The sequence below is a fragment of the Hyperoodon ampullatus genome (genome assembly GCF_949752795.1).
Source record: "Hyperoodon ampullatus genome assembly, chromosome: 14".
NCBI lineage: Eukaryota > Metazoa > Chordata > Mammalia > Artiodactyla > Ziphiidae > Hyperoodon > Hyperoodon ampullatus.
Window position 1 is genome coordinate 33,274,793 of NC_136927.1, and position 72,089 is coordinate 33,346,881.

Genomic DNA, 72,089 nt, shown 5'->3' on the forward strand with positions numbered 1-72,089 from the left:
ATGGTGACAGCTTGAGACAGTTTGCAGGCACATTTTACAAGTCAGCAGGATCCTGTGATAAAGGTAGGAACCAGCCAGACCCCTCCTCTTTCTCCTCTGTGCCCATGCATGATGGGCCCCTTCCCACTTCCTACGTCTCTTTCCATGTCGTGAGACAAGAAGTCAAAACAGCACCTGGCTCTTTCTCCAGTGGCTGTTGGGGTCTGTGGACCCAGAGTGGCTCACACAGCAGACACTATGAATTCTAGGGAGGACGGTCCAGGAAGCCCTCTTGAACTTTCTCACCCAGACACACATACAAGGGAAGTCCAGTCCTGAGGACAGAGGAAAGAAGACATCGGGCACAGTGTTTACCATTAATGTAACCTGCATTTCACATTTCTTTTGACTATCATCCTTGTATGGCGGGACAACCTTATCCACAAAGCCTGAAGCCCTAACCCCTAGTTCATTGCTCTGAAACAGCAGGTACTTAGTTCTTTATGGTATAAGAAGAACCTGGGTTTGGTGTCAGGCAATCCTGAATTCAAATCCCACTCTCCCACTTATGGGCCAATGGCTCTTGAACAACCACTCAAGCTCTCTGAGCCTCAGTTTCCTTGTCTATAAAATGGTAATAGTAAGAGCTACCTCTCAGAAGGATCCAAACTAAAGGGGATGATGTACATAGGCAGCTTGATTGGTGCCTGGTACATAGTAGGTGCTCAATAAATGAGACATGAGTCTTGTTTCATGGTGACTTGAGCCAAAAGGTTCAAGTTCAGCCTGTGTCTTAAGTTCAGCCCTTTAAGAGCTCCTCAGCCCCTAGAGACCCTGGATGTCTCCCCTGCCAACTCCTCCTCAGGACAGCCAACACTGCAGGGGATGTTGGGCCCCAAGATGATCAGGACAGTACCATGGGGCAGCTGCCATACAGATCTCTGCACCCCAAGCTAGGCCCACTCAGGCCAAGTTTTCCTCTACACAAAGTAATTTGTAGTAAGGGGGCCATTCTCTCTCCCACCTAGCAGACTTCCTTCAGGGAACTGGAGCCAAGTCCAAGTTCTCTTCCTCTCTGTTTAATTAAGGGCCATGCAAATCAAAGGATGTGGCTGAGCTTTTGTTTCAGAGCACTTGACATTTAAAGGTATCCTTATGTAAGGATGGGTGGGCCCAGGAACATAGAAGGAACCAAACCGGTGATGTGGTTGATGCCCCAGCCTTAGTTCTGGCAACCCAGATAAAGATAGATTCTGGTCCTTCTCACTTAATGTGCATACAAATCCCCTGGGGACTGTGTTAAAATGCAAATTCTGATACAGTATGTCAAGGGCAGGGCCTGAGATTCTGCATTTCTATCAAGCTTCCAAGTGAGTCCAGTGCTGCAGGTCCGTGGGCCACACTTTTAATAGTAAAATATTGGACAGTAGTGAGACTGCAGGCTGGGAGGCTGAGGAAATACTGAACTGCAGGGTAGAAAACTCCAATCTAATAACTTTAAAAACAAATGAGGTTTTCTAACATCTCATTGCAAGAGAAACATTTAGGAAATGAGAAAAGTTTGGCTTCTTAATATAAAAACTGCAAGAAGATAAAGCAAAGCTTATTTGTGCTCTTATACTTCTATCTTTAAAAATTATTGGTAGTATACAAATACCATCCTTTCCTTCTATGACTCCATGCTTTCATTTCCATGACATGAATCCAGTCATAAATTATAGTTATTGTGATTTTGAATTTAATTGAGAATTTTCTTTTATGTTATAATTGTGCTTAGAAGGAAATGTAAAATCAATATATCATGCTCTTGTGTTTTATTGGCTAGGGTTTAAATACATTTGTTCATTTGACTACTCACTGATTGCATTTTTAAATATAATCTATCTTAATGATATTTTTCTCTATTGCACACAAAATATTTTAAGGCCATAAAATTTTGTGATAAATAGTAACTCCTCTTAGAAGCCAATGCATCAGCAATTTCTTTGAAAAATTTCTTGAAATTGACTCTTCAAAGATGCTATAATGGGGTTGTGTCTATGTGACATCCAAAAACATCTGAAGCAAAACTGTTTTGTCTATACTGAGCCAAGTCTTGGGATATTTACATATATTTGAAGACACAGAGGAAAAAGAATCCTGGCAAATAACTGATTTTCACCTCACATCCTGCTCACAACAAGGAAAAAAGGAGCTCAGACCAAATAATGCTTAATTAATTAAAGTAAAAGCTCATATCTGACTTACAAGCATTACTGGACAGCCCTATTAACCCAAAGCCTGTAGTTTCCCACACCAGCCAGAAAACCTTCCAATTCCAGAGAGTATGGAATGAAAACATAACTAAATCATGTCTTTAAAGGAATGCTAGGACAAAGCAGGAATTAAAACATCAAAAGATAAATAGGAAGCCAGCAAAAGCCACAAAGCATCCAAACATCCTGATGAAATTATAGTTCACTTCAATCTAATTAGCGGCAGCCACCAATGGAATCCAGACCAGAGCTAGAAATAGAGGCAAAAATACTGCAAGGCAGATTTTACATCAGAGGTGGTGATTCTGTCGAGTTTAAAGTAGTGCTTGGTAAATTCTGTTGTGATGAGCCCCAAATTTTAAAAGTGGAACTGATTATTTCAAGGATCAGGACTCCACTGGGGGGACCCCCATATGTATCTGGTAATTATTACCATAATAATGCTGCAGAACAAATCCCACCCCAAAAAATATTTCAGTGGCTTACAAAAATAAGCATTTATTTTCATGTTCATGAGTCTTCAGATTGGGTGTGGTTTGGCTGATCTAGGCTGCAGCTGGCTGGATGCCTCCAGGTGATAGGTTCCATTCAGGTTTGTTACAGGGGCCCAAACTAAAAAGACAGTGGTTTCATGGTCACCAGGATGCAAGAGGACAAGTCTAACTATGCAAGCACACTGCAAGCCTCTGCTCACTTCCCAAACTCTGAAATCCCATTGGCCAAAGCAAATGACACTGCTGAACCCAAAGTCAAGAAATGGGATCATGGAGTGAAGAAATGGGACCAATGATGTAACCTAGCACACTAGATACACCAGTGCTTTTCAATCTTGTATTCATTGTCACTCCCAGGCAGCCATTTAGAATTTCTTTTTCTGATCTCCCCTCTTGCCATGAAATGTTATGAGCTCATATATATCAGTTTGTGTACTATATCTGTGCCTCATATGTGGAAAGTAAGATTTGTTTACACACCCCACTCAAGAACCAGGTTTTGCCCCCCTGGAGGCAAGAGCAACCATGAGATGCACTTTATGAGAAGTAGAAGCAAGGTCCACTCATCCCTCTCCACCTGCTGTTGCAGTTTGAGTACATCTCCTCTGCTTTATGAGAAGAAACCTGGCCACAGGTTGGATACATACAACGATTTCTCCCATTACATTTTTACTCCCAGTCAGTTGGTTGTATATCTCTACTCAAAGTGCCCCCGTGGCCTGCTTCTCACTTTGGCATGCACCATTTTTATTTAAACGAATCACCCTATTTTACACACGAAAACCTCTCAGATGCAGTGTGAGTGTTATTACCAATTCATCCAAGTTTGTATGGCCTCTCTAACAGCACACAGATCCTACAGCTGCCACCAAGATCCTGGCTGCGACTGGAAATGTCATCTCCTATTAGGGTAATGACAGATTGCAGCTGTCTTCAGAGCATACTACAAATGCCTATTATTGATATTACCAGCTTAATGTTAGAGTCTAATTCCCCTTAATAAATGCACTGCAGTTTTTCACATTAATTACAACAGTGATTAATGTGCCTACAAGCACATAACACTCCTAAATAGCAAAAGATGGTTCTACATCAGTTAGGAATTGCATTCAGCAGCTAGAGACAAATCTCTAAAAGATAACAGTGGCTTAAACAAATTTGGGGTTTATTTTTCTCACACATAGAAGAAATTCAGAGGTAGACAGACTAAGGCTAGAAGTAGATGTACATTATGAAAGTAAGCTCCTGCTTTCTTTTTACACTGCTGTCCTTAGCATATGGCTTCCATCATCAGTGTTGTGGAAAAATGGTCAAAAAATGGCTGCTAGAGCTCCAGATATCACATCCATGTATCAGGCAGAAAAAAAGGAGGAAAGGTGGAAGGGCAATGGGTGTGCTTTTCAACTCATTCAACTGAGTTAAGTATTTTTAGGTGCTATTGATGTTATTTTTGTGTACTATCTAAAATCATCTCATATACCTCGGGAAGAATGTGTTGCATACTTTGCCCACAAGTAGTTGGGTGCATAATGGTCACTCTCAAGTCTGTCTGCATTGAAATACTTCTCTTTCCCTTATTGCAGTGTCCTTCATTCTCCCCAAGGCCACCAACACAAAGTGTGCAGATACAGTATTGTCGTCATTCTTTATTGAAGACCTGGGTCAGTTGCAGAAGGAAACTTTAATATAGGAAGGAAATGTTTAAAGTTCTCACTGCTAGAGCTTTCCTTTGAGTTGCAAAAGGAAGCCATCTAAAGACATGAACCCTTCACAAGTAGCAAAATCCTTCAGGTGTTATACTCCCTGCTTCTGATCTGGCTTGCCCAAACTCAGGTCTGCAATTCTCCCCCAAAACTTCTCCAAATCTCTGTTCAAATCTTTATCACCTTTCTAGAAAAGGAAGGAGAAAGACAGCCACTATCTTCTTCCAATTTTCGCTTCCTCTCTTCTCTACGGACAGAACCTCAATTTTATTTCAGGGGCCAATGCAACCAGCAGGAGGAAGATTTCCAGGCCTCTCTTAACCACCAGAGTTAGTGAATATTATACAAGAATAACTTGTTGGGTGGAGTTTCCAGAAAGGCTTCTTAAAGAAGGCTGATTCATCTAGGAGCTGTACCTTTTTCTCTCCTCCCTTGCTTCCTACCTCCTGCCTGGAAAAGCTGATGTAATTGCAGGAGTTCCAGCAGCCATTTTGAACCATGAATCACTTTGACTATGAAAGCTGACATTTTAGTAGAGAAAAAAAATGTAAGAACCATAGGTCCTTGATGACCATGAAGCCACACGACCAGTTCTAAACTCCTACCTCTGCACTTCTTCTATGTAGAAGAAAAATAAACACCTACCTTATTTAAGCCACTGTTATTTTGGTTTTCTTTTACATTCAGCTGCTGAACCTTATCCTAACTGGTAAAGCAATCCTTAGCATAAAGATTTTATTATGAATATAAATGAATTCACTATCGCAGTGGTTCTTAAACTTTGGCATGCATCAGAATCACCAGGGGGTTTTTTAAAACACAGAGTGCTGGGGCCCTTCCCCAGAGCTCCTGATTTGGTTATTCTGGGGTAAAGCCTGAGGATCTGCATTCCTAAAAAGTCCCAGGTAGAGCTGATGCTGATGCTTTGGCTACCAGACTTTGAGAACCACTACAATGGTTCATTCCTAATTTATGCGGATAATTTTCTCCTTCGAGACTGTGAAGAAAACAAGCCACTGGGGACTGAGTCATTCTTGTTTTTCCCTTTCTGGCTTTTTGGGCCAAGAATTCTTTCCCCAGACATAGCAAACTGTACCTTTTGCCTGATTTTTTTTCTTTTTTGTCAGCCTGCTCCTCCATGTCTACCATTATCAGAATCCTTGCCAACTTGCTAACATGGACTTTGGGTGCTGGCAGAGATCCATGTAACTAATGTAAATCGACCATTTGTAAGCACTTTATCTTGTGCATTTTCTATTTTCCCTTGATCTTTAATGCCAGAGGTTTCATAGACAGTAGCTCAAAATTGTGTGGCAAAAAAAAAGGGGAGTGCGGGGTTGTGTTTACAGCTTTTGGTTTGCTGTTTTATTTTGCACTTGAAGAGAAACATATTTTTTACTCTAACGTATTGTTTTGATTCATTATCTCTACAGAAGGTCAGGTCACCCCATGGCCCAACATGAATTTTTTCTTCAGGGTTCTTTCCAATCGACCCATACATTTTCCTCTTCTAGAGGATTCAAAGCAGTGATAATATATCACTGAACAATTTGTTTACCACCCAGCACCCATTCTCCTGTATTTTGGTGATAACATCCTGGTTTCCACGTAAAAACTACCTCCCCTCACTCTTAGCCTTCCCCTCACTGTAGAACATGTGACCCAAGTCATGACCTATCAGAGCCCATATTTTTCTTGTCATGGACTGAATTGTGTTCCCCGCCCACCCTGCAAAAAAAATTCATATGTTGGAGTCCTAATCCCTAGGACCTCAGAATGTGACTAGATTTGGAGATGGGGGTCTTTAAAGAGACAATTAGTTTAAAATGAGTTCATAAGCGTTGGCTCTAATCCAATGTGACTGGTATCCCTATAAAAAGAAGAAAGTTGGGGGCTTCCCTGGTGGCGCAGTGGTTGAGAGTCCGCCTACCGATGCAGGGGACGTGGGTTCATGCCCCGGTCTGGGAAGATCTCACATGCCACGGAGCGGCTGGGCCCGTGAGCCATGGCCGCTGAGCCTGTGCGTCCGGAGCCTGTGCTCTGCAACAGGAGAGGCCACAACAGTGAGAGGCCTGCGTACCGCAAAAAAAAAAAAAAAAGGAAGAAGAAAGTTGGACACAGACACATACATAAGGGAAGACCATCTGAGGACACAGGGAGAAGACAACCCTCCACGTGCCAAGGAGAGAAGCCTCAGAAGAAACCAACCCTGCTGACATCTTGTTCTTAGACTTCTAGTCCCCAGAATTTGAGAGAAGAAATTTCTGTAGTTTGATCTACCCAGTCTGTGTCTTTGTATGGCAGACCAAGCAAACTAATACACTCCTAGACCTGGAGTTGGCAAACTTTTTCTGTAAAGGGCTGGACAATAGATATTTCGGACTTTGTGGACCATATGGTTTCTGTTGCAACTCCTCAGTTCTGCCGTTGAAGCATCACAGCAGCCATAGGAAACACTCTAAATGGATAGATGTGGTTGTGTTCCAATAAAACTTTATTAACTTGGACTGTGATTTATTGCCTCCTGCTCTAGATGATTGGTTCAGGAGTAAGCATGTGACTGAGACCTGGCCAATCAGCATGGTTCCATTCTTCTAGCCAGAATGTTTCAGTGACCAATTAGGGCGACTCTTGGAATTTGCTCCAAGCTCATGGGAAAAAGACATTCTCTTTCCACTGGACTATAATTAGGAGGATGTGAGGATGCAACAGTTGTTTTCAGAATAAAACCCTTCGTATGGATCCAAGGCATCCTAAACTTCAGGCACATACTTGCCATTTTTCAACTGTTTTTACCAGAGGCCAGAATTCAGTATGTACATACAAATGCCTAAAAAACAAATGAGTAGTAATCAACAAATTAATTTTTTAATATCCAAATTAATGGTCTTGGCTGCTTGCATGGATCTAGTTAATTAGCAAACTGTCAATTGCACTGTTTGAAAACAACCTGAAGTAACATATCATGCTGTATTTATCTTAAACCTTATGTAACAGGAGCTTTAAAAGAATAACAATTCCCTGAGGGAAATGCAAAAGAGAAGTCATTTATTCAGGTTCTCTGAAAGTGCCCACAAACAAAGCAGCTTTACAAAACATCTGGTCAATAATAAAGGAAATTCACGGCTGGCTGAATTTTTTTCCTCTAAGTTATGATATTTTAATTTAGATCATTAACAGGAAAATTCAACATAGTTTCCCAGTGTGGGTCAGATGGAAGAAAGTATTGGAGTTTTAAAAAATAAAAAATTGAAAGTCAGGAATTATTTTCTTTTCAGACTGATATTTATTTCTATGCAGTAATTATTAACAAAATCAGATGTGAGCTTGCTTGGGTCAAATAGGTCTTGGTGCTGTGCTGGTGTTGGGTAGAGCAGACCAAGTTATGCTGCAGTAAGAGGAAATACCAACATCTCAGGGGTTTTACACAAGTTTATTTCTTGCTCCTGCAAAGCTCTCTGTGTCTAGGCAGCTTTCCAGGGAAGCCACCCTCCATGTGGTAGCTGCTTCCATCTGTGGCACTTCCACTTCAACAGACATTTCACTACAGAGGGAGAAAGAAGATGGAGAATCACACAGTGGCTCTTAAATGCTTTCACCTAGGGGTGACAGATGATATGTATACTTCCAGCCCATTGGTCAGAATTAGTCACATGTTTATCAACCAGAGGAGGCTAGGAAATGTAGTCTTTTAGTTGCCCAGGAAGAGAAGGAGGATGGGAAATAGTGCCTATCACAATGGAATATCTTTGGTGGGTGGAGGGAAGGCAATAGATTTCTTGAAAACCAATGAGGAGGAAGCAGAGAGGAATAAAGGATGCAGGCAAGTGGAGAGGAGACTATATGCGGTTGCTGCTCAGTTCAGTTGTTCCTCAAAATGCACCTGTACACCAGCCTGTCCATGACACTGTCCACTGGCCTGTGTGGTATAAGGGAAAAAATAAGGAACATGTCACAGTAAAGCTAAATTGACAGTATGGTCCATCATTATTGCTAGGTTGACAATAATCAATGGCTTTACATTTTTTGGTTTTAAAATGTCTTTTCTTTTATGAAATTATGGTGATCATAGTAAGTGCTTATTTAATGTCATAAGCTGGCAAAATTAAAAATTGGCCCCTGCTCATAACTTTTCCCATTTTTTAGAGTTACTGTGTCAGTCTGTAAAATGAGATTCTGGGAGCCACTGATCTAGTTAATGGTTTTGCCTAGAACTTGCTTTAGCTGTTTTTGAGCACCCACTCTGTGCTGTTTAACATGTTTCTTCATTCATCCCTCACAACAACAAAGAGGAAGGTTTTATTATCCCAAATTTACAGATAAGGCCACAGCGACTGAGAAGAAATTGCTCCTGGTTATAATTTCTCAGTTGTCCCACTTTGCAACCCTATAATAAATTCTTTTTCCCATATTACTCTCTGTAGTTCTGCCTCTCTGATTGAATTCTTGCTGATGTACACAGCGATCTTCATCCCAGGGTCTGCTTCTGGGAAATCTGACTGAAGGCAAAGTGCTTAATAAATTATGGCTACATGACCTTTCAAGGTCACGTGGTTAATTAAGGCAATGCTGGACCTCAGTCCAGATCTACATGACTGAAGTCCATGTTCTGTCCCCAGAGCACACTGCCACTTTAGACACTGAGCTACCCCAAAGCAGCAAATTAAGAGGAACTTCTAGGTCACCTTCACCTAGATCATATTGGCAGAAATTCCTCCAGATATATAAGAATGATATTTAAGCCCATTAATCAAGCACGCCTTGCCTGCACACTTTCACCAGAAGGAGTTACCATCGCAGACTCACGCATCACGGTGCCTGAGAGCAGAATCTGACTAATTCTCAGCACAGGTGCTCTTGTCGAATATTGATAGCTGGTCTGAAGTCAAAATAAAGTATCTCTGGCTCTTCCTACACCAGCAGGTGTTTCTCACTCCTGGTGCCTGAAATGTATGTGCCTTCTAAGACTGTTTCTATATGCCTTCTAAGACTGTTTCTAAGTGTTAGAAGCAAACAACATTTGGAAAGCTGCATATATCATATGAAGTTGTTCTGCTTTTACAAAGGATTTGCTAAGTCTGATGTGTGAGCATAGATATTTGTATATTCATAAATTTCTGGTACTGATGCACTTAAAATTCACTGTTCCTGAGAAAGGCAGGAAGAGGCAGAACAACTATGAAAAAGCATGGCTTTTTTTGAGAGTTCTCCAAGAAACAAATTTGTAAATATCCAAATTTCTTTATGTCATTAAAACCCAAAGTGTTATGAATTAAGATTAAAATATCAAACTTTCAGTAGGGTATTGGGAAGCCTCAAATAAAACTTTATTTTTCTAACTTAATAAAACATCACTACCAAAATGAGGTAATTTTTATACCAAATATTTTCCATCTATATAAATTTCTAATAATCCCTCTTATGTCTATACTTTCTTCTCAGTAGATGAGAATAAGTTCTAGAGACCATAAGTTATTTTAAAACTACTTTTAGGGCTTCCCTGGTGGCACAGTGGTTGAGAGTCCGCCTGCCAATGCAGGGGACATGGTTTCGTGCCCCGGTCCGGGAAGATCCCACGTGCCGCGGAGCGGCTGGGCCTGTGAGCCATGGCTGCTGGGCCTGCACGTCCAGAGCCTTTGTTTTGCAATGGGAGAGGCCACAACAGTGAGAGGCCCGCGTACCGCAAAAAAAAAAAAAAAAAAAAAAAATCACTACTTTTATTCTGGGACGTCAAAAAACACATGGAATATACTTTCTTGTGAGTTCTCTGTAACTTGGGACCCATAATCCATTGCCATAAAATATCACAGATCTTATTATTCCTAAGCAATATTTTGGTGGAATAGTTAGTTAAATGATGCAAAGATTTGCTTCCTTAAAATTATGATTCAGGGCTTCCCTGGTGGCGCAGTGGTTGAGAGTCCACCTGCCGATGCAGGGGACATGGGTTCGTGCCCCGGTCCGGGAAGATCCCACATGCCGCGGAGCAGCTGGGCCCGTGAGCCATGGCCGCTGAGCCTGCATGTCCGGAGCCTGTGCTCTGCAACGGGAGAGGCCACAACAGTGAGAGACCCGCATACCGCAAAAAAAAAAAAAAATTATGATTCACATTTGAGGCCTATAGAAAGGCACTGAAACGTAAGGAAAGATAATATTACCCTAAAGGCTCAGAGAAAAAGCATAACTTAAAAGTGATTTTCTAAAAGAAAAGGAAAGAATTTTTAAAAATACTTGTTGGTAAATAGCAAGTAAGTTTACATTTATCCTTAGCTGATACGTAGATAGATAGATAGATAGATAGATAAGGAATCAAAAATCCTCAATAAAACAAAAGTAGGGAGCATCAAAAGAAAAAAAGCCAGATGAAATTTTAAAAAAAGAACTCAAAGAAATCTAAACTCTAGTAGAAGAATTAAAATCCACACTGAAGATAACTTAAAACATAAAGGACACTAGAAAACTGTGCTATAAAGAACAAATTTGGAAAATGCTCAAGAATATAGAAGAAGAAGAAAAAAGCAATGAAAATCCATATTTCTGAAAGATAGAAGTACAAAAGCAATAACCATAAAACAAAATATCAGATATAAAACCAAACATGTTTATTGTGACAGTAAGTGGGTTAAATTTCCCTGTCAAATGGTTAGGAATTTCAAATAAGGTTTTAAAAACTAAAACGCTATTTTGCTTAAAAAAAACCCCTCTATTTTGCTTTAAAATATATATATATATATATATATATATATATATATATATATATATGTATATTGGAAAGGAAGAGTAAAGTAACTGAGGAAGACCTATCAGGAAAATGCAAACAAAAATGAAGCATGGATGAGAGACAGAGTAGGTGAGAATTCAGCACGTAAGCACACATGCATAGACAGGTTGTGCTGGAGGCATCCTGTACCGGCTCACAGAGCTGAGTGAACACACCTCTTCTTACCTCTACCTTTGGAGATCTGGTTTGCCAGCATACCACTGTATATACTTCTTTCCTTCAGTCTACTCCTTAACATTTCCCAGTTTTAAGGATACAACTTCTCCTTTTAGATCTTGGTTATGATCATTATAGAACTTTCATTTATTGTGATGGTTAATATTTATGTGTCAACTTCACTTAGCCTGGGTACCCAGACATTTGGACAAACATTATTCTGGGTGTTTCTGTGAGGTTGTTTTTGGACAAAATTAACATTTTAATCAATAGAGTAAAAAGATTGCCCTCCATAATGAAGGTGAGCCCTATCCAATCAACTGAAGGCTTGACTAGAAAACAAAGAACAACCTTCCCCCTAGTAAGAGGGAATTCTCCAGCAGACTGCCTCTGGACTTCATTTGGACCATCGATTCTTCCAGATCTCCAGATTGCTTGCTTTCAAACTGGAACTGCACCATTCGTTTTCCTGGATCTTCAGCCTGCTGGCCCACACTACAGATTTGAACCTGGCCAGAATCCATAATCAGGTGAGCCAATTCATTATAATAAATAAATATATATATACACACCCATACACACACATATCCTATTGGTTCTGTTTCTCTGAAGAGCTCTGATTAATACACTTATACATTACATGCTTCACTTTAAAGATTTTTAAAAAATATTTGTGTTGTAATATGGGCAATAATTATTTAGATTTAACGTAAGCATTAGTAATTTAATTATTTGCCACCAATTGTTTTATACCATGAATTCCACATATTTGGTTTCTTTAATTTGATTCATTTTTTGGTTGTCTGAAATATGATGGCAGGTAATTATTTTCAGGAAGTGTACGTTAAGGGTATACATCTTGAGCATGTCTGAGAATGTCTTTCTCTTGCATTCTCACATGAACAGCAGAGGAGGCAGGTATCACGATCTTAATGCAATATCTCATCCTCTCCAAGTTCTGTGCAAGTTGCTCCATTGTCTTTGATCATTGGTTTGCAGATAAGAAAAATCTTAACCTTATCTTTTTTCCTTAATAAGTAGTGCTCTTCATATTCTTTTTCTTCTCCTTAAAATGCAAACATTTCACTAGATTAGCCTATTTCATTGATTAAAGATGAATTTTTTTGCATTTTTATACCCTCTGGAATCAAGATACACCTTACAGTTTCTGTCTACCATATGGTAGTAGTGTCATCATTCTGCAAACCCTTCTATCAACACCTCTGAAAAATATTAAGCATGAAACCCTCTTAGACTCAATACTGTATGGGTTATACTCTTTGTTAGTCTATTTTCATTAGTCAATTTTTGCCCATGCTTAGTAAACCATAAATTTAATACCTAAATCTTTATTCAGCTAAAAATCAAAGTATCTTCTATTATTTATTTAAAAATTTCCTTCTCTATTTACTGTTTGTTCCTTCTGGAATTCTTCTCATTCTTCTCCCTCTGTCCTACATTTCCTTTATCTTTTCTTAAGTCAATGTCCATGTCTTTATCTTCTTCTTCTGAGTTTTGGGAGAAATTTTAGAGCATGTCTCCCCCTTCACTGATTCCATTTTCTGCAATAGACAACCTATAAATACATGATTCTGTCATCACAGATTTTAATTTATCCATTGTGTATGTTTTCTCCATACAACCCTTCCCAATCTCCACCTCTTTCCTCTTTAAGATCACCCGCAAATATAATGTTTACAATGCAATGCTCCAAAGAATTGTGTTAAAACATAATTTAGAAAAATTCTAAAAATTGAGTATTCTCCCATTTCTTGCAGCACCTCTAGCTCACCAGGCAATTTTTGTTCTGATTGTTGAGTTTGATCCCCCTCTTTTGAAATCTGATATTCTTTCATATACCAGTTGGTTTTTCTTATGTGCTTGCACATCTGTGGTGATGAGCAGCGATGTCAAAGCCATTGTATCTGGTGTCAGTGGTGTGTCTGTCTGGCTCAGAGTTTGAGTAAAACATGGTTCACCTCCGCTACATTCAACTTTAGGCAGCCTTTCCCCCACTCTTCCTTCTCCTCATCCTGTAAGCGAAATTCCTCCCAGAGAATGGAACTGGCCAATGTGGCTTTATTAAAGAGAAAGCCAGTTCATCTGGCCCTCTCCACCCTGTCCCTAACGTCTATCCCTCTTCCTCCTGGTAACCAGGGTTTTCCCCTCTCACCTCCAACAAGCCACTTTTCCAGGGTCCAGTCAACAGATCTGACTTTAGTCGTCACATGTATTTCTTTTTGAAGAATTTGCTACATAACTGCACAGCCATTCTCTAAACCCTCATCCATCATTATTCCTACCAAGGCAAAGTACACCCCAGAGGGACATTTTGTATTTCCTAAAATGATGTGAGATAATTAAGATGCTATTAACTAGTCTTGAATCATTTTGGAGTCTTTTAAATTCTTTACCTAATGAGATTAGGGACTCACACTAATATTATGGGAAGGTAATTTATTTCCTTCATCAAAATAGACAAGCAATTGTTCACATCCCAAAAGATGGTAAACACTATCTATATTTGTAGAGTTATATCTGGGAATAGGATATGAAAAGATGAGAAAGCCTGCATAACTTATTGTTGATTTCATTAAGGTGGAAATCTGTATTTACACAAGTCAATTAGAACAAAAATAATAAAGCATACTAATTATTATATGCACACAGATCAAGAATAAGTTTTTGCAGCTATATTCACACATGTTGTATGTGCTACATATTGACAAAGCTCAAACTCATTGATCTACAGTATATATTATATAGATATTATATATTGATCTATATAGATCTGTAATATATATAATACATAATCTATATTACATATAGATCAATACAATATATATACATACATACACATATAATCTAAAATGCATCTATATTTAAACTGAATTGAATCCATAAGTCTGTTTTTCAGTTCCTTCCCTTGGATTTAATGCTTACTCAAAATAAATTCACCCAAAAAGTTAATATTCAATTTCCATTTATTTGAAATCTTCTTTCTTGGAACCATAGTAATTTCTCTGGAGGAAGACACAAGGAAAAGTTTCATCTAAATATAATTTCTTTATTTAATTTTAATAATATATTCTAATATGCAACTGGTGTTAGGAATAAAATGTGTGGTGAATAAAATGATTGGGGAGAAATGTGTATTTTCTCAGAGTGCTAACAATTTGATATGAAATATAGCTCTTTGAAGCTTCAGCTCACACTAACAAAACTACCTCCATAGTGTCTTTTGACATCTATGGTTACCAAGTTTCTCTGTTCTTGCAGGTATACACTTCATTCAAAAATATCTCTTCCCTAATATTTACTGAGCTCTGTCTATGCAGCAGATTAACTCAGTTAATCCTCAAAACATTTCCATGAGTTAACTCATTTCTGTATACCCATTTCACAGGTGAAAAGTCTGAGGATCAAGAAATTTGCCACATCCATATAATTAGTAAGATGCAGAAGCAGGACTCAAAGATACGGCTGTCTGGTTCCAGGGCCTGTGCTTTTGCCAGTACATTGGGCTGAACCTCTTGGAATGAGGCTTCTTTTTGGCTACCATGGTTACACAGATACATTGTTATAGACTTTCCAAAAGTGCTGTTATCCAGTTAGCTAAAATGCCTATGGAAATCAAGAATGGATTGTTACTAGGAAATATAAATTTCAACGTTTTTCAATAAATCAAGGAAAAAAATTATATGATCATATCAATAGACGCTTAAGAATATTTGATAAAATCCAACGTCCATTCCAGAATTTAAATAAACTACTAAAAAGGAGAAATAACATATATGAAAACTACCCCAGACCAGAAGAAACATCTTAAAATGGAAACAAACAGTTCCACTAAAGCCAAAGGCAAGGCATGACCATTATTAAACTTTGTTCTGCAGAAATCTCCCAGTCAAGTCCCAGAGCTCTAGAAACCAGACTCATGTGTCCCCAGGTAGAAACCTGGTGGATTCTTCTCCCAAGAAACAACACTTCCCAAGAGGAAAGACCTAGAGAAGGTGAAGTACGGAGATCCCTCAATGAAACCAATTAGTCCACCAGCCCCACTCACACACACAGAGCTTTCAGTCATCCCTTTGGTGCCCCATTCTTTAATATTAACAGCGAGCCAGTGATCACCAAGCACGTGAGGACAGCCTCAGACAGGATGGAAGCAGGAAAAGGAACTTCTAGGAGACAGAGACTGGCTGTCACATCTCTTTACAGACCATGAAAAGGCCATTTACACACTTTTGCCACATCCTAGCAGCTGGGGATATGGACAGACATCTCCATTTTGGGCTTTGGATGTGAAACAAGTGATACAAAGAAACAGAGACAGAGGAGAGTGTGTCCACCATCCAGTGGTGGACACAGTGGCTCATACTCCTCCTGGGGAGTAGCTCTACCTGTGGTCTTGGTCCCTAATTTCCCTGGTTTCTGTTCTTAGTAACCTGATTCTCTAGCCTTCTTGGCGATTCTGTGAACCACGGAATAGCTTTCAACAAAAAGCTTTCTGCTTTTTAATAAACAGAATCAATTTCAATTGCTCACCCTCAAGCACCTATCTTAAGCACTGATCAAGCACTGATCTCCAAATTATATTGTTAGGTGAAAAGCAGTATGATAAGTATAATATCATTTAAATAAAAGCAAAAGCTATCTACAAAAAGATAGTTATGGTTAATTTTTCTCTTCTTCCTTTTACTGTTCTGTATTTTCCCATTTTTGTACACTAAACATACATATAATAATGTTAAAATGTGCTTAATAATTGGTAAATGCATTTCCTGTCTGTCACAAGTCAGGTTCTCCAGGAAGCAGACTTTGAGAAAAAGATTTCCATACAGGAAATTCATTGGGGTGTTCTCAACACCTATAAGGAAGTAAAGAAAGCAAGACTGATCAAAAGGAGAAGTTGAATTGTGATGCGGTCACATCAAAACCCTCAGCTGATCCTATAAGGTGTTCTGGAGCTGGGTTGGCCTGAATTGGGGCAAGAGAACTTGCGACCCCTGCATCAACCAGTCCTTAGTTGTGGCCACCCCTGTAAAGAGCCATGGAGTAATCTTGAGCAAAGCACCTCTTTTTAGCTGAAGGCAGTTCTTAGAAAGGAACTCAGCCAAGAACTTACAACTGCCAATATTCCCAGCAGCTGAGAGAATGAATGTTTCAGTCCTGGAAGGGAGTGATCTGGTCAGCACATTAAAGTATCCACTACAGTCTACCCCTTGTCAGATCCATGTGTTTCACATTATTAAGTCTGTGAGCAGCTTCTCCAGGACTCTGTTGGGTCTCTTTTCCTTGGGCAAATTTCCACAGGATAATTAATGTGATGAACTATAGCCCCCATCACTAAAGCAGGTCCCAGGGCCAAAACTGCTTCTCTTTATGCCCCCTCCTCCAACCGGCCATTCTAGATTCCCCTCACCCATGGCTAGCACCTCTGCAGGTCAAGGTGGCTTATCTGGTGGAGCAATCTAGACCCTCTTATCTGAGGAGTCTGAGCACCTGGTCACATGTGTTTCTCAGGCCAGCCAAAATTGCCATCAAAATCGGGCCAATGAGTATCAAAAGACACCCAAGGATTTCTTCGGTGAGAAATACATTTCTGTTGTTTATAAGCTACCAAATCTGTGGTATCTCGTTATAGCAGCCCAAACAGGCTACAACACATAGATATCATACCACCACCTCCAAAGTACTTGCCACTTCTTGCCCATTTGGTATGTCAATGATGTCATCAGTAGAGTGAGCCAATAGGATGTTCTATGGGATGTCCAGATGACCAAGGACCTTTGGGACTATATTTTGACAAAGAGAAGGAAAGTTAATAAGACTGGGGCAAGAAAATAAATGTATACTGTTGTCCATCCTAAGTAAATACAAACTGTTTCTGGTCCTCCTTTCTGATAGGGGTGAAAATCAGCACATTTCTTCCATCAGTAGTCACATGCCATGTACCTGAGGGCATATTGATCTCCTCCAGCAAAAGATAACATATCTGGCACAGCAGCTATGTTCTAGTTACCTACTTGTAACAAACCATTCAATGTCTTAAAACAATAACAAGCATTTATTTTGCTCTAATTCTGGAGATCAGCTCAGCTCAGGAGGGCAGTTCTCAATCAGGGTCTCTCATGTGGTTACAGTTAGTCAGTGCCTGGGGTCAAGGTCATCACAAAGCCTTTTTCACTCATATGTCTGGTCCCTGGGCTGGGATGACTCAAATAGCTACAGGTTGAAACATCCAAGGTTGCTCAGGCAAGTCTCAATCTCTCTCTCTCTCTCTCTCTCTCTCTCCTCTCTTCTCTCTCTCTCTCTCCTCTCTTCTCTCTCTCTCTCTCTCTCTCTTCCCCTCTCCTCCCTCTCTCTCACCCATCTCTCGAAGTAGTGTTTTGACATGGTGGACTCAAGGGTAGCCAGACTGGTTACATGGCAACTGAAGGCTCCCAGAGTGAGTGTCCCAAAAGAAACCAACATGGCCTTTACTAAACTAACCTTGGAAGTCAAGCAGCAGAATCACTTCTGCCACATTTTAATCATCAAGATAGCCACAAAGCCCCCTCTAGATTCAAGGACAGGGGATCTGAACAGCACCTCTTGATGGAAGAGTGTCAAAGAATTTGCAGGTAGGTTTCAAAAGCATCTCACACTGCAACTGGGGCTACTACTTTGTTGAGTTTGGAGTATCCACTCTCGCCTAACAGGATTCATCTGACTTTTGTAGGGGAGAGACCAGTGAATTAAATGAAGATATGATGGGGATTGCTATCCTTGCAATATTGTTTTTTATATACTATTCTGGCTGAAGTGAGAGAGAAGGGTCATTTTAGACACTTGCTGTTGGCCTGCTCCCACTATGGTAGCTTTTACTCCACAGGCCAGGGAACCAATGTGGGGCTCTTGCAAACACCTAATATATCCATTCCAATCATACCTGGCTAACCCCAGGAAGGAGAAGGGATGAGGCAGCTCTCTTCAGCTGAGAGCAAGACTTAGAGACTCAGATGAGAACTGTTGGCCTCCAACATTTCCAGCAGATGAGGAAATAAATATTTCTACTTTGAATGGAGTATGAGGAAGCACACCACAGCATCCACTGCACTGACTATAGTGTATGATAAACTTTGATATGATTAAAAAATTCAAGGATTTATCTGGAAGTGGCATAGGAGAGGAAAGAGAAAGAATGCCATTTATTCTTTTTTCAAGATTGGGTAAAGAACCAACCTTTTGATTTATTAGTCCTAAAGAATAATCTCCATGAATAAGCTATTCACAATCTCATTTCTCCCACCAAAATGATACACAAACTATCATACTATTTCCTCCTTTCTGTTATTCCAAGCACTTGTCTTGACTTCTAAACATCATTCTCACTCCAAATGTCAATGCTGTATATCATATCTCCCTGTGGAGGCAAAACTAGGCCTGATTAGATTTATGTTAAAGAACAATCAATTCTGCTTTTGAAATGAGCCAGCTTTGAATTCCTTAAACCTATTTTTTATTGGGAAAGTACCTTCATCCAATGGCATTTCTTAGAAAAATATAAGAAGCAAACTCCAAATCAAGCATCTCAGAGGTCAAGAAAGGACCAGGCCATGAAGAAATGACAAAATGGGATTTTTTTCAAATGGCTATAATTTAGATTCATTTATTTACTAAATTAATGCTTTTAACCCCAAACTTTAGTTCAAAGTATAATAACTGATTTATCTTTTATTGAATTACATTTTTATTTGTTAATTTTATTTATTTTTTAATACTTTTTTAAACTATATGATTCAAAATAGCAAAAAGAATTAAAAGATAAACAATGAAAAACAAAAATCTCCCTCTCATCCTGAATCCAATCTGTCCAATTTCCTTTAACAGAAAACCAACTATCTTAGTTTCTTATATCTTGCCAGATTTTTTTATGTATATTCAAGCATAAATCTATATTCACAAAAATTATCTTACATAAAAGGTAGCATATTTTATACATTGTTCTGCACCTTGCTTTTTACACTCAACAAAATCAATTGTTTTTGATTAATAAAAAACCACAGGGTTTGGGGGGGATGTTTTACAGTAAAATATTATTATTTGGGATTTTTGGATAATCATAGTATTATTGCAAGTATGCTTAAAATGATAGCTATGTATTACTTATAAATTACAAAATTAAGTCTGTATACATGTCCCACCCCAATGGCAAGGTCCTACAATAAAATTACATGATTTATTTCCTTTTAATATTAAGTCAAAGGTCGCTACAAGCAATGTGGTCCAATAATCAGACCCAAATTTAATGTCTTCTTCTATCATCCTTGCCCTCTTCTACAAGACTGCAGGTAGAACCACATTTGGAGAAAAAAATCAAAAGTCTACATTTAAGAGCCTTGTGAATAGGTCCCCAGGGAAGTGGCCCCTCCCATCACTAGCCCAACTTTTCCCCACAAGACTAACTCCAAATCAGGCAAACGGATTACAACAGCAGAGTCATCAGTGCCTGCTAACAAAGCCAGATAACTCTTAGAATATTGTCATTTGCAAGGTCAAACCTCTTTGCCAGAGCCAGTTCCAAGGCCTGTACAGTCACACAGGCTCAGGAAGGCCCCATGCTTGGTAGAATGCTCTGCTGTCACCACCTTGAAATTCTCAATTTTTTAACAAGATGCCCTGAATTTTTATTTTGCACTGTCCTCTGCTTCTTCTCAGAATGCATTCTAAGACAGAGGGTGCAGTAAGGGAAAAAGAATGTCTCCAAAAATAAGGAAAAACACACTCCACAAAACTTGCCGGATTTAAGTATTATTTTCCCTGTGGGAAAGCCTCCATGGGGTTCCTCCTAAATCCCTACAAAAGGTTAATTGCTAATCCATAGGAACCACTATCATTTTCACAAAAGGCTACTTGTTGCAAAGAGGGGCAGGTAATTGCTTTTTGTGTTCCACATCATTCTTACTTTTTTTTTTTCCTTTTCTGTTAATGATGAATGGCTTGTCAAAGCAGCAATAATATTTTTATTTTAATTACAAGCCATCGAAAGTCCTTATTTCCAAGAGAAAAGATTAGTTTAATGATTAAACTCCCTCTGCTTCTATGAGTAAAAATTAGTCAACCAAATACTGTCTTCTTTTAGTGGACTTAACAATACAGCATTAGTACACAGGTGACTTCATTTTCAGACGATTGATATGTGTGATACACACCAATGGATCTCCCACGGACCTTAAGTCGTGAGCAGAACTCTACAGGTTTTGCAACTGCTTCCCCAGTCCTGTGTGTACCAACCATTGCCCACAGACAGAATCAGTAATAGAGGTCATATACTAAAGTTTTTCAAATGTTTGTAGATGCTGTTGGAATTAATAAGTCAAAAATCTATATGAAATAATGTCATATGAAAGCATTGCTAAATTCATAGTAACTTTTTAAATGCATTGTCCCAACCAACAGACATAAAAAATCTGACTGCCTTCCTGAAGTTTCGATCCAAGAGTATTTTGAGTTTATGTTAAAGGGATGCTTAAGTGTGGAAAGGATGGGAACCATCTGAGCCATGTGTTCAAATCTAAACAACTCAGGACGGCATTCAAGGCCTTCCAGTGTCAAGCATCTAAGGAGGCAGTAGGTGTGAAGAACACAGGTTTAGAAGTCAGGTGGACTGTGTTCCATGCTCCACGATTAGCTGGGTAGCCTTGGACAAGCTAGTTAACTTCTATGTCTTCTTCTCCTCACCTGTAAAATAAGGTGAACATAGCAGTACCTACCTTGTTATCTCAGTGGACACCACCCCAGGACACCTTGATCTCAAAGGAGGGGGATCGTGTTGGTGGAGGGAGCCCCCACTCCCATCTAAGGGGAGGAAGGAGCAGAACAGAGCGAGTTGGGGCTGGGACGGTGCTTAGTGATATGCCCTGCACAGGCATGTAATAGTCTGACCAGAGTGTCTGCATGTAGCAAGCCTACAATAAGTATCACTTAGTTATTTTTACAATGGTTAAGTCACTTGCCCGCCTTCTCTAGCTGATTGGCTGTCCTAACCTGTGTGATGATTAAAAGCACCTTCTAGAGCAGTGATTCTCAATCTTTTTGTTCATTACCTTTTAAGACATTACTTTTCCTAATTGACTTCCCCATGATATTTTAATACCACAGATATATTGTAATTCTATTTATGAGGATTAATTTCATGAGCCAGCTTGGCTGAGCCATGGACAGGATGCTGGGATTGCAAACCCCATCCCTGACATATAGACTGAGTGGTGAGTGGAAGGCTGTAGGCTCTGGGTGGGAGGTTCCTGTGACTCATGGCCTCGTGGGCCTTTTCCTTTAGTCCTGTCCTTCCAGGCAGTGGGCTGGACATCTTTTCTGAGAGCCAGTCCCAGGATTTCAGGCCCCACCTAGAAACCTCCTTGATTGCCCCTCATTCCCCACACCCCCAGTCAGTCTTCCCTCAAGTTCTGAGCCTGCACCCTCTTCATTCCTCCATGTAAATATCTTCTTTTCCTCTCACAATCATCCTTAAGGTGTTTGTGTGTGTGTGTGTGTGGTACGCGGGCCTCTCACTGTTGTGGCCTCTCCCGTTGTGGAGCACAGGCTCCGGATGCGCAGGCTCAGCGACCATGGCTCACGGGCCCAGCCGCTCCGCGGCATGTGGGATCTTGCCAGACCGGGGCACGAACCCGTGTCCCCTGAATGGGCAGGTGGACTCTCAACCACTGTGCCACCAGGGAAGCCCTTAAGGTGTTTTAAAGCCAGAACCCAAAAGATTAGCGACCACAAGCTACTTTCCCCTTATTGAAGGGCAGGGAGGAGCCTCAGAACGTTTGGTTTCCATCCTTAGAGTACATGTGCCTCAGGTCCTAGGATGGGTTGGATCACTTAAAGCAGTTGTCATTAAGTTTCTGATTTTAAATTGGTTGAATATTCATATCCTGTTATATTCTTTGGCTCAATTAATTTCTACAACAACCCCATGAGGTAGGTTGTATTATCAGCCCCATTTTATTTTATTTTATTTATTTATTTTTTCTATAGTTGATTTACAATGATTACAATGTTATGTTAGTTGCTGGTATACAGCAAAGTGATTCAGATATAGATATAGATATTCTTTTTCAGATTATTTTCCATTATGGTTTATTACAGGGTATTGAATATATTGGGTTGACCAAAAAGTTCGTTTTCATAACATCTTACAGAAAATCCCAAACGAACTTTTTGGCCAACCCAATAGTTCCCCATGCTGTACAGTAGGGCCTTGTTGCTTATCTATTTTATATATAGTGGTTTGTATCTGCTAATCCCAAACTCCTAATTTATCCCTTACCCTCTTTCCCCTTTGGTAACCATGTTTGTTTTCTATGTCTGTGAGTCTGTTTCTGTCTTGTAAATAACTTCATTTGTGTCATATTTTAGATTCCACATATAAGTAATATCGTATGGTATTTATATTTCTCTGTCTGAGTTACCTCACTTAGTATAATAATCTCTAGGTCCATCATGTTGCTGCAAATAGCATTATTTCATTCTTTTTTACATCAGCTCCATTTTAAAGATGAGGCAACTCAGGCACAGAGAGGTTAAATAACTTACATAGTTCACACAGCTGGTAGGTAGCTGTGTTGGTTTTCAAGCCCAGGTCTTTCTGATACAGACCAGGGTTCTTGGCCTTCCCCAATCAATAGAAATTGACCAGAGGCCAGACAAGAAATTCAGGCAAGGCTTTACTGGGGCCCCTTCTGCAACAGGGGGGAGCAAGAACAAGCAACGGGTTCCCTTACTTGCTGCTCCCCAAGGGGGTGGGGGGAGCTGGATCCTTATATGAGGTGAGGGTGGGGGTGTGTCCAGGGATTGGGCAGGAGGGCTGCCTTAGGTGTTTTGCCTACCCCTCTGGTGATGCTGAGTGCAGGGGGCATGCTCAGTACCCTACTTTTGCTCCCAACACCCTGTTTTTGCTCCAGGCTCTTCAGAAGTGGCAGTCGGGTTTTTTGGTCTCTTTGTATCCTTTGTTCGGAATTTGCCCTAACTGTGCATACATGCAGTTATTTTTAGTCCCATATAGTTTCTTTGTATTTTGTTGCTGGAGGAGAGGTATGTCCAGGTGCAAGCATTGCAACACTGCAGCAAAGGCACCTGGGACAAGGTCCCAGGCCTGTCTCATTTCTGACTTACAGCCTGAATGCTTAGACCACACAAGTAAGTTCTAAGAGGCCCAGTGGTGATCTGGGCCTAGCAGAGGAACTAAATCTAGGAAAAGTTCTCTTTATCTTTTCCCCAGCCTCTAGATTTAGTAGGCATTCCCCAAAGGTATGTGAAAGACTAAGGTTGCTAAGAGAAATTACAGTGGCCTACGTACAGCAGTCAAGATAGGGTTAACTGAGGTGTGTTGGTTTCTACCTCCGGTCAGGAGGAAAATGATGCTTAATCTCACTCCCAGCCCAGTGCCAAAGACCAAAGGACCGCTGCCTGAGCTGTGTGTCCTTGTGGGCAAAACTGAAACTTGCGAAGTGATCTGGAGGGGAGATGGCTCTGATGATCAGAACAATCTAAAAATAAGGAAATGTTTGAAGAATTGTTGTGACAATGACATAGGGAAAAAAAAAGAACCCTTTACCTTAAGTGGAAAACTTTTGCCCACAGACAAAACTACAATGTCTAGATACCTGTTAGAATTTACAACAGTCTGTTTCCCCAGATACCAACTTTTGACATTGTGGGCCAGCACACACATATTAAATCTAGAATTCACGAGGTAATACTATGCAGTGCTGATGAAGTATTTATTTTGTACCTGGGAAGTTTTTTCTTTTGTTTTCATTATAAAAGCAATATAAGTTCATGGTAAGAAAGTCAAACAGAGCGGAAGGGATTAAACTGAAATGTAAAGGTCTCGCCCTACACAAACCACCCATTTTAACTCCCAAGAAGCAATTCCTTTTGTTAAGAGTTTTTCTATGCAGTCATAAGGAAATAATGTTTGTTGGCTGTTTTTTAAACAAATGGGACCATCCTATACATCATTGTTTTGAAATTACTTTTTTAGTATGTAATAGCATGGATTGGGTATCTTGTCACCTACAGCTTATAATTGTTGTATGATATCCCACTTACGGGATGCAGGAAGAAGTTTTGACTAGTCTCCTAGTATTGGAAATTCAGGAGAAATGCCTGAGAAATAATGATAGTTCACAAAATTATATGATAAATAAACACCTTCATTATATTCCCCATTAGAATATAAGTTCTATGGTGGCACAGATTTTACCTGTTTTGTTTAGTGACACATAGTGGGTGCCAAATAAATATTTGTGGGGTAAATATCATGTGTATATGGATCTATATAGATATTTTAATTTCTATAAATATTGACCAAGCACCCTCCAAAATTATTGTTTCATTATATACTCCCATATGCTTTGTTTTATTTTCCTTTGTTTTGTTTTGTTTTCACCAGCTGGGAACTTCATCTTTAGAGCTCAGTGTAGTAGAAATAGTGAATGTTTGTGTATTAGTTTCCTGTTGCTGCTGTAACAAATTACCACAAATGTCGTGGCTTAAAACAGTTCATTATCTTCCAATTCTGGGGGTCAGAAGTCCAAAATGGGTTGGCAGGGATGTGTTCCTTCTGGGGGCTTTACAGAAGAATTCATTTCCTTGCCTTTTTCAGCTACTAAAGGCTGCATTCTTTGGCTTGTGGCCTCTTCCACATCATTCCAACCACTGCTTCTTGTCACATCTCCTTCTCTGACTCTGACGCTCTTGTCTCTCTTCTTCCCTTATATGGACTGTTGTAAGTACATTGGGCCCACCTTGATAATCCAAGATAATCTCCCCATCTTGAAATCTCTAACTTAATCACATCTGCAAGGTCCCGTTTGCCACATAAGGTAATATATTCACAGGTTCCAGGGATTAGGACATGGACACCGTTGGAGAGCCATTACTTTGCATATCACAGCTGCGGAATCATGTTTGAATTTCAGCGTTGTCACTTCAACATGCATACCCTATGTATGTTATCATGTCCTGAACTAAATCTAAGAAATACACTAACTAGCTCGGTGGTCTTGCCCAAGTCACATAACCTCCCTGAGCCTCCAATTCTCAGTTGCAAAAGTGGAGGGATTCATATCTGTCTCATAGGAACTGCTGTATGGAGAATGTCTCCAGACAGTGTTTTCCATTTGACCAGCATTTAGGAATTACTATATATTGTTTTAATCTTGACAAAATGTAAATGTAAAACACTGGATTAAGCAGTAAGAGGTAGAGAAACAGATCTTCTTGTAAACTTCTGATGTGAATGCAAATTGGTACAGGCTTTCTAGAGGGCAATGTGGCACTATGAATATAATGAAAAGCCTTATATATGTTTGTTCTCTTTATCCTAGTAAGTATCCGCTTCTAAAGTGCATCTTAGGGGCATGGTTGAATTTGTGTCCAAAGATACTCAGTGAAATATTACTTATAATATGACAGGAGGAACGGAAACAGACTAAATGTCCACTAATAAGGATCTGGGTAAATAAGTATGGTACATCCTCATTGCAGAAATCTCATCAGCCATATAAAAGGATTTTGTAAAAGAATATTAAATACCATGTTCAGAGGCTTGTCAAATGAGTGACCCGGGATTTAAGTCAGGGTTGCTTATTACATCAGCATAAGAATTCTGTGTGGTGAGAGAGCTTTTATATACCAAAAAAAAAAAAAGACTAAGAGTGTAGATATCATGATGTTACAGTGGTTATTTCTGGGTAATGGAATAAGAAGTGGTTTTTATTTTTGCTTACTTATATAGTATTTTTAATTTTCTAACAATGAAGATTGGGGAAAAGGGACGTCGACGCAGAACAATTCCTCTAGTGAAATTAACATGCGTTTCTAGGTATAGAACCGATACTACCGAAGGTGTCCCCCTAGTGGAAGACGGGACGCGGCGGCCGCTGGAATACCTGATTGCGACTTTTCACATAGCTAATTGTATTCAAGACTTTCCGAGAGAAACAAGAGCCTAAAGTTAGTAAGCTATGCTGCTTATTCAAAATTTTTTAAAAAGAGGGGCCCATTGCAAAAGAAAGGAGCAAACCTCACCCTGGGAAGCAGGTGCTACCAATTCTAGGCGCAATCCTTAGATTGACAATTAACTTTTTCAATTGTCAAGGTCGGGGAACCAAGCTCCTTGGGTTTAATTCTCCTCTCTCGCTTTGTGGTAGCTTGTGTTCTAGGTCCAGGTCTAGGTCTAGGTCTAGGCCGCCTGACTCTCAAATCGAAGGTACAGACAAGGTGAAATAACTGAAGACTCTGGGGCGCAGCCTGAAGCCTGGAAGAGACACCTGCTGGGAGCGCTAGCACCTCCCCGCGACTCTACGAATCTTCGGTTCCTCTCGGCTCATCTCGGCTCCTCTTCGGCAAAGTTCGGTCTCGCTCGTCTTCTAGGGCTCAGCTCTCTTCGGCTGCGTTCGGCCGGCTCTCGTCCTCTCGGGCTCGGCTCTCTTCGGCCGCGTCCTGCCCGCTCTCGTCTCGGACTCGGCTCTCTTCGGCTACGTTCGGCCGCGGCCCTGAAGGGCGCCCATGGAACCGGGCTTGCCGGCTCGAGAGACAGCTATGGCGCCGCTGCTGGAGTATGAGCGGCAGCTGGTGCTGGAACTACTGGAGGCGGACGGGCTGGTGGTGTGCGCCCGCGGGCTCGGCGCGGACCGGCTCCTCTACCACTTCCTCCGGCTGCACTGCCACCCGGCGTGCCTGGTGCTGGTGCTCAACACGCAGCCAGCCGAGGAGGTGCGGCCGCCCGCGCTGGGGGAGGGGACCCTGGGAACGCTGGGGGCCTCCGGAGCAGACGCAGGCCTCGGCGCGGAGGCCAGGCTTCTGAGGGCGATGCGGGTCCCTGACGCGGGCTGGAAGGCGTTGAATAGGGGTCCCTGAGACAGATGCAGGCCCCTGACGCGGGTGCGGGGACGCTGAGACGGTGGGCGGGGTCCCACGGAGGAGGCAGGACCCTGACAAGGGTTCGAGGACCTGAAAGGGTTGGAGGGTCTCAGGAGTAGGGGAGTCATTTGAGAAGCGTGGAGGTGGGAAGGATTGGAGGCCTCTGAAGAGGGTGGGGAGTTGTCTGGTGGAGGATGTGGAAGGGAATAACGAGGCAGTCCTAAAGTTGGGTACTAAGGGACTGGCTGGAGGTAGAGGAGTGAGGTCCCTAAAAGGGAACAGTGATGGGGATGGAGGAATCTCTGAAGGGAATGGGGAGACGTTTCTAGGAGGAGACGTTTCTGAAAGGAGACGCTGAGGCTGGGGAGAACCCTGAAGGGAAGAGGAGGGACTGGGGGTTCACCCAGGCTGTGGGAAGAGGGGCATAGGGTCAGAAGGGAAGAGAGCTGGAAGCTGAGAGTATTGGGGAAGGGTACCTGGGTTAGGGAGAGTGGAGAACACTGAGGAAGATAGAAGGGGGATACATCTTTGCTGAGGGGTAGTGACAGGCGACACAGCTTGATCTGACAACTCTGATGAGCCCTTAGATATCTAGAGCAGATGGCCAGAAGGAAAATGCCAGCTGAGAAGAGTGACCACACACTCCTTGACTGATGCATCTAGGTATCCCTAGTGCTTGACTAGAGCTTAGCACAACACGGGGCCCCCCAGGAAAGGTGGTATCAAACTTAAAGGACCAAGGGTCCCATTGACATGATGAAATCCCCTCTAGGGTGGACCAGGACAGAACTAATAGTCTAAAGCACCACCTGGGGAAAGGATTCCCTTATTATCTTCTCACATGGTATTTACACTTGCTTGCAGAGTTGCCTCTGGTGGGCAGTATTTTCTAGGTAGCAGAAGTCTTTTAACTGAGGATTTTAAAAGTCTTTTGTTGTCGTTAAACTGCTAATAACATCTCAAGTGCAATGAGTCCTTAGTGCAAACCCCAAAACAAAAACAAAACCCTAGATAAATGTCGATTGTTTGGTTGATCAGCGTAACGTAGTAATTTAGTTTGTATGTTCATTATTAAGTTCATGATCTCTGAAAAAGGCAGCATATCATTTTAAATACAAATACTGGTAACCTAATAAAAACTGCCCTCTATTAAACGGTCTATTAATCAAGTTTGATTTAATTTAGGAATATTTTATCAATCAGCTGAAGTTAGAAGGAGTTGAACATCTCCCTCGCCGAGTAACAAATGAAATCACAAGTAGCAATCGCTATGAGGTGTACACACAAGGCGGTGTGATATTTGCAACAAGTCGAATACTTGTGGTTGATTTCTTGACTGATAGAATACCTTCAGATTTAATTACCGGTAAGAATTTGAAGCCTTATTGTTATTTGTATATACGTTTGCACTTTCTTTTTTTCTGTATGTGTCTGTTCCCTCTGCTAAACTCTAAACTAGAACCTTCTTATGAACAGCATTGGATGTTTTTGTTCAACATTGTGCTTCCAGATGTTAACACAATACCTGACACATTTTGGATGCTGAGTAAATATTTATGGCCTGAGTAAGAAACTAAATGTAAGATTGACGTTTCCTTGTTTTCTAAGCTCATATTCAGTCAATACTTAGTAATTGACAGGCATTTGCTTTTAGAAACTACTCAGATTTGAAATGTTTATAAATATTCTTTATATATTTCCTAAAAGAGTTTGGTTTTCCTCTTTAAAGAATATTTTTTCCCATGATTTGAAATTTTCAAAACAATTTTTTTCAGTATAGTTAACATACAATATTATATTGGTTTCAGGTGTATAGTAATTCAGTATTTTTATAGATTATGCTCCATACAAATTTATTATAAATATTGACTATATTCCCTGTGCTGCACATTACATCCTTAACTTGTTTATTTTATACCTAATAGTTTGTACCTCTTACTCCCCTTCACCTCTTTTGCCTCTCGCCCCATCCCTCTCCTCACTGGTAACCACTAGTTCGTTGTCTGTTTCTGTTTTGTTGTATTTCTTCCTTTGTTTTATTTTTTAGATTCCACATACAAGTGAAAACACAGTATTTGTCTTTCTCTGTCTGACTACTTCATTTAGCAAAATACCCTCCAGGTCCGTCCATGTTGTGGCACATGGCAAAATTTCATTCTTTTTTATGGCTGAGTGATGTTCCATTGTATATATATTCCACATCTTCTTTATCCATTCATCTATCCATGGATACTTTAGTTGCTTCCATATCTTGGCTGTTGTAAATAATGCTTCTGTGAACATTGGGGTGCATATATCTTTTTTTTTTTTTTTTTTTTTTTGCGGTACGCGGGCCTCTCACTGCTGTGGCCTCTCCTGTTGCGGAGCACAGGCTCCGGACGCGCAGGCTCAGCGGCCATGGATCACGGGCCCAGCCGCCCCGCGGCATGTGGGATCTTCCCGGCCCGGGGCACGAACCCATATCCCCCGCATCAGCAGGCGGACACCCAACCACTGCGCCACCAGGGAAGCCATATATCTTTTTAAGTTAATGTTTTTGTTTTCTTCAAATAAATACCCAGGAGTGGAATTGCTGAATCATATGGTACTTCTCTTTTTAGTTTTCTGAGGAACCTCCATACTGTTTTCCATAGTGGCTACACCAATTTACATTCCCACCAAGAGTACACGAGGGTTCCTTTTTCTCCACACCCTCAAAAAACACTTGTTATCTCTTGTCTTTTTCATGAGAGACATTCTGAGAGGTGCGAGGTGATATCTCATTGTCCGTGTCTGTTGGCCATCTGTGTGTCTTCTTTGGAAAAATGCCTATTCAGATCCTCTGCCCATGTTTTAATCAGGTTCTTTGGTTTTTTGATGTTGAGTTGTATGAGTTTTTGGTATCCTTTAGATATTAATCTCTTATTGAACACATTGTTTGCAAATATCTTCTCCCATTCAGTAGGTTGCTATTTTATTTTGTTGGTTGGTTTCCTTCGCTGTGCAAAAGCTTTTTAGTTTGATTATTTTTGTTTTTGTTTCCCTTGCCTAAGGAGACAGATCCAAAAATTATTGCTAAGACAGATGTCAGAGAGCATACTGCCTGTGTTTTCTCCTAGGAGTTTTATGGTTTCAAGTCTTACAGTTAGGTCTCTAATCCATTTTGACTTTATTTATTTATTTATTTATTTATTTTTTTTTTTTTTTTTTTTGCGGTACGCGGGCCTCTCACTGCCGTGGCCTCTCCCGTTGCGGAGCACAGGCTCCGGGTGCTTAGGCTCAGCAGCCATGGCTCACGGGCCCAGCCGCTCCGCGGCATGTGGGATCCTCCCAGACCGGGGCACGAACCCGCGTCCCCTGCATCGGCAGGCGGACTCGCAACCACTGCGCCACCAGGGAAGCCCTGACTTTATTTTTGTATATGGTGTGAGAAAAATGTTTTAATTTCTTTCTTGTACATGTAGTTGTCCAGATTTCCCAACACCAGTTATTGAAGAGACTGTCTTTTCCCCATTGTATATTCTTGACTACTATGTCGTAGATTAATTGATCATGTGCATGAGTTTATTTGGGAGCTTTCTATTCTGTTCCATTGATCTCTGTGTCTGGTTTGGGGGCAGTACATGCTGTTTTGATTACTGTAACTTTGTAGTATAGTCTCAAGTCAGGGAACATGATACCTGCAGTGTTGTTCTTTTTTCTCAAGATTGCTTTGGCTATTTAGAGTCTTTTGTGATTCCAATCAAAATTTAGGATTATTTGTTCTAGTTCTATGAAAAATGTCATAGTTATTTTGATGAGGATTGCCTTAAATCTGTAGATTGCTTTGGGTAATATGGACATTTTAACAATATTCTTCCAATTCATGAACAAAGGATATATTTCCATTTATTTGTATTGTCTTCAATTTCTTTGATCAATGTCTTATAGTTTTCAGAGTACAGATCTTTCACCTCCTTATTAAATTTATAAATAGTTTAATTTATTTAATTTAATACCTAAATTTATTCTTAGGTATTTTATTCTTTTTCATTCAGTTGTAAATGGGATTGTTTCTTGATTTCTGTTTCTGATACCTCATTCTTAGCGTATAGAAATACAGCAGATTTCTATATTAATCTTATATTCTACAACTTTACTGAATTTACTGAATTTATATATTCTAATCGTTTTTTGGCGGAGTCTTAAGGGTTTTCTATATATAGTATGTCATCTGCAAACAGTGAGTTTTACTTCTTCACTTCCAATTTGGATGCCTTTTATTTCTTTTTCTTGTCTGATTGCTGAGGCTAGGCCTTTCAATATTATGTTAAATAGAAGTGGTAAGAGTGGACATCCTTGTTGTGTCCCTGATCTTAGAGGAAAAGATTTTAGCTTTCACCATTGAGTATAACATTAGCTGTGGGTTTGTCATAAATGGCTTTTATTATGTTGAGATATGTTCCCTCTATACCAACTTTGTTGAGAGTTTTTATCATGAATGGATGTTGAATTTTGTCAAATGCTTTTTCTGTATCTGTTGAAATGATTATGTGATTTATATCCTTCATTTTGTTAATGGTTCAATATCCACAAATCAAGGTTCAATATTGAACTATCCTTGCATCCCTGGAATAAATCCCACTTGGTCATGATGTATGATCCTTTTATATATTGTTGAATTCAGTTTGCTAATATTTTGTTGAGGATTTTACATCTATGTTCATCAGGGATATTGGCCCTTAATTTTCTTTTTTTTTGTAGTATCTTTGTCTGGTTTTGGTATCAGGATAATGCTGGGCTCATAGAATGAGTTGGGAAGTGCTCTGTCCTCTTCAATTTTTTGGATAGTTTGAGAAGGATAGGTATTAACTCTCCTAAAGTGTTTGGTGGAATTCTCCTGTGAAGTCATCTGGTCCTGGACTTTTCTTTGTTGGGATTTTTTGTTAGTGATTCAATTTATTACTAATTGGTCTCTTTAGATATTTTATTTCTTCCTGATTCAGTATTAGAAGATTGTGTGTTTATAGGGGTTTATACATTTCTTATAGGTTGTCCAATTCGTTGGCATATAACTCTTAGTGTATTCTCTTATGATTATTTGTATTTCTGTGATATCAGTTGTAAGTTTGTCTCTTTCAATTCTGATTTATTTATTTGGGCCCTTCCTCTTTTTTTCTTGATGAGTCTGGCTAAAGGATCAATTCCTTTAAATAGAAAATTAGGTTGTTTATTTGAGTTTTTTCTTGTTTCTTGAGGTAGGCCTGTATCACTATAAACTTCCCTCTTAGAACTGCTTTTACTGCATCAGATAGATTCTGGAAAGTTATGTTTCTGTTTTCATTCCTCTCAATGTATTTTTTAATTTCCTATTTGATTTATTTGCTGACCCATTGGCTTTTTAGTAGCATCTTATTTAGTCTTCATGTGTTTGTATTTTTCCATTTTTCTTCCCAAAATTGATTTGTAATTTCATACTGTTGTGGTTGGAAAATATCCTTGATATAATTGCAGTGTTCTTAAATTTACTTAAGTAAGGATTTAAGTCTTTCTAGTGTATTTTTCATTTTAGTTATTGTATTCTTCAGTTCTGATTGGTCTTTTTTTAATTTTTCTAGTTCTTTGTTGAAGCTCTCACTATATCCCTCTATTTTCCCAAGTTCAGTGAGCATTTTTATGACTCCTGCTTTAAACTCTTTATCATGTAAATTACTTATGTCTGTTCATTAGGGTTTTTTCTCAGGATTTTATCTTGTTCATTTGTTTGGAACATATTCTTCTGTCTTCTCATTTTATTTGACTTTCTCTGTGTGTCCCTATGAAGTTAGGCAAAACAGTTACCTATCCCAGTCTTGAATCCATGTCCCTGTGTGGGAGTGTCCCTGTGCAGTCTGCGTGTGCCCAGTGGTTTTGGTGGGAGAGCTGAATCTGAAGAGGGCACAGGCTGCGTCTTCTCCCAGGGTCCACTGGCAGAGCTTCCTTGGTGGGGGATAGGGCTGGAGCAAGAGCTTGGTGCAGGCTGGGGCGGTCAGGCAGGGCCGCCAGAGCACCAGGCAGTTTTCAGTCTGCTGCCTCTGCTGAGACTGGGAGCAAACAAGTCTGTGCTTATTCACTCTCTTCAGGAGTGGAGTCTTGGTTTCCTACAGCCCAATGGTTAGCCCCACTGGCTTCCAAACCAGCCAAGGGGGCCTGTCTTCCCAGTGCTGGACCCCAGGCTGGGGTATCGATGTGGGGCTCAAACCCCTCACTCTTTAGGGAGGATCCCTGAGCTTGTGACATCCCCCTCCTTTACTGGGTCGCCCACCAGGGACGTGGGTCCCAACTAGATCTCTTTTCCTCCCCGCCTACCAGACTCCATGGGGTTCTTTCTTCACAGCCTTTGTTGTAAAAGAGCCATTCTACTAGGCTTCAGGTCGTTCTTGGAGAGAGTTACTCCGTATGTGGTTGTAGTTTTGATGTGTTCGTGGGGGGTGGTGAGCTCAGGGTCTTCCTGCTCCACCATCTTGATCCCCCCTCTCTCCCATGATTGAAATTAAACCAATTAGTTGCTTAATTATTTTGAGAAGAATGATTTAATTTTAGCCAGAATTAATATAGAAAAGGAGTCATATTTCATTATTATTTGTCCTTTTGGAAACCTTTTCTGATTTCCCCATGCTCCTCCCCAGTCAGAGCACTTCAAAACACCACACTGTATTTGCCTATTTATTTGTCTGTCTCGCTCATGAGATGACAAGCTTCCTAAGAGTAAGGAACAACTTGTTCATCCCAGGACAATTAACTGATACATAGTAGGTACCAAACACATATATATTGGGTGAGTGATGCATGTATGTACGACAATTTTTTTTTTTTTTTTTTTTTTGCGGTACGCGGGCCTCTCACTGTTGTGGCCTCTCCCGTTGCGGAGCACAGGCTCTGGACGCGCAGGCTCAGCGGCCATGGCTCACGGGTCTAGCCGCTCCACGGCATGTGGGATCCTCCCAGACCGGGGCACGAACCCGTATCCCCTGCATCGGCAGGCAGACTCTCAACCACTGTGCCACCAGGGAGGCCCTGTACGACAATTTTTAATGAACTTTCGAAGGGCAGAGAGGTTCTGGAATTCATAATTGTCCTTCCTACCATATCTATCACATTGCCCTGAACCTAGAAGACCCTCAAGAAATATTTAATGCATAAATGTATGAATGAATGTTTTATATGGTTCATGGTGAACTGATAATTGGAAAGTTTTGTTATACTTTTGTATTTATCATTGTTATAAGCACTGGCAGGGCTGTACAGCTGAGGTCAGACTCCCTTGACTTTGAAGGATAATGCCACTGCTTACAAGCAAGCTACTGTACTTAATTTTCACAAGCCTCAGTTTTCTCATTGCTTAAACTGAGAAAATAGTGCCTTGTAAAGTTATCAAGGATTAAATGAGGTAAAATAAATAATTGCTTAGTATACTGCCTGGTACATAGTAAATCATAAATAATAGCAAAAAATTGGCTCTTTATAACCAGAAATCTTAATACATTGTAAAGTCTTTTACTGTTTGCTGCTTTCTTATAAATTTAGCTTTATGTTTCCTTATTTTTTCAGTTGATAAAATGAAAAAAAATGTATTGAAATGACCACTAGATGTCAGTATTACTCTGTCTCCCAGTAACACTTCAACCTAATTAGGCAGAGAGCAATCTGAATCAGAGAAATATCCGAAGTATAGTTTATAGGTAGCTCCTAATTAAAAAGTGCAAAATGCCATTCCTGTTTCTGATCAAGTCCCAGCCAGTAATGAAGCTGGAGCTGTTATTGCTGCTTGGCTGAATGGAATGTAAATGAGTGGCAGAAAGGAATTTCTTCAAATGCTACACCCCCTGGGATCATCCTCTACCCCCTCAACCCCCCAGCCCCTGTAGGAACTTTCACCATAGCTCTTATGGACCAGAGTGTCCCAGAAGCATGTAACCCTCTAGAAAATCTTGAATGTACCAGCCCTAACTTGTTCCCCTGTCACTACCCAATGTCACCACCATACCCCACCCTAGGCGTCCCTGCCAACACAACTCCCCAATAGTGGGAGAACTGTGAAAATATCTCCCCAGATTGTACTTTCAAAAGAATGGGGCAGGAGGATGCTTTCATTGTTAAAACAGATCCTGACATCTCTAAATAGAACTCAGAACACACTTTCCATGGGAAACTTTAAAAAAAAAGTTACATGTTAGATTTGTGTACCCAGTGCTGTAATTCAGCTTTATATTCATTCAACAATATGAACATTAAATGTTAGTAAACATTTCGTTTACTAACCGTCCCTTATTTGGCAGGAATGAGGTAGGTGCTGAAGACAGAAAGATGACAGGACGGTAGGGTGCTCTCCTGAGTTAGGTGACTTCTGGGTTTGAGCTCACCTTCACCAGCTACCAGCTGTGTGACCTTGGGCAAGTTCCTTCATTTCTGTATGACTCGGTTTTCACACCTGTAAATTGGAGACAGTAATAGTACCTTCCTCCTAGGACTATTATGAGGATGAACTGAGATAATGTATGTAAAATTCTTAGCATCACGCATGGCACATAGTAAACATTCTCTGATGACTACTTATGATGTTCTGGTCCTCAAGCAATTTAGTGGAGGAGACAGGTGTAAAGAAGTAATTACAGTGCAGCATGAGATACAAAGTGTGGTGGGAGCATAAAAATGTGGGACTAGAATTGCCCCAGAAACCTAACCTGCTTGTATTTTTTTAAAGGGGGCAGTGTGGTCCTCGGATGATGTCACTTAACAGGAAGGACATGGCTTTGTTCTCAGACATTCATGATTTGGAACCTTTGGTCTGCCATTTACTTGCGAAGTGACCTTGGTCAATTTGCTTCCCTTTCCTGGTCTCATAGTAATACCTATCCCATGGAGTTATTGTGAGGATTCAATGAAATAAAAGTCTATAAAAGTACCTAACCCCAGTGCCCGGGATAGAATATTAGTTCTCTTCTCCTTCTTCTAGATTCCAAAAGAAATGACAACCTTTTGGAGCACACCATTTTCTTAACTTGAGATTCACCTTTTCTTTAGAAGTCCATTTTTATTATTTCTAACTTTGTCATATTTCAGTCCAGGAACTCTGGCCCAATAGAGTACTTGGAAAAACCTACCTGCTAGGTACGGAATATTTTATGAGCAGTAGATTAGTTATGTACCCATACTGGTGTTATTGAAAATCTTTTGTCTACAAAGTCCTAAACAGCACTGTTAATTTTTACCATATTTGAAAAACAATTTTGCTTAGCTAGAATAAATTTTAGCTCCATCCACCTCAATCTAAAATTTAAACACCAAAGTAGTAGAATCTGAATTGAGTCTATTGAACTACTAGGAGTCTTGGGTTACTATTGGTGTCATTTTCCAGATCCTAGGAGCAATGAGCATGGGAGCAAAAACATGTGAGTGCATTTATAGCAAATATATATGGTAACTGGCATGGTTTAGGTCTAAAAGACTGAGAGTTGTCATAGAATAATTGAGGTTTTGATCCAGAAATGACATCTGTGCACTCTTATGTTATCTCATGTCTCTCCCTAATTTTCCATGAATCCCACTGCACCACAATGGCATGTGTATATCATACATACGTATGAGAGATCGTCTGGTCCAGTACTCTAATTTTATAATTAAGGAAAGACGTATGATTGTCCTTGTTTTTGTGGTTCAGGGGTGTCATTTTCACATCCACCCCACAAAACAGATGTTTAAGCATATTCATTAAAGATTTTTATTTCAGATGGACTAATTTACCTTTCAATTGAGTATACTCTTGATTCTGAAAGTTCAATTCTTCTAATAAGTGATGGAGATGTTGCCCAAACTTCTGAAAGGCAGCTATTTTGCATAGTTCACATCTGATTCATATATTAAAAGAATGAGTGACCTGCTTTGCTTTCAGAAATTCTTCCTCCCCCAGGCCAGACATGCCCCACCCCAGGGCCTTTGCTCTTAACATTCCCTTGCCCGGAACTCCCTTGGCCCACACGGTCACAAGGCTCACCTCCTCGTCTCCATCCAGGCTTTACTCACTTAAGACCTCAGTGAGGTCACCCTATCTAAAATTGCAAACCCTAAAAAATACAACAAACTAGTGAATATAACAAAAAAGAAGCAGACCCACAGATACAGAGAACAAATGAGTGGTTACCAGTGGGGAGAGGGAAGGGGAGGGGCCAGATAGGAGTAGGGAAGTAAGAGGTACAAACTATTATAAGCCACAAGGCTATATTGTACAACACGGGGAGTATAGCCAATATTTTATAATAACTATAAATGAAGTATAACCTTTAAAAATTGTGAATCACTATATCGTACATCTGTAACTTATATTGTACGTCAACTGTACTTCAATTTTTAAAAAGATTAAATAAGAAAATTGCAAACTACCACCCCTCGCACATACTCCCTCTCTTCTTCCTCTGATCGTTTTTTCTCCTCAGCACTTATCCCTTCTAACCTACTAAATATTTTACTTATTTGTATTGTTTATTGTAAATGCCACAGGACAGCTTTACGTGTTTTGTTCATGGTTGTATCCCCAACCTCAAACAGAGCTTGCCCATGCTCAAGTAGGCATTCAAGAAAGGTGTGATGAATCAATGAAAGCGAGCATGAAAATGACATGTCTTTTCTGTACTTTAAATTTTGATTCCCGCCCTCCTCCCCACCCACCCGCCGCCCAGGCATCTTGGTGTACAGAGCTCACAGAATAATCGAGTCTTGTCAAGAAGCATTCATCTTGCGCCTCTTCCGACAGAAAAACAAACGTGGTTTTATTAAAGCTTTCACAGACAACGCTGTTGCCTTTGACACCGGCTTTTGTCATGTGGAGAGAGTGATGAGAAATCTTTTCGTAAGGAAGCTGTATCTGTGGCCAAGGTAAATAGCATTATGTGACCAGTTTCTGCGAGAGAACCTGCCATAATTTAATTTAGCACTATAATGTAAAATTTACTGTCATTGCACTTGATACACGCTAGTCAGGTTCATAACAAGTACATCCAAATAAAACTAAATGGTCACCACATTTGTGATTCTTTTAACAGGAGAGAGAGGTTTGATAGTTATTTTTCTGGTAGCCCAGGGCTATCACTTTCTTGTACATTTAGTGAAACCGCCCAGGGATCTAGAGGCTCACATACACAACAGCTTTAGGTGAACTGCAGATTTACTGGCTAAGATTCCAACTTCCACTTTGAGGGAAATAAAGCACCAAGATTTTGAAAAAATTATGTAAATTTCTAGGAATAACATAAGGTATCAATTTTCAAAACATTTTGCAACCTATGCTAATATGTATTTTGGTTATACTGTATGGTATTTGAGAGTAGTTATTGCAGTGTTTTTCCTTTTTTGATTATACCTTACTTCAGGGATTGACATACTTTTCCTGTAAAGGGCCAGAGAGTAAATATTTTAGGCTTTGCAGGCCATGCACCTGTCACAGTTATTCAACTCTGCTGTGACAGTGTGAAAGCAGCCATAGACAATACATAAACAATGGGCGTGGCTACATGCCAATAAGACTATTTGTAGAAACAGGCACTGGGTTTAGCGCAGACCTTTATTTGCTGATCCCTGCCTTATTTGAGTAATACTTCCATTCATAGAGGTTGAAAGTATTCCTGAAAACACTGTCATTTGGCTTTCCGTTTTGTTTCTTAATTGCAGTTACAAAAAGCTATTAGAGTATTAAGCTGAGACCAGAAACACATAGCTCTTGCAACTCTAGAAAATATTTGAAAAATGTTTGTCTCTTTAGGTTCCATGTAGCAGTAAACTCATTTTTAGAACAGCATAAACCCGAAGTCGTAGAAATTCATGTTTCTATGACACCTGCCATGCTTGCTATACAGACTGCTGTTCTGGACATTCTAAATGCATGTCTAAAGGAACTGAAATGCCATAACCCGTCACTTGAAGTCGAAGATTTATCTTTAGAAAATGCTATTGGAAAACCTTTTGACAAGGTACTCTTATTTCTTTTCCTTTTTAAGCACCATTTGTTATGTTGTAATTTTTTTTTTTTTTAATTTTATTTATTTATTTATTTATTTATTTTTGGCTGCCTTGGGCCTTCGTTGCTGCACGCGGGCTTTTCTCTGGTTGCAGTGAGCGGGGGCTACTCTTCATTGCAGCGCGCAGGCTTCTCATTGTGGTGGGTTCTCGTGTTGCGGAGCACAAGCTCTAGGCACGCGGGCTCAGTAGTTGTGGCCCACGGGCTCTAGAGCGAAGGCTCAGCAGTTGTGGCTCGCGGACTTAGTTGCTCTGCGGCATGTGGGATCTTCCCGGACCAGGGATCGAACCCGTGTTCCCTGCATTGGCAGGCGGATTCTTAACCACTGCACCACCAGGGAAGCCCTGTTATGTTGTAATTTTTAAGAATGCAAGTTATTTTAATATTTACAATGTTCTTAATAGGAATTTGCTGTTATTTTAAAATTAAATTGGAGGTGATTTAAAGTATAGTTTCTTTGGTTTACTGGAAAGTAATGTGTAGTAGAATACATTGATTGGCATATAAGGACAACTCTGATTTTTGCAGTTATATGGTGATTATCTCTTATTTTAAGTATATGTAAGAGGACGATGAATAACCTTTTGCTCTGAAACGGCAACATTTGGATAGCTACAGATAGAAGAGTTTACACAAGAATCCTTCAAAATTTATGATCTCTTATTTGGAATAAAAATAATTTGGATGAGTTTTGATTACTGAGGAATGTGAAACTCTTGCTCTGTCTTAAAATTACATTCTGAATTGAGAAAATGGTAAGACTTTAGTGCAAGGAATTTTTATCTAACTAATTTTTTCATCATAGATCAATATTAATTCCGATATGTAAATGTCTAAGATTGAATTGTACATACAGAAAATGCTGACTTTTAAAAAATTCCAGGCAGCTTTTTTTTCATATTTTGGTAGAACAAGTTCTTTTCTTTCAAACTCTGAATCAACCTCTTTGTCACTGGAAGTAATGCATATTGATTTTTAAAAAGGAAAATTTAAGTCCTCATTTTTCTGATTCTTCCAAAGTCATTTTACTGTGAAATAATGATACATGAAAGTAATTCCATGTGTTGTGTGCCTCTGTTTTTAAAGTAGAGTTTATTATAATTTAGTGCATGGTATACCAAAAAAAATACCTCTCACATTCTTTTAGTAGAATGTATATGTCCCTAGAAAACCAAAATATAACCAGATATGTTTTGCACTAAATTTCTGTTTATCATCACCTGGCCAGTGAAAGTCAAAGTATTGTTTTAGGTGTTCTTTTAGTAACCAAAACAAAATATAGACATAATTTGCACTTGTTAGAAAATTTGTAGATGATTTTACAAAAGAGGCATGTAGATGATTTTTACAAAAGATGATATACAAAAGAGTTATATGTCCCAGTTTATCTAGGACAGTCCCAGTATCTGCCTGTTATCCTGGAGTAATTATTAATAGTATCATTTCATTTTCACAAGAGTTCCAGTTTGGACAATAGATTATTTGGTCATCCAAATATATATTACTCCTGCTCAGTATTAAATATGTTAGATAAGATGCCATGTAGTGAAACTGCTTCCAAATCATGCTACATTATCCCTTTTAGTTACAGAATCAGCTTGTGAAGGAAACGTGCGTATATATAACTGTGGATATGTAGATACCTACATAGTATATACATAAAGCTGTTCTGTGTTTTAGGCAACTTTTCAGGATCTTAAAAAGTATTCAAATTTAGTTAGTTGTTAATTTAACAAATATTTTCCCATACATGAATCACACTTAAAGAAAAAAACTAAATATTTTATTATACCAACAGACTAAGGTCCACTGTTATTTAATTTGATTCCATGTAGTTTCCCTAGTTTATGTGCTCTGCTTCCTCGTGCAGCTGGATCTCAACATCTCTATCCACCCAGGATGGGGTCTTTACCAAACTTGGCAGAAACTGAATGTATCTGAGCTACATGCTTTCCTTCTTCATAAAAGCAAATAAATGATCATCTGATGTTTATCAGGCCTTTTTTCTCCTAATAATGTAAATATGGGTAACTATGAATTGACTCTATCTCATCATAAAGATTCTAGTGATGACACTCTGCTTTATACTTGAAAAATTAAACATTATTATTAGAATCTTATGAACTTAAATTTTCTATCCACTTCCTCGGGAGATAATGTTTTATTATTGTGGCAGAATATACATAACAAAGTTTACCATTTTAACCATTTTTATGTATACAAAGGATAATGTTTGTTGAAAGTATAATTTGTATTAATTATAGCTATATTGAACATCTTTTAGCAGTCCTATTTTTTTTCTTGTTTTAGACAATCCGCCATTATCTGGATCCTTTGTGGCACCAGCTTGGAGCCAAGACTAAATCCTTGGTTCAGGATTTGAAGATATTGCGAACTTTGCTGCAATATCTCTCTCAGTATGATTGCATCACATTTCTTAATCTTCTGGAATCTCTCAGAGCAACAGAGAAGGCATTTGGTCAGAATTCAGGTGGGAGATAAAAATACTAATATTTATCCTAAGAGCTCATTTGAATAAAGTACTGGATTTTTGGGGGGAATCAGGTGTGAGGAGTGCTATATTCAGCTACATGGTATACTAAGATTTCAAATTACGTTTTATGTTCATAGCACAAGGATGTAGGTTTTATTGATAGCTAATGTTTCTACCTACTTCTGTTCTGTATAATAATAAATATTCATATCCATTCCAAGCAATTTTATTTCTAGAAAAGACTGTGTATATCACAGGCAGTCCCCAACTTAGAAATAGGTTGTGTTCTGGAAGTTTAGTTGTTATGAACTTAAAATTAATATTCCCTGAAGAAACAGGAAGGGAATATGGAGTTTCATCAGCTGAAGTGGTGATGAATGAGAAGAAGAGGTTTGTAGGGAAACATACATACGCGGCTGTCCACCGTCTTGTTTTTTTACCAGTCACATCCTTCCCCCACTACTGTGATCTTTCTTACTGTCTGGCTAAACCAGTGTTTTCTAAAGTGTGGTCCAGGGGCCCTGGGGCCAAGATTTAATACAAATAATGTTTCTTAATGGCTTCACCAGTAATATTCTTGAGTAATAAGCTACAAATGCATAGCATTGAGAAACATATTGACTGCTAGTACGCTTTGGGTTCCACTGCCTTCATCTGTGCTTGGACACCAGCAGTGATACCCGCCAATGCTTTTGCACCATTATTGGAAATGTCAACACAGTGGAAAAAATTCAGATAATGAGTTAGTATTATTATGAGAGTAGTTTTGAGGTCACAGACTCCCCTTCCCCCCCAAAAAAATCTTGGGGGCCCCCAGGGGTCTATAGGCTGCACTTTGAAAACCACTGTCTAGCCAAACAGTGACAGAGGCCATAACAAGGGAGAATGTGTGGTTGGGAGATGAATAAGCTGGTGACCAGTTGATAAACAGGTCATATGACCTTCAGAGATTCTCTGAAGTAAACTATAAATTGAAGGCTTTTTTTTTAAACTTTTTTTATTAGGTTGGCTGTTTCTTGACTCCAGCACCTCAATGTTTGTAAATGCTCGAGCAAGGGTTTATCATGTTCCAGATGTTAAAATGAGTAAAAAAGACAAACTGCCTGAAAAACTGGAGATTAAAGAAGAGCAAGGTATCTTGTATGCTTAAGTCTTCAAACGTGTCTTTTATTTAAGTATTTGGTGTGGAAATGCTTATCAAGTTACAGTATAGCTTTAAATCTCCTTCAGCTGTGTGAAGAATGTGTAACTGCATATTAATTATATGTTACATGTAACATATATAATGTATGGTAAAAGTATTTGGTATGGATTCATTGCCAGGGGATTCCAAATAACAAATGCCAAATATCAATCAAGAGTATTTTTGCTAGGACTTCCCTGGTGGTCCAGTGGTAAAGAATCCGCCTTCCAATGCAGGGGACGAGGGTTCAGTCCCTGGTCAGGGAACTAAGATTCCCACATGCCGCGGGGCAACTAAGCCTGCGTGCCACAACTGAGCTCGCACGCCTCAACTAATGAGCCTGTGTGCCACCAACTACAGAGTCCATGCACTCTGGAGCCCACGCGCCACAACTAGAGAGAGAAAACCCCCGCGCCACAACTAGAGAGAAGCCCGCACACCACTGTGAAGAGCCTGCGTGCTGCAACGAAAGATCCTGCACGCCACAACTGAGACATAACGCAAAAAAGAGTATTCTTACTACTACATAAGAATTATAGATTTTTTTTTTAACTTTGGAATAATTACTATTTGGGCACTTGAAGTCTTAGTGGGTCATTTTAACATTCCTTTTAGCTTTTAAGGGACATAAATACTAGAATGAGGCAAATAATGGGTTTTATTTCACACTCATCTAGTAGGTATAATAAATATCGTTGGTTTTTTAAAGCATGGGATAGGGTTAATGTTTACTTTCTGCCTAGTTCAAAGGTCTATTTCAAAACTTAATTAAATACATTAGTAATATGTTTGAGTACTTACAGAAATAAAAGTTTTATTGTTGTCTGCTTATATCCCATGTTCAGGATTGTGAAAATCTTGGGGATTTTAGAAATAATAAATACTGTTATTTTAGAAATAAGAAATACCAAGTCCTTTATTTTATGTAGCAGTTTATATATAATGTCACAGTTGACAACTAACACATAATCATCTCTTATTAGTGACCACTCATACCACTTTCTCTCAAGGCATTATGGAACCTGTGTTAATGTTGGTTTGAAGCGTCTTCATTTAGACCATAAGGAGACCTTTCTCAAAGAAGCAGATTCTATCTATAGAGTATTATGAAGGAAGCTCAAAGGAGTGGGTTTATGGAAATGATGCCTGTGTTATCTGTTGTTTTAAAAGCCTTTGGAATACTTTATAGATAAATATTATCACATAGAATGAGGTTGTCTTTTATTTCTATACAGAAACAAGAAAGGAACTGGTCCTAGAAAGCAACCCCAAATGGGAGGCACTCTCGGAAGTATTGAAAGAAATTGAGGCAGAGAATAAGGAGAGTGAAGCCCTTGGTGGTCCAGGTAGGAAAAAAGGAGATGATGCTATTTGCATTCAAAATCTAGCAAATGAGTCTTTTTGATTAGCTCTTTACAAATAATTTATACTATTATCTTCTTTATCAAATGTAGAAGAGTAAGTGCCACGTGAACACTGGAATCTTAGTGACAAGCTCCTATCTGTTCATTTGATGTGATTTTCTCCAGGTTGAATCACTGTATATTCATGAAAGCAGGTTGTTTTACTGGTTGGGTTCTCAGGACTTCTATTTAAAGATGCAACTAATCAACTATTATATATGGAATGGATAAAAACAACAAGGTCCTACTGTATAGCACAGGGAACTATATTCAATATCCTGTGATAAACTGTAATGGAAAAGAATATAAAAAAGAATATGTGTGTGTGTGTGTGTGTGTATAACTGAATCACTTTGCTGTACAGCAGAAATTCACAGAACATTGTAAATCAACTATACTTCAATTGAAAAAAAAAAAAGATGCAGCAAAATCTCTACATATATATTCACCAGGCTTTAAATTTGGAATCCTCAAGGAGAAAGCTAATGGGCTTAAGTTTTAGGTTCTTAGCAAGTGTCTTTCCAAAGAAGCCTCAACTGTATTATGGAATGACATTGACTTAGTGCGAAAAATATTTCAAGTTTTGGGGCTACTCTCTTCAAACACAAGTATACTAGTAGACTGAACCTGAACTGTAGACTGAACCTGAATTAAGTTTTAAAAATAAAACCAGATAGAAAATAAAACTAAATTTTAAAAAGTATCTATTGAGGGGAGTATGTGGCACATATACACAAAGGAGTGTCGCTCAGCCACGGGAGGAGACGAAGTTGAGCTGTTTGTGGTGGGTGGATGGCCCTGGAGTCTGTCATGCGGGGTGAAGTGGGTCGGAGGGAGAGGAGTAGGTGCCGTGTGCTGGCGCATGTGTGTGGAATATAGAAAAAAGAAAGAAAAAGGCGTGGTTCTGAGGAACCTAGGGACAGGACAGGAGTGGAGATGCAGACATGGAGAGTGGACCTGGGGACATGGGGAGGGGGAGGGGTGGGCTGGGACGAGGTGAGAGTGGCATGGACATGTATACACACCATCAAGTGTAGGATGGATAGCTGGAGGGAGGGGTGGGATGGGGAGGGTGGGGGGGAGGCGCAGGAGGGAGGGGATATGAGGATGTGTGTGTGTGTGGCTGATTCACTTTATTGTGGAGCAGAAACTGACATACTATTGTGGGGCAATTGTGCTCCAGTGAAGATGTTAAAAAAAAAATCTTTTGAGACTTTGAACTCCTTTAAAGCAATAAAGGCAAGCACATAATCCTTATATGAGTAATTATGCTGTGATATTATCCCAGAACTTATGGTGCTGTGATTTAAGACCCAAAGTCATACATGTGTACTTAGAAAAAAAGCATAAAGAATAAAGAAGGGGAAAAAATTGCATCTAGCAGCCACTGTTAACATTGGCATATTTCCTTCCTGGTTTTCTTTCGTGTATTTTCTGTTTCACATTGTTAAAGTTATAGTGTAGATATAATTTCTGGATATAGGATTAATGAGCCAAATGATACTGACATTTTTAAAGTTCTCAAGACATTTTACCCCATTGATTTATAGAAAGTTTTTATCAATTTTCATTTCTTTTGGAAGTATAAGAGCTTATCTTTTTTCACCCAGCTAGCAATGACTGGAGATTCTGTATATATTTGTGTGTGTGTCTACATATATTACATATGTATAACAATCTTATTCATTTGATTGGAGAAAAATGTTATCTTGTTTCAAATTTTGATGCTTGGGGAGCTCAGTTTTTTCTCAGATGCATTTCTTCTTTTGTGAATTGTCTTAGTTTCCTTTGCTGGTTTAGAGTATGTCCTCAGTTTGTATCAGCTTTTTATATATTAAAGATATTAACATTTATCATAGTTACATAAAGTTGTTTTTTTGTCTTTAGCTTTTTTTTTTTAGGAAAAAGTGGATTTATTTAGAGATGCACATTCCATAGACAAAATGTGGTCCATCTCAAAAGGCTTGGGAGCAGCCTGTCTTTAGCTTTTTTTAATGCAGTTTTTTATTCTCATAGAGTCAGTCAATTCACTGATCAGTTGATATCTTCTCACAGATATCAGTCTTCTCTGAGATTTCTTCCATTGCTTGTAAGCCTGGAAAATCATCCTCATATGGAGAGGTGGAGAATAGTCATCTTTTTTTTTCATGATGTATCATTTAACATTTGACTGTAATCCATTTGGAATTTATTTTGGTATTTCCAGATCTATTTCCAGATCCTCTGGAAAATTATTAATTAAAAAGAGCTTCTTTAAAGCCTCCATTATACCACAGCTATACTTTCTTAAGACTCTAAATATTTCTGGCTTCACCTTTACCCAGAAGATTTAAGTAATCCTGCCAGAGAGGCGAAAGCCTTTGATGAGTATCCGAGACCCTTTTTAAACAAACTGTAAAGTATCTTTAGCGCCAAGGGGTGAGCTGTGTCTCTTGGGGGGAAGGGACGAGGGGGCGCATAGGGTAGGGCGACAAGTGAGGTAATCAGGACATAACGCTGTTTCTAATTTTAGGACACGTTCTCATTTGCGCAAGTGATGACAGGACCTGTTCCCAGCTGCGAGAGTACATCGCTGTCGGAGCAGAGGCCTTCTTGTTGAGGCTCTACAGGAAAACCTTTGAGAAGGACAGCAAAGCCGAAGACGTGTGGATGAGGTTTAGGAAGGAGGATGGCTCAAAGAGAACTATGAAATCCAACAGAAGGCCCAAAGGCCTCCGAAACAAAGACAGGGCTTCTGCCAAAGAGAGGGCTCTCAAAAAGAAGAAACCAAGGCTGACTTTAACTCAGATGATGGAACAATCGGAAGAACTGGAGGAGGAGGGGGGTGTCGAGGAGGGCTGTCCGAGAGACCTAAGCAGTAGCCCCGAAAGCTGCTTAGAAGAAATTAAACACGAGGAGTTTGATTTAAACGTGTCCTCTGATGCCGCGTACGGAATCATGAAAGACCCCCTCACCATTATCCACCCACTCCTGGGCTGCAGCGACCCCTACGCTCTGACACGGGTGCTCCACGAGGTGGAGCCAAGATACGTGGTCCTGTACGACGCAGAGCTGACCTTCATTCGTCAGCTTGAAATTTACAGGGCAAGTCGGCCCGGGAAACCCCTGAGGCAAGTTGTAAGGAATATGAACTGCGATCGCAGTTCTTTAGGATTTAGCACAGATAGACCAGTTGCCCATGGGCTTTCTTATCTTTAATGTTACATTGTTATGATGTTGGTTGGGTTTATGAAACCTTATTTGGCATCCTGATCAGTCTGGGAAGTACGCATGGGAAGGAGGTCGAATGTTGTAGTGGATCCAGGAATCTGAGGGAATGCCCCCCTTCTTGTTACTTGCTCTTCTGCTGTTCTGTGCCATATTCTTTATGCATCGGTTGTAGCCTATGGGGCACCGTCTCTGAACAAGCCTAGGAAATTTACAATATCCTAACTTCTACCAAATGTTAATGTAATTATGACTCAGCTAAATTTCATAATTCTAAAACGTCTTTCTTGTAAATCCGAAAAAGTGACTCTAAGTTACAGCCACATAAAACTAGAGTATTTGGGGAATTATTGTACCACGTATTCTTGAGTTTCAAGAGATATCAGATGAGAAAATGATGCCTCCCAAAGAATATAGTGTTCTGGCTCTCCAATTATCTGAGGGAAATAAACGGCAAAGTTAATATCCTGAACTCAGCCTGAACCAAAAGCAGAGCCAAAAGAAACCTTTCTAGCCAGTTTAACGAATGCAACCTTTCAGAGTAGAGGTGAATGGAGGAGGTGGACCAGAAATAACGCAGGATGAAGAGATGAGACAAAGCTGGTGAAATAATTATAGGCTGATAAATTTTTCATACTTTGCTGTTGATCAACATTGGAGATAGCTTGTGTGCACAAAAGTTCTCTGTTGCCTGAATATGGAATAGTGTGATATTTAGAAACAAAAGGTCAGAACAAGAAGGGACCTCAGAGTTCAACCACTTGATCCATCAATGGGAAACTGAGGCCCAGAAACGGTGAATGACTTGCCCTTGGCCACATGATATATTCGTGGAAGAGCTCAGGTCTCTGGACTCATTGGCCAATGGTTTTTTCCCTGCCCACACTTCAAAGAAATATAAACTAGGAAAATGAAGACCAAAAGAAAAATCGAGGGCTAAAAAGGGAAAATGTCTCTGATAGAAGGTGAAGAAAAGGGGCAGAGGAGGTGCTTCATTCAGCTTCTTAGCAACCAACAAGATAGGAAAGCTGGCCTTTTCTAAGAGAAAAGAATATGTCAAATTATTTTTTGAGGAGCTTGATATAATCCATGTCTTCTCTGTGTGTGTGTTTATATAAAATGTGTGATGCCTCGGTTCTGTTAAGACATGAATAAAAAGGAACTGAGAAATTACTTGGGAAGATAAAGGTCATATAGATTTCATTTGTTTATTTTTCACTAACATGAACTTTCATAAGCTGGCCTTTATAACCACCATCCAACTTTTTAAACGATTGTTTGGCAGAGATGCAAAGAAAAAATTGAAAAAAGAGAAGCCGCTAAGATTGTGTTTTCTGATTTGTTTATAGTTATGAAGAAAGAATTATTCTATCCCTCTTTGTTATATTTCAGTGTTTACCTAAACTCTGTTCCTCCTTTTGATGAAAGAAGAAGAAAAAAAAAACCCATGTGGTAATGAGACCTTTAACAGGTGGGGTTTAGGCTGCTTAATTTTAATAAGTGTGTGATTAATGGAACCTTTTCTTCTCAGTCAAATATTTATTATTTGAACACTCTAGGTTGCTGATTTCAAATGCCATGCTCTTCCTTCCAGGGATTAAAAATTATGTGTTTGCAGCCTAAAAGAGTTCTGTCTTAACTTGCAGGGTTTACTTTCTTATATACGGAGGTTCAACCGAGGAACAACGCTATCTCACTGCTTTGCGGAAAGAAAAGGAAGCTTTTGAAAAACTCATAAGGTAAATACATAGAAGATCAGTATGAAGGACTCAAAGGCCTTTGAAGATCCAGAGGCTTCTCTGAGTGGGGGAATATCTACTAGCCCTCAGGAAAGATGGAGAGAGGAAGCTGCTGGGGAGGGTCACATCAAGATACACCTGTAGTCTGATTCACTCCAGGGTTTATGCACATCAATCCACACTTCCTTTTCTCTTCCCCTGCTTCTCTACCATCCTCAGGTGCTTTTCAGGGGTTTAATAGAATATTAGAAATGTGAAGAAAACTGCTTTTATGTTAATAAAGAAATATAACATAAAACACCAGCAATAGAACTGAAACACTCTCTCCCCCTCCCCCATGTACAAGATTTCTCCCTTCCCTTGGAATCATGATTTTTTTTTCCCTTGTAAAATTTCCATTGTCCATGGGTGGGTGACTGCTTTACTGTTTACTGGGAAATATTTTTATGACCTGGTCAGTTAAGATCAATAGAATCACTCTGGGAAAAAATATTTTTTTAAAGGTGTGACATTGGTCTGAACAGATGTGTGTTTTTTGAGAATGAGTAGCCTTTAATGTTCCAAATCCAAATAGAAAAAGCTTTTGGTTTAATGTAGGGAAAATGTTTCTAATTGAGATATTCACAGACTACATGGCTACATCTTACTCCTGCAAGCAATTGAGAAATCTAATAGCCTCCCCCAAGGGATGTTATCAAGGAAATGGCAGCTTGGTGAGAGAAGATGGATCAGATGCTCTCTAAGGAGCCCCAGAAGCCAGGGCGGGGGCTGGACAGGGCATCCTTGATCCGAGCCAGAGGAAAGGCTAGACGGGAGGAGACCATGGCCTGGCCTGGCAGTGACTGGGCCAGACCAGTCTTTCAAGCCTCAGACATTGGTAACATATCAGTGACAGCGAGAGGGCAGAAATCATTTTTAGTGGCAGTTAGCCAGCCAGGACCTAGACAGAATTTCAAAATGGACGGCCATCCTTCAACACTGGCTGTGGGCTCTCAGTATATGCTTAAAATATGCAGATACCCCAGTTCATCCAGGGCATGCGTTCCCAGAAACAGGAGTGCTTATTGAATCAGTGTCATTGAGTCCCTTTGAAGAAACTCAGCACGGTTCGTGGGCAGTTCCCTTCCCTTCCTATCCTCTGTGATTGTGGCATGCCTTAGCCATGGATTCTTATAGCTATTGGTCCTGCATTTATTGGTCAGTCCTTTCAGCTTATGAAAATATGTATATTTTTTTTTCAATTTTGATTGAAGCATAGTTGATTTACAATGTTGTGTTAATTTCTGCTGTACACAAAGTGAATCAGTTATACATATATGTACATTCTTTTTCATATTCTTTTCCATTATAGTTTATCACAGGATATTGAATATAGTTCCCTGTGCTATACAGTAGGACTTTGTTGTTTATCCATCCTATATATATACTAGTTTGCATCTGCTAATCCCAAATTCCCCATCCTTCCCTCCCCTAGCCCCCTCCCCTTTGTGAAGTCTGTTCTCTATGTCTGGGAATCTGTTTGCATTTCATAGATATGTATTTTCTATTAATGTGCTCTGTGGGATAGTTTATATGTGTGTACATATGCTTTTTGAAAAAGTATTCCAGAAAGTGTTATAACAAACCAGGTGTTATGCAGACTACCTCTTCTTGTCTAGAGCTTTTAGCACCTCTCTGTGTCTCCTAGACCTTCATCTCCCAAGACTCAAACAGTCAACATATTTCTTGAGCATCTATTATGAGCCAACCCCTGTGCTAACGTTAAAGTGCTGGAGTTACAGTGGTGCAGAAAAAGACTCTGTCCTGCCTCCTAGAGCTTATCTCCTAGTGGAAAAGACAATGATTGAATGATTATGAATAATATCATAAATAGACATGGGCAGAGGGCGGCGGGCTGCCAAGGTAAAAGAAAAGGGTATCCTACAAGAGTCTGTCAAAGAGATCTGACCCAGTGTGGGATGTCTGGGACAGCATCACTGAAGGAATGACCTTTAAGCTGACCCGTGGAGCATGTGTGCTGGTTGCTAAGTGGACAAGGTGGGCCAGGGGTTCTGTTGAACAAAGGCGTGTGTGAAAGCTCCGAGGTGCACAAGGCCTGTTAAGGATTTAGAACTTGACTCTGTAGCCAGTAAGACAGCACTGAAGAGTTCTAATTAGGAAAGTGACATAGAGTATTTTTTAAAGGCTGTCTCTGGCATCAAACTGAGGAATGGATGGAGCAGGGAAATAGTCAGGAAAGCTGTTGCAATTGTCTGATAAGAACCGGTGGCAGCCAAGATTAGGTTGATGGAGAGAAGGGGACAGATTTAAGAGATATTGAGGAAATGGCATCAAAGAATTGGTGCTACTGGATGTGGGCCAGTACCTCCTAATTGCTCCTTCACTCTTTTTAAAATATCCTTTGCCTAAGGCTTCTCTGATTAAAGTAACTGTCTCTAAATCACAAAAGAGCATATGGAGCTAAAATATTCAGATTAAGTTGTTGGCGTTCATGTTGAGGGCCCCCAAGACCACCCTCAGGCTCAGTGATTCACCAGACGGACCCACAGGAGTCAGAAAAACTGGTATTCTCACAGTTACAGTTTATTACAGGGAAAAGGACACAGTAAAATCAGCAAAAGGAAAGAACACATGGGGCCAAGTCCAGGAAAATACAGCATAAGCTGCCGAGTGTCCTCTCCCAGTGAAGTTGCAGGAACGTGCTTAATTCTCCCAGTGGCAGTGTGTGACAGCACACGCTCAGTGTTGTCCACAGGAAAGCTTACCCGAGGCTTGGGGTCCAGCGTTTTTATTGGGAGTCAGTCATATAGACATAGTACTCAAGTGACAGACTCCAGCTCCCTGGAGCAAAAACAGGTATTCACTAGAAATCACACTGTTGGCATAAACCATCTGATCACACTGGTGCCATGTCGCCCCAGGCATATAAAAACCCTCTTATCAGGCGCTGTATTCCAAGAGCTCAGACCTCAACTCCCAGAAGCTGGCCAAGGGCTTCTGGGAAGACAAGCTGAGGAGACAGGCCTTTCTTGGGAATGTGCAGGGTTTGAGCAGCCCAGGCCTGCTCCCTTAACCGTTTCCTGCACAGTGTCGTAGCCAAGGGGGTCTGGTAGGCTCGGAGTAGGTGAGTTTTATGCTCCAGGCCTCCTTCCCGTGACTGCCTCTTCTCCGGGGCATCAGAACCTGGCCTAGAAAAAGAGTGCCGTCAGTGGACTGTAGCCAGGTATCGGGGACCACATGCCATTCCCGGCTTATACAAGTGATTTTACACTCGAAGGGCTCAGTGACAAGGCTTGGGTAAGCCTGGCACATACTGGAAACTTCACTCAGCAGAACCGGGGATACGGACTTTCTCCTATGTTTCAATCTCTACAGTAATTTCCATACCAGGTTTTGATGTCATTTTATCTATGGTCTGGCATAATTTTATAAACTCTCAGTGGTGGTTGTCTACTTATTATATTAGATCTTCCCATATTACACAGATAGTTATGCCGTTCAGAATCTTAAGATATTTACTTTCCCAGAAAACTTGGGGAATTTGAGAAGTGTTTGTTTTGAAAAGCAAAATGTATGTGAGGTGCATGGCTCAAAGAGCATTTGCACTAAGCCTGGACTTAGAGAAAAATTTAATGTGAGACCGAGGGAATGTGCTTTTGCCAGGACCTCCATGAGTGATGTTGTAAGAACAAAAGCAATGCTACTATTTAAAATAACCAGAGAGGGATGAATCAGGCGAACTGGCAGTGAAAGGACTGTTTGACTAAACCAGAGATCAGTAGATCACAAATGACAAGTAAAGAGAAAAAAGGTTACACTTGTAAGTATTGCTAATAAAATGCTCCCTGCGTCAAAAAATTAGTAATAACATTCTGAGTATACATAGTTTTGGAGAGATCACCACTTTTCAAAGAAAAGGGTTATTAGCTTATTTGAAATTTTACAGTTAGAAAATATGATCACAAAATGGGTTAGCATGAGGGCTTGAATAAACGCCCATTTGAAGAGACTTCTAGTCCAGTGTCTCCTCCCTGTGTTATCACGTTGTACAAGCTATTCAAATATCACTGAAGATGTTAAAGCAAAATTAAGAAACCACAGTACTTGAAGTGGAAATAGGGACCTGAATTGTTTAATTATTATTTTGTGTCTATCACATAGAGTAACTTGAAAAATTATGCAAATGTTGAAAGCAAGAGACTGAATATAAGTATGGCAAATTTCTGTTAAACTAATCTGAGTTACTGATTAGGAAGACTTAACTATTTTCTTCACAACCCTGGTTTCATTTCAGGAGTATATTTTTTTCTCAGATTCAGTTTGCAGTTATAACATTTCATAGTAAACTAGCTGTTTTTTAACAGTATTAACTGAAACAGTTGTGGAATCATTTGAAAGAAAATCTTCTGTTTTTTAACATAATCGTGGATAATTAGGGGATGAGGTTACTACATGTAAGAAAAGTACGGTTATAATAACAGCTGACATTTATATAGTGCTTCCTATGTGCCAGGCACTCTTCTGAGTGCCTTACATATATTATGTGATCCTTGTAACAGCCTCTTTGAGGTTAGATTTTAGTATCATCCCCATTTTACAGATGAAATTGAGGGACAGAACCATTAAACAACTTGCCTAAAGTCACACAGCCAGCAAGTGGTTTCAAATTCACGAAACATGGGCCCAGAGTCTGCATTCTAACTCACTGTGCTCTACAGCCATGGTTACAATTTAATCAGGAAATGAGGATGCCCTCACGTGTGATAGCTTAGCCAGTAAGTTAAGTGGAGATGAAGAAAAAAAATCCCCCATGTTGATCCCAAATATAAAAGAAAAAGAAATTTAAGAGCAGTAAGTTTTTTGAACGGTTTGCCCCTTACCCCCAGCTGGAGTCTAGTAGGTGTAACGGGGCAGTAATGAGTGGCTGCCAGAGCCATTGTCACTGCAAAGAATCCTTCATCAGCAACAGTTGACACCGGTACTGAGAATGACGAGGGAGCACGGAACTGGAACTATTGCCTGCCTCCTTGCGGTCTATCCATAAAATGTTATACTGATAATAACTTTGCATTTGTATGTTGTTTCAAATAGTAAAGAATTTAAACTTGGAGTTTCTGTTCTCTGGTGGAATCTCTTCGTGGTACCCTGCCCTAAAACATCACATATCCAGAGTGGTTGGGGAATTGCTCCATCTGATTTTATTTCCTTTCATTGGAAAATCCTTTTTGTTTGAGCCCTTGTTGAAATCATTAGTTGCTGATGAAGATTCCTCTTGTTTCACCTTCCCCGGCCTCTTTTATTGCAGTCAGTCAGTTCCACGGTTTTCACGTTGCCGTGAAACTCAGTTGCAAGCCCAGCGAGGGCAGAGACCCAGCCTTATACATCTTTTCTGTCAGCCTGGCACAGAGGAACACACAGTGCTTGCTCTTTCCTGAACTGATTATAGCATCTTTTACTGGTTTTGAAAAATAAGACTACGGCACACCTGGCCTACTCTTCCTGTGGTTATTGAGGATCTTGCCATGATTCTGGTTCTTGATTACAAATCTCAGTTAGGATTGTACAGGCTTGTCAATCTACCGGGTTTAAGATACTGAGCTTCCTTGAAGACAGGAATTATCGGGTAACCATATTTGTATCCAAAATACCTCGCACAGCACGTGGGAGCCCTCTGTAAATGTTTTAAGTAAACGCACAAGTGAGTGAATTGATGCTGCTCTACTGCATAACCTGAGATGTTGATTTTTTTGTTTAAATCTTTTGTTGGGAATTTGCTTTCTAATATTAATCTTGATTTTCCTTTAAAACCGCGGGTGTTTAATGGGGCCTCCCACCTGGAGTTTTTTAAATCAAAGCTTAACCATGTATTGTTTTCATTTTTTTAATCATTGATTTTTTTATTATTATTAATTTTTTTTTTTTTTGGCTGCGTTGGGTCTTCATTGCTGTGCATGGGCTTTCTCTAGTTGCGGCAAGCAGGGGCTTCTCTTGTTGCGGAGCACGGGCTCTAGGCACACGGGCTTCAGTAGTTGTGGCACATGGGCTCAGTAGTTGTGGCTCATGGGCTCTAGAGCACAGCCTCAGTAGTTGTGGTGCACGGGCTTAGTTGCTCTGCGGCATGTGGGATCTTCCTGCACCAGGGCTCAAACCCGTGTTCCCTGCATTGGCAGGCAGATTCTTAACCACTGAGCCACCAGGGAAGTCCCTAATCATTGATTTTTAACGATCCTATTTATGATTACTCTGAAAATATTGGGATATAAATTATTTGAATCCTTTTCAATGTTCAGTAACACATTTAGCACATTTTTTTTTTTTTTTTTTTTTTTTTTTTTGCGGTACGCGGGCCTCTCACTGTTGTGGCCTCTCCCGTTGCGGAGCACAGGCTCCGGACGTGCAGGCTCAGCAGCCATGGCTCACGGGCCTAGCCGCTCTGCGGCATGTGGGATCTTCGCGGACCAGGGCATGAACCCGTGTCCCCTGCATCGGCAGGCGGACTCTCAACCACTGCGCCACCAGGGAAGCCCTGGCACATTTTTATAAAAAGTCTCAATAATCTCTCTGTGGCATTTTTCACATGCTTATTTCATGCTGCAAAGTGTTTAGAGGACATACAGAATAGAAAATAAATAACATTATTTTTTTAACTCTGGAAGATGAGCAGGAGTGCCCAACCAAGAAACTCTTTCTGCTTCCTTTACACATCACTTGACTGTGCATATTCTAATGTTTCCTGTATTCTCTTTTACCACTACAGTTACGTAGATCATTTTGTATATTATAATTTACAAGAGATGAAAATCTGGAATTTTGAAATTAGCTCAGAAATGTTGAAGATGTTTTTCTCCCACCCCCAGGGAAAAGGCTAGCATGGTTGTCCCTGAAGAAAGAGAAGGCAGAGATGAAACAAACCTCGACCTCGTAAGAGGCTGTGTATCTGCAGGTGCTCCCACCGACACACGCAAAGCCGGTGAGTCCTGCCCTTTGCCGAACACTCCTGCTGCCTGTGCAGGAGGCTGTGAGATTCCAGAGTTTCTCTGCAGAAGCTTGGTTTTTCTCAATAAGCTCTTAAACGTGGCTGTCTGCTCCCATACCCTGGTCTCAGCTGGCTGTTTACTAGCCACGTGTCCTTCCTGGATCTCGGGCTCCTCACCTGTAAGATAAGTGGGGTTGTGATCTATGCACCGGCATTGGAAATCAATTACACTCCAGCATTGGTTGAGATTCAGAATGTACTTTTGCCAAGAAACTTTTGTAAGTGGTGATTAGGTTCTTACCTTTACCTGAAGAGGCCAGTTTGCCCATAGATAAAGAGTCAGGATTGTTTGGGGTGCGTTCCCACTTCCATATTTGTGTTTGTTGGTTGCTTCTTGGTGCTTTTCCAGATCCCAGGTGTGTGGTACTCTCACTGCCATGCAGCGTCCCAGCAGTGGCTTCCACCAAGATCTGCTGGATGCCACGTGCACCATGGTACAGAGTTAGCCATGTCCCATGCCCCAGGCCCCGTTTCCCCATGTCAGCAGCTGCTTTCAGCCAAGAGGCGTGGGAAAAACAATACAGTTGAGCCCTTTTCTCCTTTGGTGGGGTCTAGCGCAGTTAAAGCAGTGGGTCTCAGAATTTAGCGTACTTAAGAATAGCCTCTGATGCTTGTTAAAACTGTAGATTCATGGACCCCAGTCCCTAGAAATTCCAAATCAATAGATCTGAAATGGGGTCAGCGTCTGATGGACGTGGTCCTTGGACCGTATTGGGAAACACTGCCTCAGAGTATCTTTTTTTTTTTTTTTTTTTGCGGTTAGGCGGGCCTCTCACTGTTGTGGCCTCTCCCCTTGCGGAGCACAGGCTCCGGAGCACAGGCTCAGTGGCCATGGCTCACGGGCCCAGCCGCTCCGCGGCATGTGGGATCTTCCCAGACCGGGGCACGAACCCGTGTCCCCTGCATCGGCAGGCGGACTCTCAACCACTGCGCCACCAGGGAAGCCCTGCCTCAGAGTATCTTTTGAAGAAGGTTCTTATTAACTCAAATAGGTTGGGGACATGTCATGCAGAACAACAGGATGTCAGGCAATATGAATAAGGTAGTTTGGAGCAAGTAGGTACCACACGGAAAGCTGTTCACAGAAATCTGCCCTTTCGAGTTCAGTCCTCTAAGCGCTTGTGTTAGCTTTCCTTTGCTGCTGTAACAAATTGCCACAAACTTAGTGTCTGGAAACAACACACATTTATTATCTTAACAATTATTATCTTACAATCCAAAGTCCAAATGGGTTTCACTGAGCTCAAATGAAGGTGTGTGCAGGGCTGAGATCCCCCTGGAGGCTGCAGGGGAGAACCCCTTCCTCTCCCAGGTTATCCAGGCCACCTACATCCCTTGGCCCATGGCTCCTTCCTCCCACTTCAAGGTCAGCAGCTCCAACTCTGAGCTTCCTGCTTCCCTCTTTCATTATAAGGACCCTTGGGCCTACCTGGATAATACAGAATAATCTCCCAATCTTGAGAGCCTTAATTTAATCACATTTCCAAAGTCACCTTTGCCATGTAAAGTAACATATTTACAGGTTTCAAGGATTAGGACATGGACATCATCAGGGGGCCACTATTCTGCCTACAACAGCACTTTTGAGTCCTTCAACCAGCAGTGTTGGCATCACGTGGGAGCCTGTTAGAAATGCAGGGTTTTTGACCCTATTCCAGACCTACAGAAACAATAGGTACTTTAACTCCATCCCAGGTGATTCATATGCACGTTAGTGGGAGAAGCTCTGTGCACTTGTTTTTCCCAGCTTCTCCCATTTTCCTATCTCTGGACTTGTTGATACAAGCACTAAAAGCTCCAAATTTTTTCACAGCAGTCAACAAGGCAGTTTATTCAGAGAACATTTCTAAGCATCTACTATGTCCTAGGAATTGGGACGACGATGATCAGTAAAATGTGGTCAGTGCAACAGTGAGGGACCATAAAGCAGGGGTCCCCAACCCCTGGGCCATGGACCGATACTGGTCTGCAGCCTGTTAGGAACCGGGCCGCACAGCAGGAGGTGAGCGGCAGGTGAGTGGAGCTTCCTCTGCCGCTCCCCATGGCTCCCCGTGGCTCACATCACCGCCTGAGCCAGCCCCCACAAGCACCCACACACCCCACCCCCATCCGTGGAAAAACTGTCTTCCACGAAACCAGTCCCTGGTGCCAGAAAGGTTGGGGACCGCTGCCATAGAGGAACCACAGAGGGAAGATGATGGCAAATGCTGGTATTTGTGAATTCTAAGTAAGGAAGTACCAAGAGACCCCAACTTCCTACCAGCTCTATTTAGTTTAAGGGAAATAGCCTTAAACTGTAAATAAACCTTTTTATAATACGGAAAAGTGTGGAATAACATGTCATACTGTGTAACCAGGCATCGGAGATTAACAGCAGAAACATAGATTTTTAACTTTGTGCTCTTCCATCTTTGAGAGTTACTCCTCAGTGACATTACTTAAAGTGCTTCTTTTTCTTCATAGGCGGCCAGGAACAGAATGGTACCCAGCAAAGTATCGTTGTGGACATGCGCGAGTTTCGAAGCGAACTCCCATCTCTGATCCACCGTCGGGGCATCGACATTGAGCCAGTGACCTTAGAGGTCGGAGACTACGTTCTGACTCCAGAAATGTGCGTGGAGCGCAAGAGCGTCAGCGATTTGATCGGCTCTTTGAACAATGGCCGCCTCTACAGCCAGTGTATCTCCATGTCCCGCTACTACAAGCGGCCGGTGCTTCTGATCGAGTTCGACCCCACTAAGCCTTTCTCTCTCATGTCCCGAGGTGCCTTCCATCAGGAGATCTCCGGCAATGACATCAGCTCCAAGCTCACGCTCCTTACGCTGCACTTCCCCAGGCTCCGGATCCTCTGGTGCCCCTCCCCACACGCCACCGCGGAGCTGTTTGAGGGGCTGAAGCAGAACAAGCCACAGCCGGACGCGGCGACGGCCATGGCCGTGACAGCCGACTCCGAGACCCTCCCCGAGGCAGAGAAGTATAATCCCGGTCCCCAGGACTTCTTGTTAAAAATGCCCGGGGTAAATGCCAAAAACTGTCGCTCCCTGATGACCAACATTAAGAACATCGCCGAATTAGCAAGCCTGTCCCTCGACAAGCTGGTGCTCTTGCTGGGGAACGCGGCAAACGCCAGGCAGCTCTATGACTTCATTCACACCTCCTACGCAGAGGTCATCTCCAAAGGGAAAATGGGAAAATGAACGGTGGTGCCTGTTTTCTTATCCCGTGACTATGCTTCTCAGCTGCTCCTTGCCTGCCCTCACAGGTCTTTATTAATTATTAGGCCAGTAGCTCATTCTCTGCCAGTCTGAATGATTAGGCTGTTTCCTGGGTCAGGGGACCAGAGGCCAAGGCTGGGCTCTGAACTTTGCGTTCAGGAGTCATTTTTACTTCCCACGCCTGCTCTCCTCCTTCCCTGCACCATCCATGCCAGGTCCAGTATGTTCCATTTACATGAGGTGTTGTCAGGATCAGGGAAAGTGTCTGCAGTGTTTATAGAAGGCCATTTCTGAAACATGCAGAAACTTAGGTTTCCTCCACAGACTGAAAACGCACCATCGTGTTCTTACCCTCTGTCTACAGAGGGGCTCCCAGGACACTGAGAAGGGAACATCTCTGCCATTCCCGACCTGTTCTCCCCTCCAGGTTTTCCTCAGCTGCATGCTTCTCCCACCTGTCTGCCTCGGGGATAAATTCATGGGGACTTCCTACTGCTAATTTAAGAAAGGCAGTCACTTCTAAAACCAGCCGATCGGTCTTCTGATCACCTGAAGATATGTAGCACGTACTATAACTATAACTGGATTGTTCAAAACCAGTATTTTTAAAACATAAAATGAATTACCGATTTACAGAATTGGATGGCGTGGGTGAAGGAGCCCTGAAAATGCTCCGTTTTTATAGCTGTTTATCCTCCTAAGTCCTAGCAGAGTCTCTTAGACTTCCTCCTTCCCAGCCTCTCCTCACCTGTCCTGGGACCCCCAGCTCAGGTCCTCTCCCGGGTCTCCGCCCCCCCACGTCCCTGTTCCAGAGCAGCCTCCTGCACCTCTGTGTGGGGACTGTCACACAAGCAAAGGAGGGACCCACAGCTTTTAAGGTTTGATTTTCCTTCCTTGAGTTGAGTCAGAAGGGTTGTAAGGAGATGGAAGATCAATGCATAGAATATATAAAAATCCTAAAGAAATATATATATATTTGAAAATCCATAAAGAAAACAGTCTCATTCCAAACGTTCTGGTCCTTACTGAAGTATACGTACAGGACATTCACAACATCTTTGTGCAATTTTTAAACTTTTATATTGAAACATTATTAACTTAGGTATTATTCACATATTTAATGATGAGTAGTAAGTTTTCTACCTCAAGAGCTGCTGTAGACATCAGTTCCGCTGGCCGCATCACATACGGTCATATTTTGTTGGCCGTGTTTTTATTTGTTACACTGTTGGAACTCAGAGTCAACAGTGGACCATGTAACGCAAAATGGTCTTCAACTTTAACAGAAGTCTTTCAACTGTCATCTCCAAACGGAACCTTTCATCTTGATTTCTTGGTATGTCGACATATGTTGAAGTGTATGGCTTTTGAACTCTATACAAGGATACCACAAGAATGAATTAAGGGGTATCAAGGAACCAAATTTGTTATCATCTAACTCTGTAGAGTGACTTGGAGAGGAGAGAAGAAGACAAGAAACAAAAATTAGTTTAAGGCAGAATAAAGATTTGGGCTACTAATTTTGTCCCAGGGTTAAAAATATACCCTTGAGAATAGGAAAACAAAAATGTCAGGCTCATATGTTAACTTTCACTTTTGTATACATTTCTTTCTTTAAGCATTCAGTCATAGTTAAAAGTACATTAAAATAGACACCACCTCAAATAGTAATGGTTATTATAATTTTGCTTCACTCTATCCTAGCACTTCTGCTTGAGAGATGTAATTTCTGTTTTTTTCTCCTGGTATAATTCTACCTGCCTTTTATTGTTCTTTCATTACGTAAAAGGAAAATCCTAACAGAGCACATTCTTTGATAAGGGTTTCACTCCAAGTTAAGTTTTCAAAAATAAGCTCTCGAAGCTACCATCTTAAACAGTCCTTGTTATCTGCTACAACATAGAAAACAGTCTTAGTTGTATTTAGAGAGCCAGTGTCTTCTGGTTCCCAAATTCTGTTACCTCCTGTTGTACCTGCTAGACATCTTAAGACAGTGCACCAGCTCATGTGTGTTTGAATTATGAATGATAGTGTCTAATGAACTCTAAAATGGTCATTATAGTTGAAAGGCTCTCACTGCCACTTCCTCTCCCAACTAAATAAATATATTTTAGTGTCTCCAGTTGTGGAAACCCTTTAATACAACCATCATGTATTTACTTTTGCCAAATTCTTTTAAAATTTTTACAATCTAAGAATCTTTGGCAAAGAACTAGAAATGCATGCAGTTGCAAAAAACTATATCACTTTATTTTCTAGCATCATTTTATTAACTTTGCCTTTTTCTTTCAAAATCACGAACATCCAGTTTACTTATGAACTCAAGCTTAGCTTTTTAAAAACCTTTTTTAAAAACTTGAGACCAACATTATTCTAGGTTACATGTTTTTTGCATAAAACTTTGAGCATATGAAATATTGTGAGAAGTCGTTTTCAGTGTTAACTCACAGTGTCTCTCTTGATACTTTCTTAAAGGTATATAAGAAGAAATCATTTTTAATAGTGACCGTAAATAATATCCTTTTGGCAGTAGTTACTGTTTCTTTAATCTGAGGCTTAGTATGTCTATATGTCTACGTATGTTTGGGCACATCCAGAATGCAGTTTCCCAGCTCATGAGGGACTGAAAATAATTGTCTCATTTATCAACCCACTGAGACACAGAGGGTTAAGTCTAGATTCAGTTGTGTTGAGATAACAGAATACAGAGTTAATAAATGGCCTCCAGCAGGAAAACCTACACTGAAGCGAATCTGGAGAAGTGGGTGAGGGGAGAAAGACAGGAATTATTAGTCTTTGCTTTAGTTTTTCAAGCATAATTTGATATTCTTTTGGCTCAGAAAACTTCTTTAGGGAAATTCCCTTTTCTTTTTTGTTCAGTTTAACCTACAAATGTCCCCTTAAGAACCAACATTTTAGGAAAATTCTTTTCTCAGGCTTGGGCATATTAAAATTTACCCAGACTTTGACATGAGTTGTCACTTCTTTTCATTATTTTGCTTTCTATTTTGGTTTATAGCTATTTCCTGTCTGATTCTGGACTTCAGTGCTTAAGTTACCATCTTTATCCATGGGTATTTGGTGGCGTACACCACTGTTGTTTTTTTGATGTAAGGGTATATAAGCCAAAATTTGTATGGGAGGGAGACCTAACCATTTACATCAATTTGTAACAGAGTTGTTTGTGTGTGTTTTAATAACGTGTATTTATTCAGTATTCTCCTCAGCATTCTGTGGGCAAAATAAAAATAACCATGTATAGTGAAAGGGAATATATTCCCAGTACATTATAGTTACCAGTGTGTTGGTAAATATAATTTAAAATTCAGAGAATATTTAACTGGTTTTTTTTACGCAGAGTAAACGATTAAAGCTGAAATGCGCTTTGAACCACTGCTTTGGCATTTGACTTGCTTGGTAAACCCGGTTTCTAAGGCATCGGAGTATTTTTCTTTTGGTTATTTTCCTTTACTGTTTTTCATTTTGTAGCATATGTCCTTAAGGAGGGGGGAGATCCATTCTCCTTCTGAAAATACTCATTTGTTGTCAATGTAATGAATATGGGGTAAGTATAATGCCTGGGACACCTTAACTCAACAAAGATTAATTTCCTGCCACCCCTGACTCATACATTTTTGTTCCTTTAACATTCCTTTTAAAGTTAAAAGAAGTAAATTACTCTTTTAACACATTGCAAATTTATTGTAGCCTCTTAAGTTAATCATTAGTTTACTAATTGACTCATTTCAATGATTTAAGTATTTTGCTTCTGCTTTGAAATGTAGAACCGAAACCCTCTTTAACATAAGGTGTCAGACAGTTTATTTCTCAAAATGTTTTAATGTCTGAATACTCTGGTAGAATGATGAACCCTTACTCAATGGTAATATAACTCACATTTATTAGCATTTGTGCTTTATCTCATTTAATCCTCATGGTAAAGCCATAAAGGTACTATTGCTTAAAATCCTCTTTTACAATGATGAAACTGAGGCACAGAGAGGTTAAGTAATTTTTCCAAGGTCACCCAGTAGTAAATGGTGGAACCATGATTGGAACTCAAGCAGTTTGACTCCACAGCCCATGATGAAAAACTGGAGGCAAAGGAGGGCCGGTGGAGAGTGGGAGAGTGTGCTTTGTGTCCCCTTTCATAAATCTAATGACAAATACAGAAAAAGCAGATTGGTTTGTTTCCATGCCTGTCAGAGAAGAGTGTCAAGAGCAGGTATGCAAAACTTGGAAACAGGTCCAAGAGTGTACTGAGTACCCTTACTCTGTAGACCTGGATGTTGCCTAGTGATCTCTGCTGCCCGGGGATTATCTGATTTTCTAGGGCTGGGAACGTTTTGCTGACTGATTAGGAAGGCTATTTTGCAAGCTTATAAGAATAGGGGTTAATTTGCAGAAAACTGATAACATTACAAATGATTCTTGTACAGTAACACCACAAAGAATATTGCCTAGTGGGACATTAACCAGTTTTGCATTTGCTAGCAAGTTTATTCAGCATTCCTTTGACCAACTACAAATTTCCAGGTCCTTGAATTTTCTCTTGAATCAGTCTTGACATCTTACTGGTTTCCTCATTAATTGAATTGAAAAAAGTCTTTGACTTCTGTTCTTTTTCTATTTGTATGAGAGTCATGTTTTTAACCTTTTGAAATTGTAGTTTGCAAATGGTGTTGCCAACATGAGCTCCCATGTAATGATGAATCCATATTTCCACCCTCATTCATCCTAAAATGAAACCTTGTAAATTAGAAGGTGGATTTTATTACATATATACTGTACTTTGGAACTAAGACATTAATATTAAAAACTATAAATTGATTAAATATTTAAGAACTATAGACACATTTTAAGATGCTGGTTCAGTGGCCCTATCTTTCTCATTCTGTTTATAAAACCTCAATGGAATCTTTAATCTGAATTCCTTTTCTGTGTCACATTATCAGTGTTAAAGAGACTTGATTCATGAATGAGAAAAAAGAGAAGTTTCAGATATTCCCAAGGATCCATTTGCATGAAGCAGGTATTTCTACATGGAAAGAACAGTACTCCCTGAGGGCCTGGGAGACAGGTAAACAAAATCAACTTGTGATTTCAAACAAAGGAATTTCCTGGGGTTCATGAAATAGTAAATAAACTAGGTCTGATGAAATGGTGACACGGTATACTTGAGATGATATTTGGGGACAATTTTCCTGTAATGATAAGCTCCATAATTTTGGTGTCAATGAGAGAATGGCTTTCACTGAGTAAGAGATTTGCTTCCCTGTGCAACTTTGTTTCTGGGAAAAGTGACACCCGGCAGAAGCTTAGGGAAGAAGAAAGCTCAGTAGACCAAGGGAAGCGTGACCAGGCAGGTTTGTTTTTGGCATAAAGCGTGTATTGCATAAGGCAGAGGGCGCTCTCTGGGTTCAGTGCTGTAACAGTCCGTGCCATCAAGGACATTCAGCCGTGCAGTAAAGAGAAGTCAAACGAAGAACATGAGCAAGTAGAATAATAAAAATGCCACAAGACAGGGTGCTCCAGGGGCCAGAGGAAGATGTCATATCCAATGGTAGGGAGCAGGGATGGCCTCAGAGAGAAGATAGAATTCAAGATGACTCTTAAAGAACAGCTAGAATTTCATCAGACGGAGATGCAGACAGTGCACTTAAGTCCCCATCCAGAGCACTAGCAAAGAGGCAGATGGGAAATAGAATGGTGTTTAAAGAAAGAGTCGTGAACAGCAGAGTTGGAACAAGACACGGAGGCCATACCGCGGGAGCCTCTCAAGTGCTAGGCTCAAGGAGTTGGTCCTCATTTCAGTAGAAAAACGAATGCTTGAGTAAGGGAAGGACGTGACCAAGAAGTCTGTTTTAAGATTTCAGTCTGGCAGTAGTGAGTTTGAAATGGAAATGAACTAACATCAGTTGAGCAGTTAAAGTGCCCCAGGTATTTTACGTATGTTACCCCATTAAATCCTCACACCCTGAAGTATATGGATTATACCTGCTTTACAGGTGAGAAGACTAAGACTCAGGGGTTAAGAAATTAAAGTCACAGTGGAAGTAAATGGCTGAGATGGGACTCCAACTCAAAGCCTGCTTTCCTTCTACCATACCTTGCTACCTCAAAGGAAGGGCTGGAGGTGAAAACACCATTTCAGAAGCTGTTGTAACAACCTCAGCAGCAGGTGCTGATGGCCAGAACTCAGATGATAGCTTTGGAAATGTGAAGAAGGACATAAATGCAAGAAGCATCAAAGGACAGTCTATGGAACGTAGCAAAGAAAATATCTGCCTAGGAAGAGTCTAAATAACACGTAGCCTTTAAGCCTCAGGAAATGATCAAGCCATTAACAGAAACAGAGTCTGGAGAAGGATCCTATTGTGTTGGGGAGATTAAGCTCAGTTTTGACCAACTTGGTTTTGAGATAACTGATAGGTGGACGGTCTCAGCTGAAGATGTAGTAGACAACTGCTTAGAAATGAGAATTGAAGACATCAGATAAATGGTTAAAGCAAGTATGAAACAGACAGGACTTTAGAAAATGCCTAAATTTAGGAAGTGAGACAATAGAGGAGACAGGCTATAAAAAGAAGATTCTGAATCATGCAGCAACCAGAATCAAAAGCAGGAGAGGATTTCAAGGGAGTGACCCACAGGGTCAGGAGTGGAACAGTAGGAACACTGGTGGCCTCAGTTTGCAGCAAGGCAGAGAGCTCTGGGCATCCCGGGACACACACCAGACCGAGGGGCCAAAGGAAGCCCTGGATGGTGCGGATGAAGAGAACGATGGGCAAGCCCCACGGCCAAGGTGATTTTGTAGGTGATCAGAAGGAAGGAACAGAGCCAAGTGAGAGAAGGAAGATGCTAGAGAGAGAACAGATAATTAATGGAACCAGAACTCGGTGCTGGGGGTCCAGGGGGTGGAGGGAAGAAAGAGTGGTTTTGCTTTTCTTCTTTTCGCACCTACATAAAACCTGTTTTCATACAGATTTGGCTCTTCTTAAAAACCAGCATTTAGAGTACCATCTACTCCCAACTTGGAACGGAACTGGCAAGCCACAATAAGTAACAATGAGCCCTTTCCCGAAGTCTGTTTTAAGGACAAATGCTGCTGTTTGGCAGTGAAGTCTGCTTGTGTTTAAGCTGGAGGGGGGATGGCCCAGAACCCCTCTGTTTGTAACCTGGCTGGATAGTTTTATTATTATTTAAAGCGTCCCTTTCAGTGATTTAGGAAGCCAAAATACGTGCTGGCTCATGCTGTCTGGAAACTGATATTCTGTTCAGCAGCTCTCACTAGCCAATCCTGTGACTTGGTAAGGATTTTTATTTTGGTTGTCCTGCGCCTACTGTAACTGGGGCAGCTGAGTTGCTATGGTGATTTGTTCTCCAAACAGAGCACTTTGCCGCAATACTTTGAAACAGCAGATCAATCTACTTTACGTTGACTTGATCATGACATTAATTCTAGTTGAAATATCCCCACTGCTCCCATCAGGACTGTGTGCCGGAATTTTAAATCGGGGCCACGAAGGCGCTGGCTAAAGGAATCACAGCTTGGGCTTTTTAAACCCCAGCCTTCACTATTCCTGCCGCTGAGACTTGTTGGCTTACAGCCTAAAGCTCTACCCGGGGAGGCGGGTTGCAGCTGGGGGAAGGTTCATCACTGAAGCAATTATGTGGTTAATCGCTCCATTGCGGGCACCGGCTGCAAGCTGTGACTCACGCCCCACTCTGTCACTAATAATCGGTGAACAGGATGCACAGAAAACTCAGCTGCTATTTCCCAAGTCTCTTGCAAATCTGCAAGTCGCTAAGATCTGGCCTTGAAGTGTGGGGAGAAAGGCAGACTTCCACTCCACGACGTGGCCCTCTCTGTCTTCACCGGTAGGGGTCCCCATTGAGTCACCGGACACTTGAAGGAGGACTGCACTTTGAATGGGGTGTATCTGCCTCTGATTCTTGTCCGTGACATGGGAGAGAACCGTGACATGGGAGAGAGACAAAAACGAGCTGCCTGATTTCCAGCATGACTCATAAACAAACGGAGGACAGAACGACTGCCTCTTATCAGAGCCTGAGTATGCGCCCCAGGACTGAGGGTGAGTCATACTGGAAGTCCCAAGTCTTTTGTTGGTCAGAGGGATTGTTTTCCCTGCGGAAGTGGTGGATTTGGGGAGGTGGAGGGGCGGGGGGGGGTGCTGTGTTTTGCTATTAATTTCTTCAATACTATCAGTGACCCCATGCTAAGCCCTGGGCTCCTAGGTGAGATCTGATTCCCTCAAAACCAAAAAGCCTTCCAAATTGAAGATAAAAACTGGCCATTTCCACAAGGAAACTCATTTGGAGTTGATGGAAATGTCTGGAATATTGCAGTGACAGTGTCACAACATATACATATGCCAGTTATCATTCAAAGTATACACTTTAATTATGTGCGGTTTATTGTATGTAAATTACACCGCAAAGATTTTTTAAAGAAATAAACACAGTTAACAGTTTGGTGTAAAAAGAAAAGACCTGGCCAACCCATTTTTATGGTGATTTATCCTTAAGCTCTCGGTATATGGTATATGCCCTCACTACCCCATCCATACCCATCTGTTGCTTTGTATTTGGATGCAAACACAGAGGAAGTGTACACGCATGAAAGGATGATGATGTCATACCACCTAACACTGGTGTGCTGATCCCACATGCCCAGAGTAGTGCTGGTAGGTGAGTTATTTATTTTTACTGACTCAAGACAGCACGGACAGGTAAAGTACAGACTGGCAACAAATTTGGAGAGGGAGTAGATGCTTGGTAGCAAAGGCAAAAAGAAGGACCTGCCATGCACCTGCCTCCACCTGCTCCCCGGCAGCCTCGAGACTGGAGACGTCTGTTTATGCCCTGGGTGCCTTCCCATTTCAGCAAATACAAGTCAGAGCAAGCCAACAGCATAACTGCGCCCAGGAGCTTCGCCGATGGGCGGTGCCGACAGATCCCACACATGTGAAATGACTTAACACTTGGATGCCAGCAAACCCGAAAGCAAGTTAATTTAGGGGGAAAGGAACACATATGTGCTTAGATGGCAAAAAAAAAAAAGAAAAACCAAGTGCTTTGGCAGGTGGGGCTAATCGAGAAAGAGCCACAATGAAGGGAGGGGCGGCCCAGTTGTTTTTAGATGTGATCGACCTCAATTGGGAAAATATGAATATGAGTTTATGTAGGGGCTGGCTCACGATCTTCGTCTGAAAAGTATGTGATATTTTTCTGCTTTCAGATGACATGCCCGTGGTGGACAGGAAAAGTGACTTTTCCTTCCTCCTAGAGAGATTCTCTCGATAATACCTGCTTCTGGCTGATAACCTTGTGGGTAAGGTTTTAATTATTTCTTTCATTGTTCCGTATGTCGACTGCTGTCTTTTGGTGAACAAATTCAAGGGACACAACAAAGTGATTTGGAAAATTTGTCATCTTTACAAGGTCATTAATATAGGAGAGCTTTGTTTTAATCTCATCTCTCTGTTACTAAATCTGTGGCGGGGGGAGGTGCTTGTGTGTATGTGTGTGTGTGTTTTCTGACTCCCTGGATTTTACATATACTTTGAAGGTATGTCCTTGCCACAGAGGCTGATCTCACATATACTAGCTGTGTCCTTAATTTCCAAAGACAGTCCCAAATTTCATCTGTTTACCTGACATACCCCCCATAAATGCATTCATTCTTTTTAGACTGTTTTTTGCTATACAGGCACACCTTGGAGATACTGCAGGTTTGGTTCCAGACCACCTCAAGAAAGCAAATATCACAATAAAGCAAGTCACACAAATTTTGGCGGCTCCCAGTGCCTATAAAAGTAATGTTTACACTGTAATGTCATCTACTAAGTGTGCAAATAGCATTATGTCTAAAACACAATGTACATACTTTAGTTAAAGAATACTTTGCTAAAATATGCTTACCATCATCTGAGCCTTCGGTGAGTCATGGCAGTAACACAGATCACCACAACAAATATAATAATGAAAAATCTCGAAATATTGCCAGAATTACCAAACTGTGACACAGAGGCATGATGTGAGCAAATGCTGTTGGAAAAATGCCAGTAGACATGATTGATACTGGTTTGTAAAAAACGCAGTAACTGCAAAGCACTGTAAAACAAGGTGTGCCTGTGTAAACACGATCTGTAGAAAGGATGACTCGGCAAGTGTTTACTCTTGAAATCCGGGGTCTTCAAAATCATTATTTGGAAAACAATGCCAGTTAACTCAACAAACACTCATGAAGCACCTACTGTGTGCCAGACGGTAAGCAGAACACAGCCCAGGGGCTGGAGTTACAGGTTGTTGTTTTTTCCAGATCTTAAAAGAATCTGAAAAGCAGAGCCAGCTTTTGAATTTGTAATAATGGAATTACAGTAAATATTACTTGGATTAAACACACACACACTCATTGCCTGGAAATGACCAAACCTTCCAAGCACTGTGATATGCATTACAGAGTTCTGGGATGCCATGAGCATAGGTTACAGAGGCTGTAAAAGTAGACTTCGTGGCAAACTGCCCAGCAAGGCCCTCTTTCACATTTAATGCCTTGTAGGAATAAGATAGCATGAGACGAGTCTTTCCAGCCGATGAGAGAGCTGAGTTGTCTTGAAAAGTCAAGGAACCAATGTCCTCAGCTGCTGAAGGTCTTTGGGCTTTTCCCTGGTTTCGCTGAATGGTGTCAGAGGGTGGTTTTGAAATGGAAGAGAATTTTTATAAAATGAAAGACAAGCCCCAGGTAGGTCTGTATAACTTACTCCTTAGAGCAGTTTCGGAGATACCTTTGCATGTGGTGTGTAGTAGGTGCTTCAAACCTTCCATTTATGCCTTCAAACTGAATCTTCAATCTGTCGTCCAGAATCAAGCTTCCTATGTTTCCTCTGGTTAATAACTGTGTTTCCTTTATCATATTCTAACTTTCGTTTAACATAGATTTTTTATTTCGTATTGGACTCCGGTGCACAGAAGTGCATAACTAATTAATAATCCTTGGTTCATGAAACACGTCGCCATTGATCCATGTATGACCTGCTTTATTTAGTTTGTTATTTTTAATAATGAGGAAGTACTCATGAAGCTACCGCCCCGCCCCCCAAACAAAAGCTAGAACCTTGACAATAAGATTATAACCTACATCTAACCACACAGATCTACCCCCAACCTATTTCCCTGCTTCTCCCAAGCCAAAGCAAACCCTCATCCTGATTTATGTGTTCAGTATGCCCTTGCTTTCGTTTTTATCTAGCCTCACGGTTTTATATATATATTATATGTATTCAGAAAAGTGTATGTGTCTATATGTGTGTATATATGTTGTTCTTACTTTTATAGAAAAGACATCGTGTTATATGCAGTTTTTTAGGGCTTACACTGTTAAGATTCATCTACTGTTGCATGTTGCTGTCTTTTGCTTGTTTTGGCTCCTCTATAATATTTTATTATATAAGCGTCCCACAGTTTATGCAGCAACCCTCTCATTACTGGTCATTTGGGTCATTCACAGATTCTTGATAGTGTAAACAGTACTTTTATGAACACTCTTGTAAGTGGTCTTACACATATGCAAATATTTCTCTTGGGCATGTACCTAGGAGTGAAATTGTTGAGTTGGATCGTGCACATGTGCTCGATTTCAGAGTACAAAGCCAAACTGTTTCCCAAAATGGTTGCCCCGGTTTACACCCCCATCAGCAATGTGTATGAGAAGTGATGGGTCCACACCCTCTCCGACACTTGATGTTTTCAGGCTTTTTCATTTTTGCCGACTGATTGTGTGTGAAACAGTACCTCACTGTGGCTTTGATTCGCATTTTTACCTTTGATGGTGAGCATCCCTTTGAATATGATTGGCCAAATACATCTCCTTTCTTCTGAAAAGTGTCTGTGCGTGTTTTTTGCCCATCTTTCTACAATTGCTGGTGCTTTTCTTATAAAAGCGGTCCTTAATATGTTCTCAATACTAATCCTTTGTTTGCTGTACTTCTTTTCACTTTCTTTAAGGTACCTTTTGATGGATAAAAGTTCTTAAGATAATAAAATAGATCAATCTTTTCTTCTGTAGCTAATGCATTTCTTTAATCTTTATTGGAGTATAATTGCTTTACATAGTTGTATTAGTTTCTGCTGTATAACAAAGTGAATCAGCTATACGTATACATATATCCCCATATCCCCTCTCTCTTGCGTCTCTCTCTCACCCTCCTTATCCCACCCCTCTAGGTGGTCACAAAGCACGGAGCTGATCTCCCTGTGGTATGCGGCTGCTTCCCACTAGCTATCTGTTTTACATTTGATAGTGTATATATGTCCATGACACTCTCACTTCGTTCCAGCTTACCCATCCCCCCCCACCGTGTCCTCAAGTCCATTCTCTACGTCTGTGTCTTTATTCCTGTCCTGCCCCTAGGTTCTTCAGAACCTTTTTTTTTCTGGTTTTTTAGATTCCATATATATGTGTTAGCATACGGTATTTGTTTTTCTCTTTCT

At 40.6% G+C, this 72,089-nt stretch overlaps 1 protein-coding gene across 1 annotated transcript; it reads left to right on the forward strand.

The window, feature by feature from the left end:
- Positions 1-26,935: 26,935 nt before the first annotated feature.
- On the forward strand, positions 26,936-59,555 carry ERCC4 (ERCC excision repair 4, endonuclease catalytic subunit; the record flags this gene model as incomplete). The annotated part of the gene is made up of 11 exons (XM_079720020.1): positions 26,936-27,142; positions 28,475-28,655; positions 37,963-38,158; positions 39,042-39,249; positions 41,607-41,787; positions 42,795-42,923; positions 44,209-44,319; positions 46,889-47,486; positions 49,230-49,322; positions 56,180-56,292; positions 58,822-59,555. The coding sequence occupies 11 exons, from the start codon at positions 26,936-26,938 to the stop codon at positions 59,553-59,555; spliced, it is 2,751 nt and encodes a 916-aa protein (XP_079576146.1).
- Positions 59,556-72,089: the final 12,534 nt, after the last annotated feature.